This window comes from Neltuma alba, unplaced genomic scaffold (genome assembly GCF_004799145.2).
Source record: "Neltuma alba isolate B1F8T4 unplaced genomic scaffold, ASM479914v2 tig00006172_pilon, whole genome shotgun sequence".
NCBI classification, from domain to species: domain Eukaryota; kingdom Viridiplantae; phylum Streptophyta; class Magnoliopsida; order Fabales; family Fabaceae; genus Neltuma; species Neltuma alba.
Window position 1 is genome coordinate 93711 of NW_021634372.1, and position 72089 is coordinate 165799.

The window sequence follows — 72089 nt, forward strand, 5'->3', positions numbered from 1 at the left end:
TAAAATTTTTCCTCCCATCTCTCTCTCCATTTCTCTTATACCAAACAGACCCTACAAGAGTCACAACAATTCGAAACTGGTTAATTTGCATTTTGTGGCCCGGTGATTTTCATGGGAGGGAAATATGAATGAGTTTCATTCTTATGCTTTCTTGACATCCAAATCGAATCTCATACATTAATGAGTCTCATATGGTGAAGTATTGAGTTTTTCTTTTTTTTTTTAGGTATAGGTATTTTTTTTATTGGAGATATATTTGTTCGAGACACTCCTAGCCTCTAGTAATAATTTGAATTTTGACTCGCTATGTTGTTATTTTGAACTATAGTATTGACTTGTGCTGTTGGAACTTGAAGCCTTTGGACAAAATGGTCTGTTTCTGCCTAATTTTGGGTCACTTCTTTACAGGCCTCATAGTTATCCCATCATACTGTTAAGCAAAACCCAAGCGGACTTATTATACCATGAAACCCATTAATATATAGCCCAACACGATTGTAAATATTATTTCTAACTAGTAGTATAATACTCCTTCAGTTTTAAGTATAAGACCCTTATATTAGTATGTGTAAGGTTCTTATATTTAAAACCGGAAGAGTATTATGCAACAGCAATTTTTGAACCCAAAAAAAAGGAGCGACTTACAGTCATTTTGGCATAACTTAAATGTTTGCTATGCTTTTTGACAAAAGGCCCATTCATAAAGCTGAAATTTTTTGAAGTTGCCCAAAATATATTTTTCATATACAATTTTTTTTGGGGTACTTTCGATGAAATAAATGGAATAATGGAGACATAGACTGTTTTTCCAAAGTTTTTATATTTTTATAATTCAGAATAGAAAGTGAAAGTGGGTTGAAGGCTGCGAAGCTTATTCCCCATTTTATATTATAGGGTACGACCTTTGGTTCATATGATTAAATTGTGAAAAACTATCCTAGTCTTATTTTTCGAACTTCAAATTTATTTTAGAATATCATAAGTACATCGGATAATGTTGTGATATGCTAAATCAATTAATTTAGTTAATGCTCTTTCACACATGAGGATCATGTGTCTCTTTTTCTTTTTTTATTTTTCCTTTTCTTTCCCGAAAGACTTGGTGAAAACTCCGTTTTTATTATGATCAATTGCTCACTAGATTAGAGTGACAAGCTCATTGGACTCTAGATATTATGTAATTAATTAATTAATTTTTTTGATGAGTAAATGTTCATTTTAAACACAAGTGCTAAATGTATAAGTTGAGCTAATTTCAATGATTTTGAATGCGGCCTTAAATATTCCAATTAATCAACTAATTAAGATAATAAGAAATAGTATGAAATATTGAGAAGTGTTGATTTTGCAATATCTCAATGGCATAACTAAATGTCCTCCCTTCATTGCCAAAACAAATTCTTCTCATCCTCAAAACGAGCCCTTGTCATTATTTTCATCGAACTTCCATTATTATGTGACCAGTTGAGTTGTCATTATTTTTCCAAAACTTTGAGCTCCCCCCCCCCCCCACGCCAAAAAAAAAAAACACACACACACGCACGCACGCACGCAAACACTCACGCTTCAACTATCCTTTGGGATGACAATAAAGAATTATGATGTGTCCATTTAAACCAAATGCTAAATGGTGGAAAAAGAGACCACTTTACAAGATTTTAGTCCAAGTATGCAAACTGAAGAATGTTAATACTTCCTTCGTTCTTTATTCTTTGAATCTTCATGTTGTCCCTAAATATATGTATTGTTTTCAAATTTTAGGACGGTATTAAATAGAGGTGACACTACAAAAAACAGCGAATTTGCAACGGAATTTGCGACAGAAACAAATTCCGTCGCAAATTAGCCACGGAATTTGTTTCCGTCGCAAATTCCATCTCAAATTTTAAGAAAATAAATTACATAGGATATATATACAAGTAGAAAAATACTATTTATCATAATCTATTTAAATCATTTAATTTTTTATATAAAATAATTTATTAGATTTTATTATAGTAGTTATTTTTTGAATTTTTTGAATAACAAGATTTTTTGACTAATTGTAAATGATTTTCTTCAAATATATAAACCACATATACATATATAATATAATGTAATATAATATAATATATATATATATAATTAAATTGTATATCTTATCAATGTTAATTAAAAAATAAATTTAAAAATTATTTATGAAAAATTATTTATGATGTAAAATTCAAAATTAGTGTCGTTAGAAATTAAAATTATATTAAAAAGATTTTTAAAAAAATAAAACATTATAAAAATAGTAAAACAAATATTTAAAAATTATTTTTTCATTAAAATAGTTATGATTAAAATTATCATATAGTATATTTTTAGTTTTTAATAATATATATGTATATATCTTGTTTGTGTAAAATATATAATATATATTTAATTTTACATAATAAGTTAACAGGTTCATTGCAGCTCAACTAGTAAAGACGCACGTGCGCACGGAGGAGGTCTTGGGTTCAAGCCATGGAGAAGTCACTTTGAGAAGGGAATTATGTGGTGGTGACACGTGGTAGGCACACGTGGCATGCAGACGTGTGACACGTGGCGCACACGTGACAGTAGATGTGAGGTGGCAGCGACACATGGAGGTGGTCTCAGTAATGATGTGGCAATTGGTAGAGGTGCCACGTGGCATTTTATTTTATTTTTTAAAAAATTGAGTTAGCGACGGAATTTCAATTCCGTCACTAATCAATTAGCGACAGAGGAATTAGCCACGGAATAAATTCCGTCGCTAAATTTAAAATTTCGTCGCTAAATTACGTTGCTAAAACCATGTTTTTTTGTAGTGTGATTAAGATCTAAAATAGTGTAAAACTAAATGGAAGGCAAAACTGAAAAAGCAAAAATAATTCTTACGTAGTATATAAATTTTTTTCCCTTGGTGTGTATGTGTGTGTATTTTTTGTATCAGAACAAGTAAATGGAAATGGAGGAATATAAGGCCTTGTTTGATTTCCTCACTACCTCGATGTCTCCGGTCTCCGATCTCTTCTTCCTCCCTTCTCAGTCCTCACTCGGTGACTCCCTAGTCTTTACTCCTTTTCCCCAAGTCTTATTAATTCAGTAGGTTTTCATGACCATTTGTTTTTCATGTTTGCTGCAGCAAGTATATTATTAAGTGCTTCCAGTGATATTATTTTATTGGCTGGCTACGATATTTATGGGGGTTACTAATAGTTGATCATAGGTGTTATTCAATTAATGGCCTCAATTAACTCTGGCGATTGTGGCAGGTGATACTGTTAGCTAGATGATAGGACACGTGCAAAAAACTACTGTGTGTTCTAATTAAAACTGTTCAGTGGCTCGTGCCTGGTGTAGGCTCTACTAATTTAATTTCTTGCTTAGGCATTGGCAAAGGTAATATAATAACACCCTTTTGGACCCCCCCCAAAAAAGGACATATAATAACACCCAGAAGATACATTTTTGAGGGTTTAATGTGCTGCCTTTCGTTTGTTGTTTTCTGTGTTGTTGTTTATGACAACCCTAAGTCTTGGTTGAGAGAGCAGTTTTAGTAGCTATAAATACCTTTTTGTCAACTTATAACTCTACCCCAATCAATTATATAATCTCTCACAGAACTATATAAGGCAGAATCTAATCCAATTTCAGTCTAATTTGATTATGCAGAACCTCTTGGTGTGTGTGTGTGTACGCCTATATCCTACATGTACTGCAATTTAGGATTTGCTTTGTCAAGTTCAATCCTAGATCCTCAAAACATGCTCAATGGAGGCTATATCACTCAGCAAGAAACAATATAAACAGATTAAGTAAACTGAATTACGAGTAAGCATAATTAACCCATGGAAAAATCGCTAATACACAGATAAGTTCATAAATGCTCTACATCAATGGGAAAGCTATCAACACATGGCTTTAATTAAATTCATCTCAACAACAAACTAGCTCAGAGTCAACAAAATAAATGGAAAAGGAAGAAGAAAAGATAATCAATGGAATGCAAACAGAGGGTGAAGATGGTAAAGGACTGAAGGTGTGTGACTGTATGTAGATGACGGCGAAGAGTGAGACTGGTGGTTACGCGGCCGATTGGATAGCCGAAGCTGAGGATGAAAACGGTGTTGTTACTAGTCCGAGAAAGCAAGGATGAAGAGGAAAAGCTCCCGCAATATGGCTTCCTCTCTCTGGTCCAGACGGTGTCGCAGAAGAAGAACCAGTTCGTGTTCTCCTCCGCTGTTGCTCTTGACTCCAGCAGAAGAAGATGATCGAAACCCCTCAAAAATGGCGTTCTGCCCTCCGGTCCTATCTCCGCTGGCTCCTTTGCTATCGCCGCCGAAGAAGAAGATGAAGACTGAGTTACAGATCGGCGTTCAAGGCCCCCACGAGCTTCAAAGTCGATCCAACGGCGGCCAACTTCCGTTCAGGAAGGAGACGGAGTCGGCCTCAACTTGCGTCCTTCCCGTCGAGTAAGAAAGTCAACAGCGGTCCACGCGTGATACTCATGGGCGGCCGCTGGTACTAGGTTTCCGAGCCAGGTGGTCCTCCCATTCCCGGGCAGAAAGAAGAAGAGGAACAATAATGATGTAAAGAAAAGAAAAGGGATTAAAACAAAATAAAGTAAGGTTTTCTATTTATTTTAAAACTATAAATTGTTGCTATTGTTTTCTTATTCACACAAGTATCCTCCTATTATACGTAATTTTATTCGAGGTATTATTAGACACTAAATATGAGTATAAAATTGTTGTTATTGTTATTGTTATCCTAAACGTAACTAGTATTTTTGTTTAAACAAAAAATTTATTTCTCTTTGTAAACTGATTTAGAAACTCTAAAATTATGACTCCCCAAATAGATTCAAGTATACTTCAATTCTGGGTAAAAATAGGGACTCAACTCTTTGCATTATTCTTTGAGTGTGTTGGTAAGGATTGACGTTCTAGAGAAGTATGTGTGGGAAGTTTTATTGCTAAAGACTTACTGAGGAAAAAAATTAAGACAGATTGGCGCAGTGGATTTCCAACAGGTAGTATTCTCAATGAGAGCTAAACTTTTTCAGCACTCACTGAAAATGCAAGGTTATTCTTTAACCTGTCTTAACTTTGATACTCTGTTTTTCTTTTAATAAAAAGGTTATATATATTTTATTTAATGAACTTTATAGAAGCAATTTAAAAAAAAATGAAAAGTATTAATTAATTTTAACAAGATTTCTTAGCCTAATATATATAAAGTTGTTAACAATAGTTCTAGTAACAAGACGCTCAAACTTGAAGTAATAGAAAGAAATTGAAAGTCAATAGATTTGAAGGAAGACATTGAGTTTGGATTCCATGCCTTCCCTACTTACCTTCGACGTTGGAAAGTAAAATTTGCAAAATGTTTGGATGTGACATCTAATCGCACGAGAAATTCTTTGGTACCCTTGGACTACCAACTCATCTTTGCTCTATCCAGTGAGGACGTTCCAACTCAAGTGTTTCAATCTGACATGTCAGCCAACTATTTTTGGGAGAATTATGGAGAGATTCCGGAAAAAAAATTTAATTATTAAAAAGTTATAATAATAAGTGATTAGCATGAATCTGTTATCATTCTTTACTTTAAAACTTGTCATTATTTACACTTCACTTGCTAATAAATTTTAAAATAATTAAAATTTTTTACTGGACCTGATTGTAATTCTTTTACTATTTTTGTTTTAAGAATTAAAAATGCCTAAGCTCGGACAAATTCCACAGCTACCCCTCCCTTTCTTCTTTCTCAGTTTCTCTCCCTCCTTTGGTCTCATGCCACCACTGAAGCGCACCTTAACCTCTACCACTTTTTTTCTCAAACATCCAATGGATGTAATGGAGAAGTCTGTAAAAAATAAAACTCGTTTCTTCTTTTTTCTCTTGCAAACACCTACTCCAGATCGACGGAAACTTCTCTCTTCAATGCGACTTGGCTGGATCTATGCTGCGGTAGATCCGCCCAATGAATGGGGGGCCTTTTACAAATTAACAGCAAAGGAAGAGAGAGAGGGGGGATGAGGAAATAATCAAAAGGAAGTGTCTTTGATTTTCTACGACTCATATCGAGCCACAACCAGCCTCTGGGTTGCGACTAAAAGCATGGAATAATTTGAAAACTCTGCTAGTTAAGCGTATAATCACTTTTGCTTAGGCTTTCTACCGCATACGGCTAAAGTTCCAGCCGTCGCATCAAAACAAAACGAGGAAGAGGAAGGGAGGGGCAGCCTGAGGAATTTACCAAACCCTAAGAATTTTTAATTCTTAAAACAATAAAAAATAAAAATCGGTGGCTGACACGTATGATCAAAACCATTTGAGTTGTAACATTCTTATTGGGTGGAGTACAGCTGCACTGGTAGTCTGAAACGCCCAAGGATTTCTCCTGATAGCACATAGGAAACAGCGACCACAGAGGATCCCCTCTTCTTATACTTCAACTTATTGAACTAATTTGATTAAGGATTAATGCAAACCTTGGTCCATCAAGTTTGTCTTCATTTTTATTTTAGTTCTTCAAATTTCAAATCATAGGTTTTGGTTTTTTAAGTTTTTTTTAATTTATAACACTGGTCCCTATAATCCAATAAAGACTTAGACCATTTTATCCCTTTAGGGACCAAAAATATGGTTTGAAATTTGAGGGAATAAAACCAAAATGAGGACAAACTTGAAGAACTAAAGATTATATTAACCCTTTGATTAAAGTAAAAAAAGTTAGATAAGTTAGTTAATTTTAAAAAATATAACATGTTTTTTTCTAAAACATCATAATCATCTTTCTTAATATCCTTATTTCTTCTCTTACTTGATTATGGTTAGAGAAGTATTAATAAATGTGGTTTAGGAAAAATTAATAAATATGATAAATAGGTACTACTCCATCCGTTATTATAAGATCCAATTTTTTTAATAGGTCTGTCTCTTTTTATAAGATCCTCTTTGAGTTTGTCTGAGCATTTAATACATTATTACATATTTTACTCCTAATTTAATATATTTAATACATTTTCTTTTTTCATTTATCTCACTATTACTCTCATATTTACCCATTTATATATAGGGATATATTTGAAAAAATTTTTATTAGCTACATATTAATTGCTTTTAATAAATTTTAACTATTTCCTTAAACCGTGCAATTTAGTTAAAAGGATTTTATAATAAAGGACGGAGGGAGTATTACATTTAGGACCAAAATTAACTCAAATAATTAAATCTTACAGTAAGGATTAGGGGAGTACATACTTATTGATTGCCCTTTTAATATATCTTTGTTTGTTAGCAATAAATATTGTCTGAAATTTATTATTAAATTTGCTAAGGGAGAAAGACACAAAGATGTTCCCAAAGCTGCCCTAAACTAAAAGTGATCCAATCATTGTGAAGTCTTTATTTGTCAACAGCTTAATTATTGTCATTTGATAAGTTAAAATTAATACTTACTAAATTGTTGTTATTGATATTCAACAACCTACTAGCACTTGTCAATGTAGAACTGGAATTTTCTTGTTTGTAAAATTAGTTATTATCGTTTTATTATGTGTTTTTGTCATTCGACAAGTTAAATTGTTACTTGGTTACCATTGATATTTAGCAACCTACTAACACTTATTAATGCAAAAAGTAGAAATCTCTGAGAAATTAATTATCACTATCTTATTTGTTGTATTTGATGTTTAGCAACCTATAAACACTTTTTAAAGCAAAAACAGAAAAGTGGTAGAATTGATGGTGTGGCATTAATGAATAGCAAGCATTATCAACTTCATAGAATACACATGTGCATTATCAAATTATTGTCGAGAGAATATCAATAGAGATCATTTTAAAAAATTGATAAATATAAAAAAATAGGCCTTACATTTATGATTATGATTAACTCCCTAATCAGGTCGTACATCAAATGACATAGGAGCATAAGAAACACAACTTAGCATCTTGCGATTTTGTGATATGAATGGTATGCCAATATAAGTTTAAGACTTGATGGGAATTTAAATTGGTGGCCCGGTGATTGTCAGGACATTGCCACTCTCAGTTGTTCTCCATCGGCCATACAAATTCAAAGCTCTTGTTTTAGTTCTCCTCCACAGGTCAGACAAATATGAAGCCATATTGCCAGCTATTGCTACTATTTTCTTATGGTTGAAGTATATGAATAGCAACAGTAAACAGATAATGAAGACAAGTGGTTGGAGAGAGCGGTGAACCAAGATTGATAGTTGAGCAGCATAAGCCAAACTTCCTGAGGTAAAGGCTACCTTAATAGAGCGGTTTAGCGAAGTAGTATCAGCTGGGGTATAGATCTGACATTTTATATGGTATCCAAATGCAAAGCAGTAGAAAAGTGTGCATATGATAAAAGCCCATATACTTGCTGGGTGTTCATTTAAAGGTGATGAAGTAGGGAAGTGCATTTGAACAATCGACCTTATCTCAGGAATTAGAAAGACAAATATAGCATGCCAGGGGTTGAGCTGCACAACCATCAGATTAATTAGAAACATCATAATGACATCATCAAATAAATAATTGTTTTAATATAAGCATTTGAGTACATATGTCAAATATAGGAAAAATAATAACGCCATATATTGAGAAAATTAAAACATGAGCTGTAAATCAAGCATCAATAGCGTACATTAAATCTGGTAAAAATATAATGACACCCTTATTAGATGGTTGTCTTTATATCTATTAACTATGTATCAATTGATGTTGTTCTCTGTATCTTAAATATAATTTTAATGTCTAAAGCACAATTTTAATTTATATTTTACTCCATATATATTTATAATTAAAAGGGCCAATATTATTGTTCATTCTAAATTTTGTTTTTAACCCCTGTAGTTTCAAATTGTAAATTTAGGTCCTTATAATTTTATAAGGATTTGGTCTAAGTTCAAAATCAAAATTTGTTAAAAGTATAAAGACAAAAACCAAAACTCATTAAAAATACAGTAACTAGATGAGTTTTGGTTTTATACTTTTAATTAATTTTGATTTTGATCCTTATATTGAAATATGTTATTTCCTTGCATCAATAATGATTTTAACTCAAATCAAATCCTTGTAATACTACAGGGACAAAAAACTACAATGGGGACCACAATTGAAATTTAATCAAATTGTAAGGGACAATAATACCAGTAGCCCATCATTGCTATAAAAAAAGTATTAAACCTATCAATTAATATACAACCGTGTTCTTTTTTTTTTTTTAATAGGGCATTCTCAACTAATTCTCACTACAATTAAAGCATTAAATTTATAATAAATTAAATTGATAGTTTTTTCCAACTTAATTTACCCCTAATTTAAATTACGTGGATAGAGAAACATGGAGTAGGAGGTTGTGAACAATAAATCTTAATTAATAACAAGGATAAAATTAGAAATTAGTAGTTAATGACTTGTATTTAAAATAAAAAAATTACTTCTAGAAGATGCCCTATAATAAGAACCTGCAGGAGTATATGTCTAATAATTAAAATTATTCTTTAATATATAAATATATTTATTGCCAAAATTAATATTTTTAATATAATATTTGACAAAAGGCCAGACATTGCGAAATCTCAAAAATTGCCGAAAAAATAATTGTGTATATTTTAGAAAAATATATTAAATGGTTATATATATATATATATATATATATATATATATATATATAGAAGAATTATAGATAGTTGCCGTCTTGGGGCGCAACGAGGTTTTAACGCGATCCATCAACAATAGTCCTCCAGCTCCGGGTCCACCGCCCGATCATCCCGCTCCACCTGAAGGCCGGCTCTACCAATCCTCCACCACCACCTAGCCCCCGTCATTTCCCAGTGAGTTTCCAAGCACCATTGGGGGAAACCGGAGGAGGCAGAAATCATAAATTATGAAAAATGAAGCTAAAAGCTTGCTATCTATTATTCTTGCAGGACGGTGGCGCTAATTAATGACGGATGACGACGAGTCTGAAGACTGGCAGACTAGTCGAAAGCCAAGTGAGACACACAATCCAGAATTTCCTTTTCATGAAAGGAAGTTTAATGAGGAATGTGTGTGTCTGAGAGTGAAAATTAACTGAATATATAATATCAAGAGTTGAAATCAAATGGAAAATGCTTACGCGAGTGAAGTAGGCATGACCTGACTTGAGTTTGATGGATGTTCTTCCACGCAGAGAGAGCAGAAAAGAGGCACGAGGAAAGCTGGGTGCCTGGGTTTGTTTATATATACGCTCAAAACAAGCATCTTTACTGCGAACGAAGCCTTAATAATGAGTACAGTATGACACACACACTCACAGACACCCTCACTTTAACAAATCTTTGAGGATTGGAACCTGTAAAAGGCGTTTGATGAGAAAAAGTGTACATGTTGCTGACAAGAAGTCAATAGATGCAACTCACAGCTCATTTTCAGTCCCACACTGCTAAATCAAGAAGGAATTTCCACATCCAAATCTCTAAAGATTCGGTTCTCTTAAAACTCGACCGAATATGTATAGAAGAGGGATCATGCTGGAAAATTGAGGGTTTGGCTTCGTTTATGGTTAGACTAGACAACACGGCACATCCCGTGATAGGCTACAGAGAGTAGAGTGGAGGAACCTTTGGATCTTGGGAATCAACGTTTGAGTAAGCCCCTTCACTGGAATATAGAAACACTACAAGCATCATTTTGGGATGTGGATCCCAAACAAGCATTTTTTTTTTTAAAACCAATGTGTGAGATCTCTGCCTCTCTGTGTACGAACTCCATCATTTGTATTGCCAAAATTAACTTGATTGGCCCAAAATAAATTCTTACATATTCTTTCCCGTTGGTCGCACTCAAATGAAGCTCTGCTTTCAATTCTCTTCCTTTGGTTATTGTGGTTAAAGTGTATGAATGGCAACATCAAACAACAAAAGACAAGTGGTTGGAGAGTGAGGAATGACCACTGATATTTGTGTAGTATAAAATAAACTTGTTGAGATGCATTAAAGGTATCTCCAAAAAAAAATTTTGTTTTTTACCAACAACATTGGGTCTAGGAGAAGGGACTAGTTCCTCATAATGTGGTAAGAATCTATATTCAAATCCTTATTAAGAGAGATGCTCATATTTAGTATATGTTGACAAGGCCTTGAATAAGATAGCATTCAATATAAAGAAATCTATGCATAGTGGGGGGGGGGGGACAAAAGAGAGTATGAGGGAAAAAAAATACATGAGCTTAGAACTTCAAATGAAAGAAGTAAGACTAGTGGAAAGGGACAAACCACTTATTGAAATAACTATGGCTCTAATGCCATTTATATAAATTAATAGTTGGGAACGAAAGAAGAGAGGCGGGATAAAAAAAACCAATTAAGAAAGGGTGATAGGTAGAGGCCTACTTTTTAAAATATTTTTTATTTTAATTTTGAGTTGAGGTGAAAATTTGCTTCAAAAGTTTTCATTTAGGTTCACTGGGTACTTGGAAGATTTTTTAAGTTCAAATTTACTTTGAAAGTTTAAAATTATAGTAATATTACCCCAACTGTTAAAAATGTTTATGGTTAACGTTACTATTTTAATGAATAACATTAGTTTTTTTAACAATAGGGGGAGATATTACTTTGATTTTAAACTTATTTGCATCCAAAAAAATTTCAGGTGTCTAATACTGATGAGTGAAAACTTCTAAGACAAATTTGCACCTTAACATGTTAATTTTCATAGAAAAGAAGTTATTATCTTGTACTTAATTTAAATAGAGTAAAATATATTAACCACTCTCTATTTAATCTAAATTACAGAGACATCCATTTTATTTTGAAAACTTACATGAACCTCCCTTAAAATCAAAATGTATATTGCATAAAGAGTTTAAGGAAGTGGTTGGAGAGTGCAAGGAACCAACACTTGAATGAGTGCAATATAAGTCAAATTTCCTCAAATAAAAGCTACCTTAACACAACGGTTTAAGGAAGTAGAGCCACTTGGGTTGTAAATCTAACATTATTTTATAATGATATCCAAATGCAAAGCAACAGTAAAGTGACGAGCATATAATAGGAAAACAATATGCTTTTATGGTTTTCATTTAAATGTGATGAATTGGAGGAGTGCATTTTGATAATAATCCCAATTGCAAGAATTTCCTTTTCATGAACATTTGATGAGAAATATATGTACTACCTCTGGTCTTTAATATAAGTGTTTGATAACTAATTTGGGAATATTAAAAAAATTAGTGAAATTAGTTATTTGTCACAAATGTGTGTTGATCTTCCTAAACTATCATCTTTAATCATGTTATTAGGTTATTGGAATTATCTCTTGGTAGGAATCCCTGGACATTTTGGGACAAGATAGGAGACAGAGTGGATTAAGATTTTATATTTAGGACTAAATTTGACTCCCAACTAGCTCTTATATTAAGAACAAAAAATATTATATATTAAAGTAAAATGAATAATATCAAAAGGTGGAATGAAATGGAAAAGAGACTTGGAACACTTGCGTGAGTGAAGTAGGCATGATTTGAGTTGAGTCAGAGATGGAATTAGATGGTCAGAGATGGATCAGGAAACGTTGGGTGTTTGGCTTCGCTTATGGTTAAAACAAGGATCTTCATAACAAAAGCCAAGTTTTAATTTGATAATGACCACATGAGACAATCTGAGAGGCAACCTCACTTTTCATGGAGAATTAACGTAACATTAACAGTTCAGAAACTTTGAGTGTTTGAACAAACATTTTACAGGGAGAGTCAAATGAGTAATCAATCAATAACTGGGGAATTCGTCTTGGATATATGGTCAATAAAGCCTATATTTTCAGTGGGGATAACGATGGACAACATATGCATGAATACTAACTAATTTGTATATTATCATTTGATTTGCTGATCGATAATATCAAGTGCGAGTAGTTGAAGTACATGAAACATATATGTATTTAACGGCTTGTGTCCTTGCTCCCTTCTACCTACTGCAACTAGTTTTAGTGCCCATTGTAACGCAGTGAGATAAAATTTTAACAGTTTAGATATGAAATTTTAAACTAGAAATTATTGTTTGCAAACTTGATATTTAAGAGATCATCTTTATTTTAGATTCTGCACACAATAAAATAATTTTTTAAAAGAATAAAAATAAAATTCAAAATTAGCTATCTAAATTAAATCTAGACAATGCACAGTGGTGATAGGTTTTTGATGCTTATCAATCCGCTAAACACCGAAACTCATTCCTTGGCTATGCCATGATGATGATGATGCTTAATTGGATTTCCTTTTCCAAGCTCGCTTTGCTCCTTCCCAAATATACTTTTCACTGTATATAAATCTCCATTCTCACTCTCACTTTCCATCATCGCTCTGATTGGTTCCTCTCACTTTAATTACATAGTGTCATTCTGTGAAGACAATGACCAGAACCACCTCTTTCAGTATCTTCTTGTGCAAGACTGCAAGGTAGTCCACTCCTACTGGCCAACCTCGCAAAAACAATGGTGAAAAGAGATTGTAAATATCCACAGAATCTGGCTCTGGGAAATCTCATATAAAAGAACAGATTTGATTTGATCCTCTGCAAGTTCGTGACGGCTGCTTTTGCAACATGATATTTTATGAACACCCCCAAAAAAAAAAAAAATCAATGACTCCAATAAGTGGCGTGAGTGGGATGCAAAAGATACGTCAAATTTTAAACACCATCATGTTATAGAACTTAGCTTCACGTTGCAATAAGATTCTAGCTTTTTTCTCCGTGTGTGATTATATGCCGAAATTAAAGATGCTAGGCGAGAAGACTTAATGATTATTTATGCATTTACTTACAACTTTTCTTTTATCTTATCATCATCATCATCATCATCATCATCATCATGATTATTATTATTATTATTACAGGTCGGCCATGGTTGTTATCAACGAGAGAAAGCGTTAATAATTTTTATATATCATATCTTTTCTTTAATATAAAGGATGGATATCATAGGAAATTTTGTTTAAAACTATTTTTTGGGTAGTTTTTGTGAAAAAAAAAGTCAATCAGTATAATACAATTTATGTTTGGATAGGTGCTATAAAAAGTCAGTTAGAAAAGTTAAAAGTTGTTTAGATGATTAAATAGAAAAGTGAATTCAGTTGTAAAATGACTGAAAAGTGTATGGACTTTATTAAATAGTAGTGTTTGATATTTTATATTTTTAATGTGATAATAGTTTAAAAAAATACCTAAAATTATTATGATAAAATAAAAATAGTTTATTTGTGAGATTATAAAATAAAAATATTTGTCATCAAGAAAAATTTGAAAACACACTTTAGATAATTAATTAAATATATATAATGGACACACATGGATATAAACTAAAATTCATTTGGTCTGAATAAAAGCTCATTATACTAACAAAGGAGATGAGACAGAGGGAAAAATGTGAGGGTAAATCTGGGTTGGTATATTTTTAATGCTCATTTTTAATGATCGTCATTGAAACTGCAGTTTGAAATGGAAAAAGTCAATTTTTCCTTTGTTGAGTTTAATTGAGATTAAAGGCCAGAGGTTGGTTGGGCTTTTAGCCCATCCAAATAATCATTTGGTCCTAAATAAGCTACAAACCTCAGTTTTACAAATTTCAAGATACTTTTGTCGTGTCTAATGACAATCCAAACATACCCTCCATTCGATCCGTTAGCATTAGGAGACCCACCCTAACAATGGGACGAATCAGAGGAGCTAGAGACACAATTGGCGGCTAACCAGAAAAGTCCAGCAAAGCCAATTAATTACTCCTTCAATCCTAAATATAAAACCCTTATACACACTGTTATAAAGGTCTTATATTTAAGATTGGAGGAGTATTAATTATTCCTCATAGAACGGGTCAGTCCTCAGTTTTAATTTAAAGCTCTTGTTCGTCGAATCTAATTGGAGTCTCGCCCCACTTCTTCGTTGGTTGCTTCAATATAATTGCGATGAAAAGGGAAAACTACTAGAGGCTTCCATCGCGAACGAGTCACAGTCAACGAAAAGATATGAAAAAGATTGATCTCATGGCTCAGAGTTGTGTTTCACCTTTCTTTGTTTTGCATTTGCTAGGAATTTTCTCAGGATTAGGCCCTCTTTTTTTTTTTTTGGTAGTGGCCAGAGCGAAACCTTCTTTTCCTTCCTGGAAACCGATTATTGCTTTAACTGCTAGTGTCCTTTTATAGGAATGATCTGATTCCTGTTGTGGTATATTTCATCCTCTGTTCTGCCCCCATTCTTGGGCAGCAACACGGCAAAGGAGGACACTTAAGATGCCATAATATCCTCTGTGGAAGATGACGACGATGTGGCATAATATGTAAAATATTCTGTGGCATAATATTCTATTTTGTTTAATAACTTTAAACCCTTTCTATTTGATTGCATATATAAGGGACTTTTTCACAACCTGCTCTCCCATGTAAATAATTAAAAATATTATGAGGAAAATGAACACCCATTATTTTCAAATAAATAAATAAATAAATTTTTTAAATCTCTGTAAATTAATTATTTAACTCTTGTGCTTAAGACTAGAAAGAGTATATATCACTCATGTCCATGTATGTATATATGTAACATGTATACATGTACAAGTATGTATTATCTAACGTTTTTTCATACTTTTTGTATAGCTAGAGATGATTTTTCATACGTTGCATAAATAAGAAAAGAAAAGAATGAGATTTCGAAGAAGTCTCAATAGCAAAGTGTCATACTTTGAATAATTGAATTTCCACTTAATTAACTAAAATTATTAACTAACCATAAATTCTTTCATCATCATTTTCACCTTTTTTTAGCCTCAAATATGCCTTGAAAAACGCACTACTATTTTGCCATGAGTTTTCTGAAATTGTCTGGAGCATATTTTTTCAAAAACACTCTTTTAAACCGGAATATTTTCAAAATTACTCTCTTGATAATTTGAATTTGTACAATTTTATTTCTCCCATCTCTAATCATATTTCTCGAATTTGAGATTTACTCAGAAAGTGTGGATATTACACTAATCGTTCCTCCAAACTGCGAGATTAGAGAGCAGGAACGAGGAAAAGTTCGGTGTCTGGCTTTGTTTATGATTAAAACAAAGCATCTTTAATTGCCACTAAAGATAAGCTTTGATAATGACAGTTTATTATTAAAACAAAGCATCTTTAATTGCCATTAAAGATAAGCTTTGATAATGACAGTATGGCAAAAGCAGAGGCACCCTCACCTTAACAAATCTTGGAAGCTCGAAAGGTGTTTACACGATGAAAAAGTGTGAATGTTTGGGACAAGAAGTCAAAATTTGCAAATCACAGCTTAGTTTTAGTTTCTCTGTGCCAAATCATGAAAGAATTTCTACATCCAAATCTCTAAAGATTTGGTTCTATTAAAACTTGACCAGCCATTAAACCCCTCAAATTACCACTTGATTTGATGTGCTTATAATATTAATTATGAAAGTTATACATGTTTAATTTAGATGCTTTCTGTTTGGGAAGTGTCTGTTTCTTTTCGTTCCCTTTTGGTTATCCCATTTCTAGAATGTGAGAAAAATTCCCGGCAATGGGTGAGATGGTCTGTCAATTCCTCTGCCTTTGTGGGGTCCTGAGCAGGGGAAAGGGAGGAAGAAAGAATCCAACTTATCTAAAAAGCCAAGAGGGCAATTGGGAGACTTGGGATCTCTTCAAGAAACGCCAGTGTGTGTTTTCCATAAAATTAAGTTCATTTAATATTTTGGAATATCGTGAATAAATAAATAATAAAACAGTGTTGTGTTATGCTAATTCAATTAGTTTAGTCCATCGATGCTCTTGTAAGAGCATCACTCTAACATGGCATATTCCACTACAGAGAGTAAAGTAGAGGAGTCTTTGGACATCGGGAACTTGTTTGGGAATCAACGTTTTAGTAATGCCCTTCGCCCGAATATAGAAACAATACAAGCATCATTTTGGGACGTTACTGCCAAACAAGCAAGTATATCTTTTGTATTATCAATTTATGAGACAAATAAATTAGTAACTAATAAATGTCACAGAAAACAAGCAAGTATTACGAAACAGTGTTGTTCGCCGTTTAGTTTCATCGCAAGCGCACGGGTCGAAAGTAGTATAAAAAGTATCGTTCACTCAAAAGCTAAGGCCAGACTAGTTAAAGATCGCAATGGTGCTTATAATTAGGTTAAGTGAAATTAATGTGTATATGAAGTTGTTTTGAAAACAAAGATAAAAATCAAAATAAAATAAACTTGACTTTGAGACAAATACAAGTCTAGGGTTATTTCTCACTATTGTTCTTCATAAAACTTGATTAGAAACTTCTTATTTAGTGCTTAATGATAAATTAAGTTAGCCCAAGGTTCACAAATATTGATTAAGCTTTCTCAAAATCAAAACCAAGTTTGTAATCTTAATAAAACTTCATCTCTTGCTTTTTTTTTCTTCAAAAAATTACACTTTGAAAACAAAAACCCTTTTTGGACAATGTTAGGTCAATAGATATATCTCTATTTTAGTGTGTTTACACCCAAGTTCAAAAATCGATTTAACTTTCTTAAGCTTCAACCAATCAAACAAATCACTCCAAATGGTGGTCAATCACAAAGAAGCACTAAGCTCAAGATAAAAACAACACATATAACATTATCATTAATACTAAAGAGAGTTAAAACAAGTCTTAATCCATACAATAGATTAAAATAACTCTAGAATGACTATTCTAGCTACACATATTTACCAAATTAAAAAGCCACAAATACAAAGGTATTTCGCAGCCATTACAGGGACAAAGGGGAAAAGAAAAAGAAAACCAAGAAAAATGAAGAAAGAAACTTCAAGTGTCTTGCAAACTTCAAGCCTAAAACTCCCAAGCCTCAAAAATTCCAAACCCTAGTAGAGAATATCTTCAAATAGGTCCACAAGTTGAAGTCTGGCCAAAAATCACAAGTTTCCCCTTTTATATATCTTAAATTTTAAGTTACAATACAAAACGCATATTTGTATAGGAATAGGCGCTACGGCGGATTTATCCAAACAATGCATTACGATTATATGAAATATTTTTCTGGTCCTAAATGTAAGACTGATTTTATAATATAAATTATATTATATAATATAAATTATGTTATAAAATTATATTATAAAATGAGTCTTATATTTAAGACCCAAAGGTTACATTTGGTACAAAGTATTAAAAATGAGGGATAACGATTGGGATTGGGGTTGAAAACATATGTTGAAGGGATGCTTAGCATGAGTGACTTCTTATCACGTGGGATTAGACAATCCCATATAGACAGGATTGGAGAATACCACCTCCCTTTATGGCATTTTCTAATATCACATTATGGGTTTGTCTAATATCAAGTATTATACAATTACTCATACTAAACACCCTTTTAATATAATTTTATACTTTCAATCACAATCTCAATCTCTTATTTTTAATGCTTCGTACCAAACAGGACTAGAGAGTTTATAATATTCTACCCAATTAATTGTTGCCGCAGCATGTTTATCACGTTTTGCTGGTTTTAAAAAAAAAAAAAAACATTGATAATGCCAAACGGGAACGTGGGCCAAAAGGCCCATTCATAATACCAAAATTATTAACTCACAGGTGGTTGCCCGAAATAGATTTTTCATATACAAAATTTGATCGGAGGCATAAATAATGTTGATCATGTGGCCAAACAGGTAGAGTTAGAGAGTGCATATGCTTAATCAAGTGAGCAATATTTTTATTCTAAGGTTAACATTCCAAATTCACTTAGTCAGCACAACACAAAAATAAAAAGCAATAAAACTGTGGAGGGTGAGTAAAAATTTAAATTCAATTCAAAGGTAAGTCCGACACTCAACTAATTCAAAGTCTGTATTTCTTGACAGATATCTGATAATCAAGAATAACTATTATCAAATTAGCTTTAAATTCAAGGTTATGCAATAAGAAGTCTTCCTACAAATTATACCTCTCAGTCAAGAAATGTAATTTCAATACATTCTACGACATACTACATATAATCTATAAAAAGTTGTGCTATTTATAAACCATAAAGAGTGCAACTTCTTTCCCAAACTCAATACAGTTCCTAAGCCCACATCTAATTCAAATATACATGATTTGTGGGGAGTATAGCTATTCACAGATGTTGAAAGTTTCAATCAAAAATTTTATAAAACCATGAACATCACATCAAATGATTTAAATATTATTGATTTTTTACTAACCATACGAGGCCACTACCTGTCCTTTTAGTAATTTTTCAAATATGTACCTGATGGAGATAGAGCATGTGTTTTGATAAAGGTTGCGCCATACCATTTCCAAAAATTCCAAGCCATTTAGCACCAAATCCTGTAGCTAAGATGTATTTGGTGGCCTAAACACAATATTTGGCTAACCATTACAAGGTAGGCCATGGAAGTAAAAATAATGGAGTATATGTGCATAAAGGCAAAACAAGGCAAGAACCAATAAACACAACAACAAAAAAATGAGAAAAACTCAACACTGGAAGCATGGTTCCCGCCTTCCTCTTTCTTTCCTCTTAGGAGCTTATCCATTCGTTAGGTTATCTCTTACTCTCTCGTTCAAGTGTTTAATCGTTGTTCAGTATGGTGTGTGAGATCTCTGCTCATTGCAGTCACCTTCAAGGTTCGTCGCACTAGGATAGTGACAAACTCAAGTATTTTTATATATTTTAATATCTTTTATATGGATTTTGTCAACTTAATTAGTCTTTTTAGCCTTAATTGATTGTTAATTGATTTAATATGTTTTATTTTGAATTATTATTTTATAGGGACAAAATTGTCATATTTTAGTTTAATTGTGATTAATTGGATTTTAAAGACAATTAATGCACCTTATTTTTGAGTTTTTGATTGCAGGTTTTGGGAAGATTTGAAAATAAAAATAAAAATTAAAAAAAAAGAGGAAAAGAGAAAAAATATAATAAAAATAAATTAAAAATATAATAATAAAAGGGGAGTAAAACGTAACGTTTTGCTCCTATCCCTAATATTCGACTATTCATCAACATCATCATCATCATCTTGGTGGAGGGACGAAAACGCGAGAGGACACACGAGTGAGCTGGCGGCGGAGGGGGGGAAACAGAGAGGAAGAGCGTGAGCGAACCTGAGAGAAAAACAGCGAATAGAGGCAACAGCGGCGTGAACGAGAGGAGCTCGATCTGTCTGTATTAGTCTCCTTCTTCGTTGAACCTTCCTGGTGGCAAGGGGAGCTTGACAGAGACAAACACAGCAACATGAGCAGCTGGACGACGCGAGCTTGACAATGAGAACAAGAAAACCGTTGGTCATTGAAGGTGAACACGAACAGAACCAAAGGGAGTGAGACAATGGAGCAGAGGTGAGCGAGCAGCTTGATGGTGTCATCCTTCATCAACCCTTCACCGTGTTCTCCCAGCGTGAAGAGTGTTCTTCCATGGCATTGATCATGGCATTTTTTATGGCAAACCGTGGCTAGCTTCATAATTCTCTAATTCAACAACAATGGCAGGAGCTTGGATCATCAAAAAAGAGTTTTAGTTACTTTAATTTTCTGCCTAATAGTTGTTTAACAATTCCTAGGTCTTATGATAGTTATTCTGATTATTAGAAAATTTGTAATGTTTAATTTGATTATATTTGAAGATTATTGTGGCTGGATTATTGTTTAACATTTGGCATTGAGCTGTTTATAATTTTAATTTTAATTATAATGTTGTGCTTATGACATCTGTATTGACTTTGGAGCTAATATATTATGATTTTCTGAGGTGACTTAGAATCTTGGATCATATTGTCTTTTGCTAGCTTTAATTTTGTTGTTTTGGATTTAAGAGTTCTAATTAAGCATTGGTTTTTAGCATCATTAATCCTATTTTACTATTTTGGTTGCAGTGAGTAAGTTGGGATTTTAGGAAAATATTTTGTGGCAATTCTAGGTGGTTTGGTTGTGTGATTAAAAGTTTAATTATAATTCTTATTTTATTTTTTTAACTTCTATATCTTTTGGAGTGAGAATTGCTTGCGTTGTTGAATTGGAAGATTACTTATTATCATTGTTATTCATGTGTTTCATTTTCATTTCTTTCATTTTCATTCATTTTAATCACTTTTATATAAAAATATAAAAAAAGTATTTTAATTTCAATTTATTTCATGGTATTTAATTAGCAATTATCAAATCAAAAATTCTTTTTATAGTTTAGGTTACTTGCATTTATTTACTAGGATTTAATTTCATTTTCGGCTCCTCAAAGTGAATAGGACCTGGATTGTACACTATATTGCTTTAATTCGGTTAATTTTTGGAGCAACCCAAAGCGACAAATTAAGGGCATTATTTCATATAGTACCACAACCCTTGTGTCCTGGTATTAAACCCATATAAAAGATATCAAAATATATAAAAATAATTGAGTTTGTCAACTCCCCCACACTTAGCCTTTTGCACTCCTGGGCAAAACATCAGTAAGGAAAAATCCAACAGAGTAACTTAATGCAAGTAAATGTAAAATTGACTAAGCATGAATGTGCAATTAACTCAAGCAACCTTTATTCCTAATCAGTCAACAATCATAGAATACTTTACTGTAGAGAAATTAACATAAGAAACATAGCAAGATAAAACAAGAGAAACATAGTAAAACCCACACAGGGTACCAGTGTTTCACTCATCTCTCAAATGGGAAAAATTTCACTCAATCCACCTAGATTAGCACCTACCATAAGCTTGTAGAGATTCTAATGCCTCCACCACTACCATACCTTAGACTCATGATTAAGGGGACTTGAAGGGTTGTAATATTGGAAAGCAAGGCCAAATGAATAAAATGAACTAACAAGTAAAATGCAAGAGTAATAAAGTATCAACTCAAAGTGAGCTAAAGTCCAATCATGAAAGAACACGAATGTGCAGATTTTAACCTTTTGAAACAGAAATCCTTGCTCTTTAAACCACCATGGAATACCTTATTTCAAATTTTGTTGCAACTTATTTTCTTTTTCTTTGACTTTCTGTTTTTAGCTTTTTCTATACATTTTCTTCTCTGTATTGCCTTTTTCTATTTCTTTTTCTTTTGTTTTCTTTTTCTCTTTCTTTTTTTTTTGCATCCAAACCCAAGAAGGCAAAGATATAGACTTTAATGATATACTTTTCAAAATAAAAAAACCAAATGTGACACATGTAAAACACTTGCTAAAAAGCAATGAGTGAAATGAAAGTGAAGGCTCAAAGGGGTGAACAAAGGTTAAATAAAATAACTTGTTTTTAGGTAAAGAGTTTAGAAATGAATGCTCTGATCATCTTCACAAATCTAGGTATTAATACAGCTTTTGGAAAAAAAAAAAAAGAATCTAGACAAGTTTTGGAGGTAAACCAAAACTAGGTGAAAATCACACAAGATAAGAAAGAATACATGGTTCAAAAATCCTTTCATCAAGGCTTTTTCCAAGATGTTTCCTCCTTAAGGGTCAAGCTATGAAATAAGGTTAATAACACTGCACCAAAAGTATTCTACTATGCTAACCAACTAAGAACAGAAATCACTCAAATCAAATGCAATCAAACTCAGCCGTGCAATGTTCATAAGCATTGTGCAAGATGATTTTAAAAGAGATCCCCAAGGATTACAAAAGTCAAGTCAGCGACAGAAAAAACAGTAAATCACCCATACAACAGTGCAAAACACTGAGGCGAATAACAACAGGAGGAATAGGGACCAACAACAAAATTCCTAAGCAAGAATTACTCTCAAATAATGCGATGCAATTCAGAAATCAACCAATAAAGCAAAGAAGAGAGCAATTATAGCAGCAATATTTAGGAAACAGGAGCAAATTCAAAGGCCTTTTTGTTTTGTTTTTTGTTTTTCTTTTTTTGAAAACAAATCCTAACAAAACATAACACTTACTCCCCCACACTTAATCCTTGCATTGTCCTCAATGCAAGCTTAGACTAAAGATATGAATAATTGGAAGCTCAAAATGTGCGAGGACAAGGTAGGGAAAGTACTGCATGCAACTAATAACAAACAATAAAACAAAACACAAGCACCCTTTTACTGCTGGCTATGTCCCTCCCCTACACTTATCTCGCAAAACAAGCAAGTAATTCAAAGGATAAGAGTTAAGGAAGGAAAGGGACAACCTTTAGAACGAAATCTCTGCAAACTCTTATAGGAAAAGTTCTCATCCCGGATGAGAAACATATATCTCTTTAGTGTGCTCACTTTTCCATTGACATTTCTTGGTGGTGAGGGTTCCTAAAAGAGAAACATTGAACTAACAACAGTATCTAGTCCAAAAAGAAAAACTTGGAGAGATCTAGAATAGCATAAGTATACGTGAGTGGCAAAATCTTCCAAGTAAATGTCACACCCAAGAAAGTCAATAGGATTCTTTTCTATCGGAATCAAATAATCAGGAATATTTTCAAAAATTTCTCGTGTATGCAAAGCAGAAGATGAAGAATGCACTAACAGTTGTTGGAGTACATCACATCACTTTAGCTAACACAAGAGGTGGGTGGAAAAAAAAAAGAGTGGAAGAAGAAGAAGATTCATGCAGGATATGATTATGCAATGCAATATTATTATTTACATAGCTACTTAAATCAGGAGGCAAGTCACAAGAAAGAATTAGACGAAAAGATTCATTCTTATTTACAATTTTTTCTTTTAAAATTTTTGAATCTTTCCCTACTAACTCATTAGAAGCATGCAACTCAATCGGATTTTTAGAAAGATAATTTCCAAGGCTATGGTCAAATTCACATTTCTCCACAAGATCAACATCCAAGCGATTCACATTAATATCATGCTTTATATTGTTAGCATTTTTAGTACTAGAAAGCAATACATACACTTTACCAAAATTCTGCTTTTGCAACCCAACAAGTATATCATACTTGTTATCAATGCAATCCATGCATATAGTGTGGGCATTGCAAGAATAAGATAGAGGTTCATTCAAATCAGAATCAATTGCACCATCCAATCTAGCACTAGAAAGAGAAGCATGTTCTTCACACAAAGAAGCAATGACAGTGAAAGTAACATCATCAACTAAACAACTACTATTATAAGTGTTCAATTGAGAATTTTCAAATGTGAGCAATTGAGAATACAATTGGAGTGATGGGTTAGGTGATTAATGGGAGGGATGGTTCATCCAAGAAGGGTCATGGATAGAGAGGTGAATAGGCATTTGAGACTCTAGCTGAGCTTGGAAGGAGTCCAATTGTTGTAACAACTCTTCAATCTCTTGAGAACATGTTGAATTAGAAGGTGCTTCATTCCACGTACTATTTCCTGCAAAAAAGTGAGAATGTGAGGGTAGATCATGATTGCTATTAAACCAAGCCATGAGTCATACAATCAATTCCCAACAAAAACCAATATAAAGAAACTCAAAAAAATCCTTAAAAAAACTAGAAAAATCAGAAAACTAACACAAAAACACACAAACAGAAAAATCTAAAAAAATTCCAGAAAATAAAGAAAAATTGAAAAACTGCCCAAAATGAAGGAATTCGGCCAAAATTCACCACACCCAATAGCAAAGCTATTGGTCTTGCCCAGAATGTCAAAATCTTTAGGAAACTAAAGCTCAATTTTTTGGGCAAAAATTTGAAAATTTGACAACAATTTTGAAAATAGATTTTTTTTGGTTTTTTGTTTTGAAAGCAAAATCAACCTTGTCATAGTGATAAATTCACAAAAATGATAAGCTCAAGCATGCAAGGATGAAGAAATCCACTGGCGGTAGCAAAATCACTTTCAAAATTTCAAAGATAACCAAGAATCACCAAGAAAATGTAAGAGGTAAAATGAAAATGAAAAATGCAATTAATGAAAGTACCTATATGCTTCTTTGTTTTAGTTTTTAATGCAATTATATGATGCCAAATGCTAAAACTATGCAATACTAGCTAAAATGCAAATGAAGGAAAAATAAAGATATTTAGTTGTGTTTTTGAAAAATTTTCTATGCAAATGGAAGAAATACTATGAAAAACCAAAAACAAATGCAAACTATTTAAAAATACAAAAAACTAAAAAGCTCAAGGACAAAGTCAGCCAAAATTTGACGCGTAGTTAGTAGGAAACCAGTTTCTTGGCTCCCCGGCAACGGCACCATTTGATAAGAGCCTTTGCCGTTCATCTTGGGGTTCCCAATAAAAAATAAATCCAAACAATGTAATATAGTGCAAAACTCGGGTCGTTTCACTTTGAGGAGCCTTTATTTGAAATCCTAAGCAAACTAAGTATCAAAAATAAAGAATTGACTTGGAAAGAGATTGATTTTCTTTTTAACTAACTAATTGGCAAAATTTAAAAGGATGCAAAATGAGTACATAATTTTTGAATTTTTACTTTATAAAATGGCTATGAATGAAATAAATAAAAAGAATTAACAAGTAACAGCAAATGGAAAAATAATCCTCTAGCACAATGATTAAGGGTATTATTACTTCAATTAATTTGGGAGTTAGCTAAATTCAAAAAACTCTAAGGGCCACCCCTTAGGCTCAGTTTAATTAGAATAATCAACACCAAACCATCTTGAATATTAATTACTCACAATTAAACTATTTCAGCTCAATTAGCCAAAGAGAATCAATGAAAAACAATCAACACTTTTAGTCCAATAACCAAGCCACCTTGAATTACTACTGCATGTTCACAATAATTTTAAAACATAGTCTGACCTAGTACAATATAAAGAAATTAAAGCTAATCACAGCATAATGTTAAATGCTAATCAAAGATTCCAACAACTACAACCAATCTTAATACAAATATAAATCATCACAGCCCATTCAAACATTATAAAATGCATTTTAAAACCTAGAAATCACAATTACAATGAAAAAAGTAAAGATTAGAAGAGCTAAAACTCCACTTTCAAGCTCTAAGTTCAAGCCATAACCATTGCTCTAGAGAATTAGAAGGATTTAGATGCTTCTAACCATCACTACAGCTCCACCAAAATTCCAATTCGGTTCAGCCATGAAGAACAATGAAGATGGAATCTGGAGGAGTGATTTCGCCGTGGAAACTCACTGTTTTCTAGTCTCTTGTGCTATTACACCGTCGCTGATCTATCTCTATTGGCCGCCACTCCTCTAGTTCTGTTGCGCAACGCAGAGAGGAAGAAGATGATGAATAGTGCCGCACACGTAGCCGCCAAGCGCCCCTCGCGTCCTGCTTGTTTGTTCTTCCTCTTTTCTTTTTCTTCCGCCGCCAGCTCATGAGCGCGTCCTCTGGTCCTTCACGCCCAATATGAAGATGGTGATGATTAGTTGTATATTAGGTTGGGGGCAAAATGTTGTGTTTTTTTTTTATTATATTTTTTTCTTTTTTTATTTTTATTTTTATTTTTATTTTTAAATCTTCCAAAAACATGCAAACAAAATTCAAGGATAAGGTAGCATTAATTGTCCTAAAAAATCAATTAGTCACAATTAAACTGAAATATGACAATTTGGTCCCTATAAAATAATAATTCAAAATAAAATATATTAAATCAATTAACAATCAATGAAGGCCAAAAAGGCTAATTAAGTTGACAAAACCCGTATAAAAAATATCAAAATATATAAAAAGAATTGAGTTTGTCAGTCTTGATATTAAATCATACGGGAAGATTGCATGGGTAGGAGTACATGCAAAGCCTCCACAAAACCATTAGATGCATTTGAAAGAAGATATGTAGGAAGACAGCTGACAAGTTCCATTACATAATTGAATTAGTGTGGTTAGCGAAAGGACTGCTTTTTTTAGCGAGAGGACAGAGAACAACAACTGTCCTTATGCTCTTCTTCAATGGCAATTCTTCCACTCCCTTCTCTTGGCTGCGATCTTACATGGAATCATTTATCAAAGTGGAAGAAGATGAAGAAGATTGTGAGGAGGAAGAAGAAATCAATGAAGGAGAGGGTACATGGGAGGAAGAAATTGATGAAGAGATAAAGGGACGCTATTTGAATTTTGAAGCCTAGGCTGAGAGATGAGAGGTTAGGTTAGGGATTCTAAATTCAGAATATCATGTATCCCAATGTGTGACTCATCAAAAGTGAGATAGGAAGCATTGAAATAGGTGGAAAATAGATGCCCACTTGAATAGGATTTGAATTTTAAACTCTGATGAACTAACATAATAGTTGCATTACCAAGCCAGATACATTAAACAAGAAGCCAACTTAAACGCGGCTCGACATCATAATCAAGTAGCTCATGAACAGTGTTTTGTGAAGAGAGCCATCAATAAGCCACATAAGGAAATCGCCTTGGTGGAACATTATGTTTACACATATTGATATTGAGGCTTAGCAGCATGCATATTGTGACAAGAACAGAAGATTAATCAGAATTTATGAAGATTAAATATATAATAATCTTAAAGGATAATTAATATGAAAATCCTTATAATTTAAACCATTGTTTAATTAAGTCTTTATAATTTTTTCCATTTCTATCAGGTTTTTATACTTTCACCCATTTTAAGTAGATTTTTTTTTCTTTTTACCAAGTCATGTAGTTTCACATTATGTTTAATCAGGTCCTGACTTTTTTTTATTCTATAAATTGTAATAATATTCTGCCATAAATATAAAATACAATATTATTAAGTATGATATTATTTAATATTATTACTAAATAAAAATAATAATATTCTATAAATAGTAAGTTATTATAACAATTTTAGTTAAGTATTCTTTAAATTTTTTTTTGAATCAAACACATATTTATATTATTTGTTTTATGATCACAATTCTATTTATTTTTATAATTGAAAAATTAGAATGATAATAATAAAATTTTTAAAACACAAAATATTTGTAATTAGTTGAATATCAATTACTAAAACTAATCATTAATTATTAGTTAAATATATAATTTTTAAAATCATCTAGGCATTAATTTGATTTATTATTAATATTTTTCATTTCGGCAAATTTATTTAATTAATTTAAAATTAAACTAAATAGAATTAAGAAAACAATAACATGATTAAACATTAGATGAAATTATAAGGATGCAATAGAAAGGAATAAAAAATGCTATAGGAAACTAATTAAAAGTAGATAAAAGTAAAAGGATCTAATGGAAAATAAAAAAAGCCTATATAGATCTAATTAGAACTATAAGAAGTTGTAAATTGATTATTCCTAATTTTAAATATACAAATCAAATATCAGAATTATGAAATGGAAAAAAAAATCAGAATTTTGCGTACCAATTACTTCAATCCTCCATGTCCGTCGAGCTGCGCAACTTGCCAACCTTGGAATTCAGCCTCCAAAAGATTTTCTGAAGGCTAAGGGCAAAGCTGATTGGTTGGTTATTTAAATATAAGATTTCAATCTATTTTATCTATTAAATTTATAATTTTTTCGTAAAATGTCCTAAATATAACAGTCAAACCTGGAGAAGGCTTTAACTTTAAATGGTCTCGATCCGATAAGGATTAGTCTCAAGTCCAATTAACTTGTGGCACCCTGAATCTCAAAAAAACAGAAAAGAAAAAAAGAACAAATGGCTCAAATATTAGGCAAAAATGACTAGATCAGAATCTGCGATTTTTTCCCCACAATCTGCATTTTTTCCCCCCATGATTCTGCAACTTCTCTTCTTAATGTTGCAAATTATGTCATATTTCCCAAATATTTGAATCATTTGGTCCTTTTGAACAATTTTTTCTTATTACTTTTGACCATTGAGAATTTGATATTAGAGTTTATTATTTTTGTTAGAATTAATCATACAAAATTGACTCCATTTAGAATTGAGATTAGTAAAGCTTGATTTATGTTGGGAAGATATTACTTTTAAAAGTGATATCGATAATGTGAAATATTTTGGAATATTGTCGTAAAATACACGTTTAGATATTTAATTATTGAAATGAACATATGTCTATGATATAATATTATATGACTTGAATTTGCAAAATTCTAAATCAATGTCAATGACTTTACAATGTTGCCTTTTGACAAAAAAAAAGAAAAACCTTAAAGTCACCCTCATTCAATTTCATGTTGACCAACAGCCTGCTTGGTATAGTGTTTTGGGAGGAAAAAGTAACTTATAATTATGGTAAATCACTTTGCAAATTTTGGAAGCTGTTTGTCACAGCTTTTGACATATTTGACTTATGAGTCAAAAGCTGCTTTTTTAAACATAATTATAAAAACATCTAAAACTTATATATGATTTATGCAAAAGCAGCTTTTTGAAATTAAAAGACATTTTTGCCCTTATGTCCATATTGTTCTTATACTTTTCTCTATTTCTTCTGCTTCCAAATCAGTTTTTAGTTATTTATTTTTAATATTCTCTTGAGTGAAAATAATTTTTAACAGCTTTTATAATATTTTTAATTTTTCATATTATTTTTTTATATTTACATAAATTATGCAAAGTATATCATCCAATTAATTATTTAATATTATTTGGTTTAAAAATGTTCACATTAACATGATTTCTAAGTTAAATATATTTTAGTCATTAAATATAAATTTTTCCTATTATAATAATATAAAATCATTATATTTTGTAAATTCATATTTTTAATCATTTTTCATTATCTAATAAACTCATACTCATTTTGGTAATCATACAAACTAACTTACTTTTATTCAATTATAATCTAAATAACTTTTATCCAATCTAATTTTCACAAACTAACTTTTATAAAATAAAATTCAAATACAATTCATATTACTCAATTTAACTTTTATCCAATCCAAAAATTCATATTACTCAATTTAACTTTTACCCCATCTAACTTTTTTAAAAGTCAAATTGACAATAATCTGTTTTTTTAATTGCTAATTCAAACGGACCCCAAATCAAATACAAAAATGCAGTTACTGAAATAGTTAGTTGCACAGAACGTTGACAGAGGATGAAGATACTTGAACACGCATTACCTGTTTGCGCGCGTGAAGCAGCGCCGCAGGGTCCAGGTGCGACTCGGGGTTCAAATATTTTGGAATATTGTCATAAAATACACGTTTAGATATGTAATTATTGAAATGAACATATGTCTGTAATACTACCTCCTATCCTTAATATAGGATCTTATGTGACTTTTTAGTCCTAAATATAAAAATCCGATACACTTTATCTCTAATGCTTATACATTTTTTTTCCCTAAAGTAGTCATTATAATAATAGTAGTTTTAGTTAATACACTTGATTATCAAGGATGTTTTAGAGAAGATAATACATATTTATTACAAATAACTAACTTAACTTATTTTTTTTAATCTACTCAAGCTAGTCAACTAACTCCTATATTTAGGACTAGAGGTAGTATAATATTATATTATTTGAATTTGCAAAATTCTAAATCAATCAAACTAAATTAGAATTTTTAAATGTCGATGAGATTACAATGTTGCCTTTTGGAAAAAAAAAAAAACTTGAAGTCACCCTCACCCAATTTCATGTTAACCAAATCAAATCCAAAATGCAGTTACTGAAATAGTCAGCCGCACAGAACGTTGACAAAGGATGAAGATGCTTGAAAACGTATTACCTGTTAGCGTGGAGCAGAGCTGCGGGGCCCAGATAATACTCGGGGTTCCACCAGTGGCCAGGGCAGGATGTGCTATACAGCACGCACACAATATGCACTCGTACATCCCGTCAAGCTTAGCCCTATCTTTCTTGGTCTGAGGCACCTGCTTAGCAGGAACCGGGGGTGGGTTCTTCCTCTTCAACCAGGGTTCAATACTCTTGTACTGATTGTAGAAAGTGGTCATGTCCACGACGAGATCCTTGATGACTAACATATGAGGCAAGGGAGTGATCGTGGCTGCAGAGCTCGTAGGGATCTTGGTCAAGCAAGCTGAGCCATTGCAGCCATCAATGGTCATGGCGCCGCAGCCACAGATTCCCTCGCGGCATGACCTGCGGAAAGTGAGGGGGGATCGCTCTCAGCAACTTGGACGCCGGCGACGATGAAACCCTAGACAGTACTGACCTTCTGAACAAACTCGTCGCCATTGTTGTGTGCAAGAGAGAATATGAAAAGAAGGGACGCTGGGGGACACGGGAGGTGATCAAAATCAGAATGGCTAAGGATGAAGAGGAACGATCTTCGATAAGAATTAAGGAAATAAAGAGGGGTATTTTGGGCAATGAGAGACCAAATTAGAGGCTATTTGTTAGTTTACGTCGGAAAATGCTTGAACGCCCACTGGTCGACGTACGTGCTCCCATATTGCCCGCTGCATTCCTCAATTCATTTAATTTAAGTGCACGCGAAGGCGATTTTGAGTTTTTTCAGAATAAAGTGAAACATTATAAATTTACCAACATTTTAAAATTTCAATCTATTCATATTAACTGATTTGAAATTTTGCAAATTCAGGTAATTTCTGGGGTTTTGAAAATATATTTATCATTTTTTAGAATTTGGCCGAGTAAAAATACACATATATAAAGTTAAACATGTAAGTTTATATATGAATGATTTCTTTATTTATGAATTAGTATCCTTTTATTTTAATTGTAACCAATGTAACCCCGAATTGATTCCGATTAAAATTTTTAATTCTCAAACTATTATCTTCCCCGGTTGATTCACCCATTCTCGATGTCTTGTTTTTTCAGTAAGAAAGGGGGATATATAGTAATATATAGATGCTTCCTCGTATGGTGCCGAAAATTCCCGGCGGGGGCTTAGCTGAGACATGGGGATGGGGACCAAGTCAAAGTCAAAGTCAAAGTCCAAACCTCTAGCAAGTGCCAGGTGGGCAGAGAATTAAGGAAGGAAGAAAAATGAGAAATCCATCTGATCTGAGAGGCCTAGAGGGTCCACTTGAGGAGACCAGAAAAGACAGTCCATCAGGACCTACCAAACAATGGCAAACTCAAAGAATCTATGAATATACACGACATCAACAATGGAAATCCGAGATTCAGCGAGATCCAATGGATCCATCACGCGCAAGAAACACGCTAATGGGTTATGGTTCACTATGATTCCAATTCCATAATGTTTCGAGGATCAAATTAATCGAGCCTGTTCTTAGATATTTTACGTTAATCAGATTCCATGGAATTATACTCTTCTCTCCATGCACAAATTGAAATTGTTGCTGATGACTTGGTTCTGTTCATTGTTCCACAATTATGGATTTAACGGTTTCTACAAAAGAAACTATAAAAAACTGTTGATTATGGTTTCCTTGAGTTAACCCAAGAGATTGTAGGATAACGTGGGGCAAAAAGATACTTAGCTTCAATACAGTATATCTTACTGAATATCTTTTTACGTACAGCTAATTACATAATATAAGTATCTCTGGTACCTAATTAATACTACCTCCGGTTTTTAATTTAAGAACTAATTTGACTTTTAATTTAGTTCTAAATGTATAACTTCAATCCATTTTATCTATCATATTTATTTATTTTTTTTTAAGATAGTTCTTATAACAATAGTAATTCTAGCTAATACATTTGATTAACAAAGACATTTTAGGAAGGACAATACTTATTTATTACAAATAATTAACTTAACTAATTTTTTTTATTTACTCAGATTAGTCAACTAGCACTTATATTAAGCACCGAAAGTAGTATAAGATATAGCTTCAATTTTCTGTACAAACTAAGGATGGGAGATAGTACTATAACGGTTTCTACAAATGTCATAAACAAAGTAATCAAAACAACATGCATATCATCACACTGTGTTCCAACCTCTCCTTATTTTACAAATTAATACTTGAAATCTAAACTGGTGGCTGGGTGATTGCTGGGACATTGCCACCTTCAGTTCTCGTCCATTGATCATACAAATTCGAAGCTCTGGTTCTAGTTCTGGTCCACAGTTCATACAAATATGAAGCCATACTTTCACCTATTTCTGCTATTTTATTGCGGTTAAACTATATGAATAGCAGCATTAACCAGACAATGAAGACAAATGGTTGGAGATAGCGAGGAACCAACACTGATATTTGAGCAGTATAAGCCAGACTTCCAAAGATGAAAGCTATCTTAACGGAGCGACTTAAAATAACAGCATCAGGCGGTGGAGTGTAAATCTGGCATTTGAGATGATACCCACATGCAAAGTAATAGAAAAGTAAGCAAATCATGAAAATCATTTAGAGGAGATGAATTGCCAAAGTGCATTTGAACAATCTCCCTTGTCTCTGGAATTAATAGGGCAAACACAGCATGCCAAGGCATTAGAGGGCTGCAAAACCATCAAACTAATTAGAAGTGGTCATAATGCAATCACCAAATAATTAAAATATTATACTGATGGTGAGTATTTGAGTACATATATATATAGAGACACAAACAAATAATACAGACATGATATAAAATTAAACACCAGTTTGTAAACCATGTCAGAGTGACCGGAGTGAAACTGGAGAGGCGCTAGTTCCACCACGATGAGCTCATCGGGGCCACAGGGTTTCACCGCGGAAGCTCATCAGGGTTACCGGGGTGAAACTGGAGACTCACTAGTTCCGTCGGGACGAGCTCGTCGGAGTCACCTTGCTGGATAATATGTATGAAGAGTTAAAAGGAACTACTTGGGATACCTACGTGGGTGAAGTAGGCTGGCTTGAGTTAAGTTTGCTAGAATTTGATGGCGAGGACCGGAATGGTTGTTCCTCCAGGTACAGAGCCTAGAGGAGAGGGGGGAGGAAGCTTTGGCCATTCAGCTTCGATATATATCAAACGTGAAGCATTTTCATGCAGCAAACGGGTGCACCAAAAAAACCCAGAAAAAGCAACGGTTCATCAGGTGATGAGCCCCGAAGCCTGTACCCAAATCGGCCCGTCAGCAATTTCATGCTCTTTGTCTGCTCACCCTTGTCATTTTGGATTCCAATAAAATTGACTCTTTTGTGTGGGAAAAAAAATTAATATCATTGTTAGTTAATAAAATTTGACTCCATTTTAGTTTTACTGTATGAAATTTGAAGCCAATAATTTTGACTCTTGAAATTTAATTTCATTTTAATTTTGATCCCTGAAATTTGATTTCATTGACTTAAGAATATTGGCCTCTGAAAATTAAGATAAAGTTAAATTTCAGGGACTAAAACTACTTGTTTCAAATTTTAGAAAACAAAACAAAAAAGAAATCCAACTTCATGAATCAAAACCATTAGTTTCAAATTTCAAGAGTTAAAACTAAAATGAGGTTAAATTTCAGGGACTAAAGTTGATATTAACCCTTGTAAAAATCATAATCATAAGTGTATCAATTTTTTTAAAAAAAAATCCTCAAATAAAAGCTACCTTAACAAAGAACTTCAAGTAGAATCAATTGGGGTGGGTTGAAAACCTTCTGGCACCATTTGGTATCCAAATGCAAAGCAATAGAAGAGTAAGCTGAAAGCATATATTAAAAATCTTCATTTAAGTGTAAGATGTTCATCTGAAAAGTAATGAATTAGGGAAGCGAATTTGAACAACCATCTTTATTGATGAATTGAGGTGATGTTTATTACAAACAATTATGTATTTCTTATAAATATATTCGGAAGGAATGTAATATATATTAAGATATTACTGTTTCTTTTTATCCCATGTAATAAGCAATCTCTTATACTAAATACTCTTTTAATATATTTTCTCAATCCTAATTCCAATCTCTACTCTTAATTTTCAATACTTCCTACTAAATGGGAGCATTTCCTTTCAAGGTTTGTCCATTTATGAAACATTGGGCTTGCAGGATGTTCATCTAAAGGTGATGAATTGGGGAAAATGCAAAGCTATAGAAAGCAAGCATATCATGAAAATCCATATGCTTGCAGGGTGTTCATCTAAAGGTGATGAATTGGGGAAATGCAATTGAACAATCTCCCTTGTCTCGGGAATTAAGAAGGCAAATACAGCATGCCAAGGCATTGGGCTGCAAAACAATCAAACTAATTAGAAGTGTTCATAATGCAATCGCCAAATAATTAAACAATTATTCTGATAATTAAGGATTGAACCACGCCTTGAAGGATTATGTTATTTATATATAAATATATATATATATCTTTCAAAATATAACATTCTTCCTAGATGCTTATTTTGACATAAAAACTGTTAACGATCAATTGATGTTGATTTCTTTATGTAAAGATAATTATAATTTGAGTAAAATACTCTTATCATCTTTCTGTTTTGTCTTAATTACAAACTTTTCCTATATTTTGAAAACATACACTTAATTCTAAACTATTAATTTTGTCAAGGATATTCTAAAAAGATTCTTAAAATATTTTTGTAATAAAATTTATATTAAAACAAAAATTTATTATCCCATTTACCCTTCATACGAAATCCCTAATTTTACTTTGATACTTCCCAAACTTAGAGAGAGAGAGAGAGAGAATGTGTTTAAAAATTATAAATTATAAATTCAAATAACTTAAACAATCTCTCAAACTTATATTACTTATGATGAACAAAAATATGTGTTGGAGATATATTTTTACCCATTTAAGAAACCAAAATAAACAAGTTTTAGTAAACATGATGAAAAATAAAAATTATAAGTTTATAATAAAATCAAAATTAATAAATTTTATAGTATATTAGAAAGTTCAATATATATATTAAAACTATTTTATGGTTGTATAATTTTTTTGGGGCAAATGTAAGTGTTTAAATACTTATTATGTTAAAGAGGGGCATTTTGGTCAAAATAAAGTTTAATAATAGTCAAATTTAATGGTCAACTAATGGTTTGGGTGGATGGAAATGGAATTAATATAAAAAGAAGGTTAGTATAACATACATTTTAATTTAAAAAGAGATTTATATGTGTTTTCAAAATAGAATAAAGATAATTGTGTAGTTAAAGCAAAATTAAGGAGTCTGGGGTTATTTTTCTCTTACAATTTTAATGCCTTGTACAATTTTAATATATACATATATATATATGGAGAATTATAAAGAAGTCCTGATCTAAAAATATGATTACTAAAAAATCTTAATAATATTTGAGAAGTTGTCATTTATTACTTCAGAACTTTAGGCTTCTTTGTTATACATTATTCAATATATATTGCATATGATATAACATAAATGCATAAACAAACACTTCATCATGAGAATTAATATACCACACGACATGTCTAGTGAATTAAAATTACCCCCCCTCATTTTCTTTTATGGGTACTAATATTACCCCCTTACGGGTCTAGTATAATATTATGTTTGTACCATTTTAAATACTTATTTGGTTTTATTTATAAGTCACTTCCAATAAGTTTTATACAAACAAAGAAAAGCCCTAAACTTCATTAACTCTTATTTAAAATTTAATAATTTTCTAATTTTATTCCCATTTAATTTACATTATATCTTATGTAAACAAAGTCAATACAATAATAAATAAAAGATAAAATTGTACGTATATACAAAAAAATTTCTCTTAATGTCTCATAAATAAGACCAAAAAATATCTTCTCGATCAGTCCTGTATAACCAGAGGAGTACTTGTGGTCGGTACGTAGTTCGACGTTTAAACTTGGTGGCAATCCTCTTGGGGTCGCAATCAGGTTTAAAAGCAAATTTCGGTGAGCCCTGGTCCACCACACCAAAACCATCCTGCTGGCTCTCCTCAAGTCCGCCATTACCACCACTAGGTTCCATCGTGACGAGCTCGTCGGGGTCACTGGGTGAAACAGGAGACACACTTAGTTCCACCGCAACAAGCTTGTTGGGGTCACCGCGTTCCACCGCGACGAGCTCATCAGTTATCGGGATGAAACTAGAGACGCACTAGTTCCACCGCGACGAGCTCGTCGGGTCACCGGGCTCCACTGCTACGAGCTTGTCGGGGTCACTGGGTTCCGCCACGAGCTCATGGGGTGAAACTGGAGACGCACTATTTCCACCGCGACGAGCTCGTTGGAGTCACCTGGCTGAAAAAAAGTTATATATATATATATATATATATATATAAAGAATTAAAAGGAACTACTTGGGATACTTACGTGGGTGAAGTAGCAATGACTAGAGCTGAGTTTGCTAGAATCTGATGGTGGCGGCCGGAATGGTTGTTCCGCACGGTGCAGAGCGTAGAGGAGAGGGACGAGGAAGCTTTGGATTTTTAGCTCCGATGTATTGGCCTTTTTATTTTTTCTTCCTTTTAAATTTATCAATGCATAAAGCATTTTGGTATATGAAAACCTCTTTATTTTTTTCCCTTTACACTTACAAGCATTTTGTTATCAAATATAAGGCATTTTGGTATATGAAAACCTTTTTGTTTCCCCGCTTTACACTTATCAAACATAAAGCATTTTGTTATATGAAAAAAAAAAAAAAAAAAGGCATGAAGCATTGTACATCAGTGCAATCTGAAATATCCCGCTATATTCATGGAACGACCCCTTTCAAAACCGGTTCGGAATCTCTCCTCTTCCCTTCCTATTCTCTTCCTTTTTCTTATATTTTTAACCAATAGATTAATATTTTAACTGTTCAGATTTAAATTTTCTTAAAACTATTATTAAACTATTAAATTATAAAAATAAATAAATTATAAATTATAAACTATATTAAAATTTAATTTTAATGATTTGCAAGTGTACTAAATGTTTTTTAAAAAATTTTATAAATAATTTATAAAAAATTAAAATCTAAAACATTGAAATATGTTAATCTAATGGTTGAACAAAAGAATAGGAGGAAAGAGGATGGGAAAGAAAGATGAGAGGTTCTGAGCCGTCCCGAAACTTGGTTCTGAACCTCTCTTCTTCTCTTCCCATCCTCTTCCTTTCTTTTCTTTTTTTAACTATTAGATTAATATTTTAACGGTTCAAATTTAAATCTTTTAAAAATATTATTAAAATATTAAATTATAAAAATAAACAAATTATAAACTATATTAAAATTTAATTTTAATGATTTACAAGTGTACTAAATGTTTTTTAAAAAATTTTTATAAATAGTTTATAAAAAATTAAAATCTAAACCATTGAAATATATTAATCTAACGGTTGAAAAAAAGAAAAAGAGGAAAGAGGATGGGAAGGAAAGATGAGAGGTTTCGAACCATCCAAAACATCAGCATCAGTCAATTTCACGCTTGTTTGGATTATACCAAGCATTTTGAGATAAAAATCTTTTTACATTCTTAACTTACCTTGTGCTTCATAAATCATAATTAAAAAGTTATTTTTTAAGGATTAGATGGTGATTCCAAACAAGCCTTTCATACTACTAATATAATGCATTGTCTGTCAATCACATATTTTGACAAAATAATCATTATTCTTCGGTTGCTCGCCAAATAATCATTATTCTGTCAATCACATATTTTGACAAAATAATGCATTGTCTGTCAATCACATATTTCGATGATGCACGTGTCTAGGAAAAAAATTAGCTTTTGTAATACTATTTCTAGTTTTAATTATAAGATCTCGTTTATATTTTATAAATGATGTCTTATAATTAGGACTGGAGGTAGTATAATTTAAACCTGCTACGGAAAAAAATGCTCTTAAAACTTTCGTGAAGCTTGTTTCTTTTTTATTCACACACTGTAATTTCTTTGCTCACTCCACGGACCGCAATCTGCAGATTTTTTTTTTGTTTCGTTTCTTTATTTACATCATCATATCATCCTATCATATATGCTATCTGCAATGCCACTGTTTGAACATAAACTTGGATCTTCAGGTCGATTTTAATAGGGGACGTAAGGTCGTGAATGTGTTTTATTTTTTAGGAAATTAAGGGCCTGTTTGTTTACCTATTCTGAAAACAGTTTTTTGTTTTTAAAAACAAAAAAAATAAAAAATCCTGTTTGGCAATTTATTTCCACCTAACTGTTTCTAAAAACAAAAAAATAGAAATTTGTTTTAGAAAACTAAAAACAGGAAACAACTTTTAGATGTTTTTAAAATTTTTGTTTTGGGTTTTCTATTTCCCAATCAAAAACTTTTCTCTGCCCGACTCTTCGTCTTTGCTCCCTCGTTGCTCCCTCAACGCCATTGGAGGCTAGGAGTGCAAGAGTGCTCACCGACTCCTCACCCTTGTGCTCACCTTCTCCTCACCCTCAGTCTCGGTGCTCAGTGCTCGTCGTATTCTCTGCTCGGTGGTTGCCGTCTTCTCCGCTCGGTGGTTGCTGTCTCCAATCTCTTTCATCTTCCCTCCTTAGTCTTAAATCAGTGAATCATCAGCCTCTACTTTCTCATTGTCTGATTATTTTAGTGGGTCTTTGTCTAAAACTTGATCTACATCATTTAATGGATTTTTTGTGTAGCATTTGAGGTCTAAATATGAATGCCTCTAGGAAGATTGTATTTACTAAAAAGGATTACGATGACCCCACCACCGAATTGAAGTTTCAGGGTAGCAAAACAAAAACAAATAAAATAAGATCAAAAAATAGAGTCAGGAATATGCAGGTCAACCGCCGGGGTCTATCCATAGAATAGATGAGCTAGCCAATCATAGATTGATTTTTCACAGTCCAAAGGCGTATCGTCGATATTGTTATTATTACTAATAGTGGGGAAGGAATGAGTAGTATTTGGTGGGAGAGTTATTTGTAGTGAAGCTAGGAATGTGGGGAAAGGATACACAGGGGAGGGCTTAGTTGTGGGGGATGATCAGTTAAGTACGTGTACAAGCGAGTGTGGGTTGAAAGGGCCAAGTCAATAGCGAAGGGAAAGACCAAGTTATGTATATTAAAAGTATTTGAATGTTTGAATGTTTGCTTATACACATTTTGACCTCCACACGATATGAAGGAATTAAGGATTGAAGCTTCATTCACGAAAGAGGATGGAATCCCACAACTAGAAAGAAGGATCTTTGACTTTGGTTCGGTTTCGTTTCCCTCCAGCTCTTGCGTATTTGCATTGCTTTGATCACCAAAACTAGAAAGAGATTGGATTCCCCTCTTTATCCATAACTTCAAGTTAGTGGGCAATGCCATAGAGTGATTCGCTAAGTCGATTCATCTTTCTGGCATTAGTCTTCAAGTACGATCTTTTTTCCTGGGGTTTACTTTTGCTTTCTTGGTTTGGGTTGTCAAATAGAGAGCGAACGGTATTTCAGCGTTGTGTGGTTGGATACACTGATCACTTGGGCAGCAATAAAAAATAACTGTTGAGATGAAATTCAAAGGTTGCATATTGAACTATTTTTATAGTTGACAGCAAATTGAATATATTGAATGGATACTACTGAGATTTTTCTTCAATTGTTATGTATAGTTTATTCCCTCCCTCAAGCTATACATTCAAAACGGGTCCTACATGGCAGACAGACCACATTCTTGGTGTGAGTATAGGCACTGTCTACTCCATAGCGAAAGGGTCCTAAATGCTGACAAAGTTATGGCATAGGGGTTCTGTAATTCTCAAGCTTTATGGCAAGCATGTGATCATAAGCTAAAAAAAAATGAATATATGATTATAAACGAATACATGTAAAATTGGCAGACACAGAGCAATTATGAAACGAGGTTTACAGGCAATTTATTTCTTATCTTTCCTTTTAGTCAGCTTTGTTTGACTGAAAATACATGTGTAAGAGGAATGATAACCTTTGAGGTTGCTTGCAAAATGATTAGTTTTGTTCCATATGATACCCACATCAACAAATGATTTTTTTCGGAATGACAGATTAATTTGCAAAATATGTGTTGGTCAGACTATTATATTAGTTTGTATTTAATATTTGTGCTTGGTTTTAACTATTTGTTGTAGGAAATATAAGATATTGCCCTTATGTTGTTATGTATTTTCACAAAAATGATTCTTTTGCTAAGATTCTTTATCTATTATAGATGGCAACCAATGGAAATATAGAGCTAGAAAACTCACTTTGGCCAAAGAATGTTATTAAGTACTACATAGATAGTATGGTTGAAGAGGTAACCAAAGGAAATATGTGCAATGGTGTATTTTCATCTAAAGTTTGGAAAAACATCTTAGAAAAGCTGAATGCAAATACCAACGCTCTTTTAATTTGAGCCAAATCAAGCAAAAGTTCAATAGGTTGCGTGCAAAACATAGAGAATTTTCTCAATTGTTACAACACACTGGATTTGGTTGGGATGCTGAAACAAACACAGTTACTACTAATGAGGAGGTTTGGAAGAACTATATTGCAGTATGTAACTATGTTTGGTAATTGTGTATTGTTTATGAAGCCAAATGTCTTCATTTCCACTGAAATTGAAATTTTTATTTTGTACGTACATCCTGAGGCTGCACAATTCAAGAAGCATGGGTTAGAGCATTATAGATTGTTGGGCATACTCTTTAACAAAAGCACCGCGACAGGTGTATTTCATTATGCATCTACACAAGATCCACCAAATTCTGATGATGAGATTCAACTTGAGAAGGAGTATTTCACTCTAGAGTTCATGTAAACCTTGATAAAGATGAAGATGACGTTGCTGCGGACATAATTGAGCGTGTTACGCATAGTGGAAAACAAAGTATTGAATTCTTTGATAGAAAGAAAAAGAAGAAACCTAGATCTATGCAAATGGCAGAAGCAATTCAAGCATGGGCTGAGGCATCTAAAGCTAGAGCTGAAGCTCAACTTGCTAAGGCTGAGAGGTGGAGGTCAAGGAGTGAAGCTAGTGTTGGAACCCCATCATCTATTAGTTGTCCTGTTACTAATTGTGTTACTGTGCTTAATGAGATGGACCTCCCTAATGATATTTATGTCAAGGCAATGAAACAATTTACCGTCTCTATTAATAGGGAGTTGTTTATGGCTGTGCCCATGGAGAGGAAGAAGGCATGGTTGGAAAGCTTATAAAGATATACTATTTGTAGTTTTATATTTAGTAATGAGCTATGTTTAGTAGTAATCTTACGTTAACGTGAACTATTTTAGGGATATTTTTATTGTTAGTTTATATGAACTATCTGTATTTGACAATTTAACATCAATTTTCAATCATATACCTGATTCAGTTTTTGTATTTTACAATTGATTGATTTTATATGCACAATGATTATAGATTAATTTTATGTACAGTGAATGTATATGCTTTTTCTTAATTATAATAGATTTTGTTTAGTTAATAGAAAATTTTGTGTTATTTATTTGTCATTCTATTCTATTCTTATTAAATTAGTTTTTTTACTAGCTTTATTAAATTAATTTATATTATAATAAGTTATTAAGTGGTTAATTTTACACATTTAAGTTGATTTTAAAAATAATTTTTAAAATTAATCATCCAAACAAGTTTTTATATTTTATTGTTTTTAAAAATCAACCAAACATGCTTTTGTGTTTTTTGTTCTTAAAATTTGTTTTCAAAAACAGTTTTTAAAAATTGTTTTGAAAACAAAAAACAAATCCAAACAGGCCCTAACTTTTTGGTTCTTGTAGTTTTGATTTTGGCCATAATTCATTCCCTAAACCTTAATTCCATGCAACACACTGTTTAAATTTTAATTCGGTTACAACTTAGTCCCCAACCTTTAACCCAATACAATTGAGTCCCTATAGTTTTAATAACCACATTGGAAAGTTTAATTCCTAAGTTTCATGAAAGATATAAATTTTTTTTAAATATGGGGCCTAAGTTTTAAATCATTAAAAACTATAAAAATTAAGTTGCATCGAGTCAAAATTGAAAATTGAGTTGCATCAAGTCAAAATTTATATATTAAGTTACAATCGAGTCATAAGTAAAAACACTGAAAAAAAAATTTCCTTTTATTTTTCAGGATGGACCTAGATCAAGAGGTATCTGACGAAGAATAGGCTACATGCTTCATCAATTTGGCATCAGCTGGACTTATATACTAAATTGAGTTATTCTTAATGTCTTCTTTAATTTTCCTTGGGAGAATTTAACAAAGAAATTTAATTACCAAAAAGTTATAATGATAAAAAATCAGTCTAAACCTATTATTATTTTCTGGTTTGTAACTTGTCATTGCTTATTTTTTTACCTGTTAATAGACTTTAAGGTAATTAAATACCTTTCATGGAATCTAATTGTAACTCTTCCAATTTCTCTTTCATTATTTTTTTAATCTTAAAATATTAATTAGGAGTATTTTAAGAAAAATGTCATTTGATTTGGACATTTTTAAATTTAGTGGTTCAGACAATTTAAAAAAATGAATTATATTTTCTACAAAAAGCCTTTTAAAAATGAATTATATTCAGACAATTTAATGATTCGGACTTTAACTGGGGATTCGTGGGACTTTTTTTTTTCTTTTTTCTTTTTTCTTTTGTTAGTCCCATTTATTCAAAAAAGCCTATCTGATAATGTACATTTATATAATATATGAATTAAAAAATTATTCAAACTTTTTAACCTTAGTTAATATTACACAGTTTTTTATTCTTAAAATTATAATATCCTACAATTTTATATTCTGCTAAAATCTAACATACTTTCTTTTATTTTAAAAATCAATATAAAAATTTCTCTAGAGAAAAATAGTAATCCACATATATAAATTTCTCTTTTCAAAATTTATGTAAACATTTTTACAGAAATAAAAGATAAATTTGTATAATTTAATAATATGTAGAGAAAGTTGGTACACATAAATGTCGAAAATGGAATAAATATATATAGGCCTTTTTTTCCCTAGAAAAAAATGAGGGAATCTAATTGGCTTATTTCAACAAAAGTTGGCATTACAGTAGCACTACCTTCAATACTTAATATTTATTTTGATCTTGGATATAAAACTACAATCCATTTTATCTCTCATATTTATTTATTTTTTTCTAAAGTAATCTTTGTAATAGTTAAACATGTTAAAAGTTTCATCAAATGGTAGTTATTGCTAATACACATGACTGGAAAAGATATTTTAGAAAAGATAACATTTATTTATTACAAATAACTAATTTAACTAATTTTTTTAACCTAGTTAAATTAGCTAACCAGTTTTTATATTAAATTAAGGACCGGAATATTAATTACCAGCATTGTGATGCTGATGATCCCGAGGGACATGGAATTGCATGAAAGACGCAAAGCATCACATCACAGCCATGGACAGCCTTATCGATGCTTCCTTCCTCTTCTTCTTCCTCCTCCTCCTCCTCCAAACCTGCCCCGAACAATCTCAGCCGTTCACTCTCCTTCCACACTTATAGGGATATGATCGACCACTGCTTGCGATACCGTTGACTTTATAGTTCTCTTCAATTGGGAGATGCTTTCAATCTGTTGCTTCCACATCTTCTCTGTAACATCTTTGTTATAAACGCACGTTTACTGTAAGTTTCAGGGTTTTGCTCGTTTTAAGGTTTGTCCATATATGTGAAACATTGGTCCCTCCTATAGTTTGAAAAGTACTTGGAGCTGAAGTTGACGGTGATTAATTTGATAATGAGGCATTGACGCTGTTAAAATTGCCAATCCAAGTTGATGACTGGGCAAGAGGACCGGGTGATTTTGCTGACTTGGCTTCTGACCTGGATTTGTGATAAAAGTATAGAAACATAAAATGCAACGAGGGAAGCCCATAATGAACCACTTTAATTAAGCCCAGGAGCAAACTGAACCGCGCAACATAATCACATCGAATCCAATTATTTCGGGTATACATATACAACATAACATTATTGATTTTTTTGGATTACCCTTTGTCACCTTTATAAATGATCCTTTGGATTTTGGAGGTATCCTTAAAATCACCATTAATGTAATGTTGATCCTTTCGTGATTGTGCCGGCGTCAAAATTACCACAAACACCTAGGAAATTTGTCTGAGTTCCCCTTGCTTTAATATAAGTTGCAATGACTTGTTGGGTCCGTATCCAACTTCCTCTTTATCGTTTTGAGATAGAGAAATTGAACTCATTAATAACCTACAGGGTGTCGAAGTGATTTTGATTTTTTTGGGCTTAGCTCTATTTTTAATTTTCAAAACAGAGATGAACAAAGCATGACCACGTGTGTTTGTTTTTTGGCATTCCCAAAACCTCCCTACTCTTAAATACTTTGCATTCTAAAATAATTTTTTAATTATTTTTTAAAGTATTATCTCAGTAAAACTCAACATCTTAAAATAATTTTTTATGTAGTTTCAGTTTTAAAATACTCCTTTGGTCTTTAATATAATACCTATTTAATTAATTTGATTAGATCAAAAAAGTTAGGTAAGTTAGTTAATTATAAGAAATATAACATGTTTTTTCTAAAAACACCATACTCATCTTTTTTAATATTTTTTCCTTCCTCTTATATTTGATTATGATTGAGGAAGTATCCATAGGAATAATTTAGAAAAAAAACTGATAAATATGATAAATAAATTTTATATTTAGAACCAAAATCAATTCAATAATTAGATTTTATATTAAAGATCAAGCAAGAATATTTTTTAGTACCAATGAGCATCATAAACTATATTTTTGCTACAATCTTGCTCATGAAATTCTAGGATATTGAAGTGTTACTATGAAAATATTTTAAAAACAAAATTGCATTCAAAATTATTGTAGTGCACTTCTTGTTACTTAAAAATAATATTTTAAGAACAAAATTACCCTTTAACTCTTCATGATATTTTGTGATTAATTAAATTTTTTTTACACTTAAAGTTCATTTCAAACGCAAGTTTTAGTCTTGTAGACGCGTAAGTTGAGTTAGTTTTAACGATTTTAAATGCTCTAAATATTACAATTACTTAATTAAGATAAGAGAAAACTAATTTGGAGGTGCTTGTGTTTTTATTAGTTTTGAATGTGGTCTTTAAGTTCTTTTCTTTTGTTTTTTTTTTTTCCAATTTTCATTGGGCCCTTAAGCTTCCGTTGTTAAATCTTCTGGCCCTTGCCGTTAAATAGTTGTTAATACTGTTAAAAATTTCAATTATGAATTAGTGATACATGTCTGAACCATCTCCCTCTGGCAAAAAAAGGAAAAAAAACAGAAAGAAACATTTCCCTCACCATCCACCCCGACCTTGTTTGGAGTTTCTTAATGCATGAGCCGTTCTTTGCCCAGGTGACACAATGCAAGTCACCAAAAAGTTTGCTGACAAAACCTCCACCCTTTTCCGTTCATGGTACTGCACCTCAACCCTTCCACTCATGGTGACACTTAATTAGAGACAGAAGAAGTACCCAATCCCAAGGTCTCTGCTTGTGAGGAGTGAAATCAAAACGTGACTTCCCATTATTATCCATACATGATATACGAATTAGGAGAGCCTCCCCTGTTTTAGTAATAGAAAAACAGAGTAAACTGAACTGCTCACTAGTAGCATGAAGCTGCTGCTAATGATCTGACAACTATTGCAATCTCCCACACCTTCAAGAATCAATTAATAATATCTCCTTGAGTCTTCACTATATATATATATATATATATATCTTTATGTCTATATCTATATACATATAATATTATAATATTATATCTTTATGTCTATATCCAGCTTTACTCTTTTTTCTTGTGTGCGTAGTCTAATTAAGTTTCACTATGGGTGGAAGGGTCGAGTTGGAGTTGTATGAATCGAAGAGGGTGGGGGTGTTGTTAGCAAACTCTTGTGGGTGATTAGCTGTGTGTTGCCTAGGCAAGATATGGCTCAAGCGTTGAGAAGCTCCAAAAAGGGTAAAGCTGGATGGTGAGGGATATGTTTCAGACGCATCGCTGATTTGTTACTGAAATTTTTAGTTGTTTAATGGCAAGGAGCAAGGGATATAATAGCGAGAAGTTCAAGAACCCAGTAGGAGGGGGTGGGGCACAAAGACCCGATTCAAAACTGTTAAAAATTATAACGCGCCAAATTAGTTTTCTCTTGAGATAATAGCAAATATTATGAGACGTAATTAATATAAAAATTAATTGACTAATTTAAGCATATTAAAAAAATTTGTTGGGTTAGTTATTTGTAATAAATAGGTATTATCTTTCTTAGAATATCTTTATTAATCATATACATTTGTTATAGCTATCATTGGATAGAATCATTTACCACATGCAACTACTATAAAAGTACAAGGACTACTTTAAAAAAATAAATAAATATGGGAAACAAAATATATTATGATTTTATATTAAAAACGAAATTAAAAATTAAATAAACTTATTTATTAAGGACCGGAAGTAGTGTTGATGAGAAGCAGTGATTGCAATAATATTAAATACAAAGCAATAGAAATGTAAACATGTAATAAAAATCCACATTCTCGCGGGAAAATTTGATCGTTGAAAGGCAAATTGGGTAGAAAATATCTATCCTATATACTGAAAGTTCAATATGGTTTTAGAAGCAAATTCAAATCAATATTTTTGAGATTGTAGTCAATTAAAATATTAAATTATATGTTTCCATAAAAAAAAATGGAAATTTTAATAACCAAAACATTTTTCAAATGATTTTTAATTTATGATTTCATGAATACCAATTTTGTTATAAAATATGAGATTAAACTTAAATATAGTTTAAAAAACATCAAAACAATTTCATGTCCTAAGAAAATTCATTTAGCAAGATCAAAACTATACCAAACCTATTCTAAAACATTCACACCAACACAACGTAGGCACATCTTGGCATAACAACATCTCATATTGCAAACACACCCTAATAAATAGGAAAAAAGACACTAAAATATCCTCAAAAATACTAAAAGACAAATGAGGGTAGGTGAGTTTTAAAATCCCAAATCAGATCACAGGTATTATTTTAGAATTTTAAAATATTATGAAATGATAACATTGTCATTGCTCTCGGTGACTACTTTTATGTAGCTATTGACTATTCTAGTTTAATTATTGACTATTTTTGTTTTCAAAGTTTCAATGACTACTTTTATATAGCTATCGACTGCATGATAGTAATAAAATAACTAAATAAAAAGTAGTTGCTAGATTTCCAACAACACTTAATACATTTTTTGAAGTTTTGAAATAAAAGTAGTCAATAGCGAAGCTAGAGTGCTCAATAGCTAAAAAAGAGTAGCTACCAAAATTTTTAAAATGAAAGTAGTCAATCGCAATACTAAAGTAGTCTGTAACTAAATAAAAGTAGTCATCAGAGTTTTAAAAACAAATGTAGTCAATAACTAAAAATGAGTAGTCAATACATAAGAAACAATAGTCACCGGAACTCCAGTGGCTAGCCACCGGGAGGGTTACTGGTGTCAGAACTCCGGTAGCTGGAAGTACTAAGGTGGCAGTATTAAAAAAAGAAAGTAAAGGAATAGTAAAAGGTATTTGTGTAATTTTATAAGATTTAAAAATTCTAAAATGGTACTTGGGGTCTAAATTGGGATTTTTAAATACACCTACCATCATTTGTTATTTAGTATTCTTGAGAGTATTTGAATGTCTTTTTCCTAATAAATATTATCCAAAATTAAAGGGGGAAAAAAATCACATTGGAGGTATCTATACTTTCTTTTAATTTTTAATTCGGTACATATACATTTTTTCTCTTAATTAAATTACTTAATTTTACTTTTCTAGCAACATTAGTTCCTGTAACTTTGTTCTGTCAGCATTTTTATTCTCTATACAAGGATTAGCGATATTAATAGAGGAAAATTAAAAAATTAATTAAGAGGAAAATATATAGAGGTGCCAAATTGGGGAAAAAAAGTATAAATACTTTCAATATGATTTTCTCCAAAATTAATTACTAAATTTAACCCTAGATTCAAGGAATTTTAATGCATTGTTTTTGGAGGCGGGTTTTTTATGAAAGCTTTTTGACAAAAGACCATGAATAGTGCCGAAAGCAACAGTTACCTTAATTGGGACATAATAAATTTTTATGTTTTTAAAAAAAATACAAAAAGTTTCTGACAAAATTATGCTTTCTGGATTATTTATCTCAAAACAGCTTACATTGGAATAAAATGGTAGGCCCGGCCGAAAAGTAGTCAGGTTTTGATAAAAGAACCCAAGAAAAGCGTCCACCAAAAATGACCCGTAGACAGTTCTATCAATAATTGATCCGTATCAATTGGAACTGGACACTCAGGCCAAAAAAGTATTTGGACTGGACACATGTTGATGCATATCCATATTGGACCTAAAATGATGTTTGCCAACGAAGACCCATTAAAAAAAAGGTTAAAAAGAACAAAGGGCTAAAATTTCAGGGGAAAATGACTAAATTCCGAATCTGCAATTTTCTTTTCATGATTCTGCAACTTTTCTTCTAAATTCTGCTAGTTATGTCATGTTACTCAAATGTTTGAATCATTTGGTCCTTTTGACCATTGGTAAGGTCTTAGGGTCAATGGATTAGAGTTTATGCTTAAAAATTTAGTCCTTTCTTGTAACTTAATTTTTGTTAGAATTGATCCCATATAGAATTGGGCTTGCTATAACTTATGTTGGGAAGATATTATTTTAAGAATTGATAGGGACAATGCAATATATGTTTGGAATATTGTTATAAAGAAAACCTTTGGGTATATTTAATTAATGAAATGATCATATGTTTATAATATAATATTATATTACTAAAATTAAACAACATAGGATGGTAATTTGACATATTTAATATATTTAGAAGTATATATAAAGTTATAAATCAAGGTTAAATTATAAAAACATGTTTTAAAATAATATTATGCTGAAGAGAGCATTAAAAATGAATAATTTTTGACATTGAAAAGTAAGTAAAAATTAAAATTATTTTGATAATATATAATAAATAATACTATTAGGCTAGATTATGGGCCCATTTGAAATAGCTTATAAATAGCTTTTCAATTGTGATTTACAGAATATGAGATAAATATGTGAGAGAAGTTTTGTCTCGACTTACATGAAACATGCTTATAAGTGATTTCAATCGTGATGGCAAACATGGTTTATATAAAATGTATGTGAACCTTTTGTTGCTTGTAAGTAGCTGTTCAAACATTTGAAACTTTACGGTAAACTTCTTTGGATTTTTACATTTATGCAGGTAACTTCTTCTCTTTTTTTTTCTTTCTAGTATTTATTTGCAAATAACTTAACATGTAAGGAAATTATTAGCAGAAAATTCAAGGTTTGAGTTGGAGTTATTTGTACATACTTGAAAATTTAGTAATTTATTATTAAATTTTAAAGGTAAAGAGAGTTATCTATAATTGATTAAAAAAAAGGAAGAGAGAGAGAGAGAGAGAGAGTTATATGTACATAGTTTAGAGTTGAGAAGAATTTTGTATTTTTCTTGCCTTAAATATAAGAGCTAGTTAAGAAATTAGTTTTTGTTTTAAATGTAAGGTCTTAATTGATTTTGTCTTTTGTCTATCATATTTATCATTTTTCTCAATCTACTTTATCTAACTTATAAACTAATATACTACTATAATTTCATATTATATAGGGGTGTTTTAGGGAGATCAAATTACATTTATTAAAATAAAATATTTCATTTAGTTTTGTTAATCTATTAAAATTGGTAAAATAATTTTTACATTAATGAAGGTGCATATCTCCCCTACCCCTAAAATAAACAAAAAATTAATCCTATTATGTCTATTTGCTACACTTTAAAAAACAGAGCAGCACAAAACAAAACAACACAAAACAGAGGCAAAGAAGTGAGAACATACAGCACAGAAGAAAACGTGCTTTCAACTCCACATGATTGGTTCAAATCCCGAACATTAGGGTTCCGTATGAGGGAAATGGAGGGAAAGGAGGGGGAGAAAAATTTTTAATGAGCTCGTTTTAAAAAATTGAAGAAGTGAGGTTAAATTTTTTAATTAATTTTAATTACTATTTTATCTTACATTTTTTAATCAAAATTCGATAACCCCACTTCTTCAATTTTATAAAATAAAGTCATTAAAATTTTTCCTCCAATATCTTTCCTTCTATTTCTCTCATACTAAACAGACTCTAAAAGAGTCCCAATGATCCGAAACTGAATAACTTGCATTTTATGGCTTAGGATTTTCATGGGAGGGAAATGTGAATGAGTTTCATTCTTATGCTTTCTTGAACCCTTTAAAGAAGAACATCCAAATCGAATCTCATACATTAATGAGTCTCATATGGTGAAGTATTGAGTTTTTCTTTTGTTTTTTTAGGCATAAGTGTTTTTTTTTATTGCAGATATTTTTGCTCGAGACACTCTTAGCCTCTCAGTAACAGTTTGAATTTTGATTCGCGATGTTGTTATTTTGAACTATAGTACTGATTTGAGCTGTTGGAACTTGAAGCCTTTGGACAAAAATGGTCTGTTTCTACCTCATTTTGGGTCACTTCTTTGTAGGCCTCCCAGTTATCCCATCACTGCTCAGCTCGAGGGTATTGTTGTACAATGAAACCCATTAATATAAAGCCCAAAACGATTGTAAATTTTGTTTCTAGGGAATAGTATAGTACTCTTTTAGCTTTTAATATAAGATCTATTTAACTAATTTGATTAAATTAATAAAGTTAGGTAAGTTAGTTAATTATAAAAAATATAATATGTTTTTCCTAAAATACCATAATTATCTTCCTTAATATCCTCCATATCTTTTTTACTTGATTATGGCCGAGGGAACATCTATAAGGGTAATTTAGAAAAAATTGATCAATATGAGAAATGAGTCTTATATTTAAGATCAAAATCAACTCAATAATTAGGTCCTATATTAAGGATCAGAGGAGTATTATTAAAGAGCAATTTTGGTACCCCAAAAAAGGAGCAATTTACAATCATTTTGGCATAATTTAAATGTTTGGAGAAATTGCAAAAAAAGACCTTGAAATTGCAAAAATATAGATAAGGACCATTGACAACTTCACTTTGGGTTTTGATAATAATAATATGTCATGAAGTTGTCAAAAGTCCCTATCTACATTTTTGCAATTCTAAGGTCTTTTTTGCAATTTTTCCTAAATGTTTGCTATGCTTTTTGACAAAAGGCCCGTTCATAAAGCTGAAATTTTTTGAAGTTGCCCAAAATACATTTTTCATACACAATTTTTTTGTTGTTGTTTCGACAAAATAATTGGAATCATGGAGACATAGACTGTTGTTCCAAAGTTTTTATATTTTTATAATTCAGAATATTATGTACTCATGATATTCTAAAATTTGAAGTTCGAAGAAATCAGACTAGGATAGTTATTCACAATCCTAACATTTTTAATGATATGAACCAAAGGTGTTTCACTAGAAATATTCTTATTATCGTTTCGACTCATATTTCCCAAAAAGTAGATCCTGCTCTAATAGCTCCTAATAAAGTAAATATATGCATAGAGATACAAAAGCTGGCCACCGTATTTATGGGGGTTACTAATAGTTCATCATAGGTGTTATTCAATTAATGGCCTCAATTAGGTGATACTGTTAGCTCGATGATAGAACACGAAGAAAAAACTACTTTGTGTTTTAATTAAAAGTAGGCTCTAGTTGTGTAACTTGAATTGATGTTTGTTTGGTATATAACTAGTTGCTTCGTGTTCAGTGGCTTGTGCTTGGTGTAGGCTCTACCAATTTAATTTCTTTCTTAGGCATTGGCAAAGGTATTATAGTAACATCCTTTTGGCACCCCCCAACAAAAAAAAAAAAGACATGACACCCAGAAGATACATTGTTGAGGTTTTAATATGCTGCCTTTTTTTTTTTTGAATGAAGAACTGGATCCAATACAACAAAAGTACAACCAAACTAACCGAGCTATCACTCGTCATCAAGCTTCTTTTCCTGTTGCATAAGGGGTGGAGGTTAATATGCTGCCTTTCGTTTGTTGTTTTCTTGTTGATGTTATGACAACCCTAATTCTTGGTTTAGATAGCAATTTTAGGGGCTATAAATACCTTTTAATTAGTCAACTTATAACTTTACCTCAATCAATTATGCAATCTCTCACACAACTATATAAGGCAGAATCTAATCTAATTTCACTCTGATTTGATTATACAGAACCTTTAGGGGTGTGTGTGTGTCTTATCCTATATGTACTGCAGTTTAGGATTTGCTTTGTCAAGTTCAATCCTAAATCCTCAAAACATGCTCGGTGGAGGCTATATCACTCAGCAAGAAACTTAACAAACATATTAAGCAAACTGAATTAAGAGTAAGCATATGGAAAAAACTCTAATACACAAATAAGTTCATAAATGCTCTAGATCAATGGAAAAGCTAGCAACACATGGCTATAATTAAATTCATCTCAACAACAAACTAGCCCAGAATCAACAAAATAAATGGAAAAGGAAGAAGAAAAGATAATCAATAGAATGATCAAACAGAGGGTGAGAAAAGATAATCAATGGAATGCAAACAGAGGGTGAAGATGGTGAAGGACTAAAGGTGGGCGACTGTACGTAGATGACGGCGAAGAGTGAGACTGGTGGTTGCGCCGTCGATTGGATAGCCGAAGCTGAAGATGAAGACGGTGTTGTTACTAGTCCGAGAAAGCAAGGATGAAGAGAAAAAGCTCCCGCAATATGGCGTCCTCTCTCTGGTCCAGACGGCGTCGAAGAAGAAGGACCAGTTCGTGTTCTCCTCCGCTGTTGCTCTTGACTCGAGCAGAAGAAGAACCCCCAAAAGTAGCGTTCTGCCCTCTGGTTCTATCTCCGCTGGCTCCTTAGCCATCGTCGCCGGAGAAGAAGATGAAGACCGAGGAAGAGATCGGCGTTCCAGGCCCCCACGAGCTTCAAAGTCGATCCAACGGCGTCCAACTTCCCTTCAAGAAGGAGACAGAGTCGGCCTTAACTTGCGTCCTTCCCGTCGAGGAAGAAAGTCAACAGTGGTGGCCTCCACGCGTGATACTCGTGGGCGGCTGCTGGTACCAGGTTTCCGAGCCAGGTGGTCCTCCCATTCCCCAGCAGAAAGGAGAAAAGGAACAATAATGATATAAAGAAAAGGAAAGAGATTAAAACAAAATAAAGTAAGGTTTTTTATTTATTTAAAAACTATAAATGGTTGTTATTGTTGTTTTTCATTCACATAAGCATCCCTAATAAAGGTAATTATATTCGAGACATTATGAGACGTTAACACTATGTTCTGTACAGGATTTTTGGAGGATTTTTTTAATTAAAATTGCTCCCTTCCCTCCCTTCCAATCAATCTAAACAGGGATCATAAAAATCTCTTTCCTCCCTTCCCCTTCCCTTCCCTCCCATTTGTAGCTACTCTCCCCTTCCTTTTCCTCCTTTTCTCTTGATTAAAATCTCTCCCCTCCCCTTCTCTTTGTCGAGCCAAATATAACGTAAATGTGAACATAGAAATTGTTGTTATTATTATCCTAAACTTACTAGTATTTTTGTTTAAACAAAAAATTGAATTCTCTTTGTAAACTGATTTTAAAAACTCTAAAATTATGGCTCCCCAAATATATTCAAGTATACTTCAATTCTGGCTAAAATAGGGACTCATCACTTCGCATTATTCTTTCTGAGTGTGTTGGTAAGGATTTATGTTCCAGAGAAGTATGTGCGGGACGTTTTATTGCTAAAGACTTGCTGAAGGGGAAAAAAAATTAAGACAGATTGCGTAGTAGATTTCCAACAGATAGTATTCTCCATGAGAACATTTTCAGCACTCACTGAAAATGCAGGGTTATTCTTTAACCTGTCTTAACTTTGATACTCTGTTTTTCTTTTAATTAAAAAGTTATATATTTTTTATTTAATGAACTTTATAGAAGTAATTTAAAAAATCAAAAGTATTAATTAATTTTAACAAGATTTTTTAACCTAATATATATAAAGTTGTTAACAATAGTTCTTGATAACAAGAATTGATTTGATGCTCACACTTGAAGTACTAGAAAGAAATTGAAAGTCAATAGATTTGAAGGAAGAAATTGAAGTTGGATTCGATGCCTTCCTTACTTTCCCTCGACGTTGGAAAGTAATATTTGCAAAATGTCTGATGGGACATCTGATTGCACGAACACGAGATTTTTTGGTACCCTTGGCATACCAACTCATCTGTGCTCTATGATAACGTCCCAGCTCAAGTGTTTCAATCTGACATGTCAGCCAACTATTTTTGGGAGAATTATTGAGAGGTTCCCAAAAAAAAAATTTTGATTACTAAAAAGTCCCAGCTCAAGTGTTTCAATCTGACATGTCACCCAACTTATTTTGAAGCGTGTCATTATTTATGCCTCACTTGTCAATAAATTATAAAATAATTAAATCTTTTTATTGGGACCTGAATGCAATTATCCCACTATTTTTTAGTATCGTGTCGTTTTAAGAATTAAAAATGCCTAATCTCGGCAAATTCCACAGCTACGCCTCCCTCCTTTGGTCTCATACCACCATTGTAGCGCACCGCAATCTCTACCACTCACTCTTCTTCGCAAACAGATGTAATGGAGAAGTCTGGAAAAAATAAAATTCGTTTCTTCTTTTTTCTCTTGTAAACATCTACTCCAGATCGACGGAAACTTCTCTCTTCAATGCCAATCGACTGGACCTATACTGCGGTAGATCCACTAATGAATGGGGGGTCTTTTTACAAATTAACAGCAAAGAAGAGAGAGGGGATAAGGAAATAATCAAGAGGAAGTGTCTTTGATTTGCTACGATCATATCCAGCCAAAATCAGCCTCTGGCTAAAGTTCCAGCCGTCGCATCAATGAAACTTTCAGCACGATAACATAGGTTTTGATGGCGCTTAGAAGAATAAAAATGGGGAGAGATTGACGACGAGCTTCATCGCGGTGGTTCTCAAAGAAGGTAGTCGATGTATGGAGAACGCCAGTGAGAGAGTCCAGAGACCGAACAATGTGAGATGGGAAAGCATACGGAAGAGGAATGGAGGGGCAGCCTGAGGAATTTGCCAAATTAAACCCTAAGAATTTTTAACTTTAAAACAATAAAAAGTAAAAATCGGTGGCTGACACGTATGACTAAAACCATTTGAGTTGTAACATCCTTATTGGGTGGAGTACAACTGCGCTGGTAGTCTGGAAATGCCTAAGGATTTCTCCTGATAGCACATAGGAAACAGCTACCACAGAGGATTCACGGCCAACGTTGAAGTGAGATTTTATAATACTCTTCTTATACTTAGACTTATTTAACTAACTTGATTAAAAATTAATACAAATTTTAGTTCTTTAAATTTTTTTTCATTTTAGTTTTGGTCCCTCAAATTTTAAACAATAGGTTTTGGTTCTTTAAGTTTCTTTTCATTTATAACATTAGTCTCTATAACCCAATAAAAATTTAGATCATTTTGCTCCTTGAGAGACCAAAAATATGTTTTGAAATTTGAGGGATCAAAATTAAAATGAGAACAAATTTGAAGGATTAAAGACTATATTAAACCTTTGATTAAAGTAAAAAAAAAGTTAAGTAAGTTGGTTAATTTTAAGAAGTATGACATGTTTTTCCTAAAATATCATACTTATCTTCCTTAATATTTTCTTTCTCTTTTATGTGATTATAGTTGGAGGAGTATTAATAGGGGTAATTTAAGAAATATTAATAAATATGAGAAATATATCTTACATTTAAGACCAAAATTAACTTAATAATTAAATTTTACAGTAAGGATAAGAGGAGTATATACTTATTGATTGTTCCTTTTAGTATATCTTTGTTAGTTAGCAATAAATATTATATTGTCTAAAATTTATTATTAAATTTACCAAGGGAGAAAGACACAAAGATGTTCCCAAAGCTGCCCTAAGCGAAGACTGATCCAATCATTGTGAAGTCTTTAATTGTCAACGCCTTAATTATTGTCATTTGATAAGTTAAAATTAATACTTACTAAATTGTTGTTATTGATATTCAACAACCTTCTGACACTTGTCAATGTAGAAGTGGAATTTTTTTTGTAAAATTAGTTATTATTGTTTTATTATGTGTTTTTGTCATTCGACAAGTTAAATTGTCACTTAGTTACCATTGATATTTAGAAACCTACTAACACGTATTAATGGAAAAATTAGAAATTTCTGAGAAATTAATTATCACTATCTTATTTGTTGTCATTTGATGTTTAGCAACCTACAAACACTTATTAAAGTAAAAAGTAGAAAAATGGTAGAATAGATGGGGTGGCATTAATGAATAGCAAGCATTATTAACTTTATAGAATACACATATACATTATCAAATTATTGTCGATAGAATATTAATAAGAGTAATTTAAAAAAATTGATAAATATAAAAAAATATCTTACATTTAGGATTATGATTAACTCCTCGCCGGTGAACGGCGGCCGTAACTATAACGGTCCTAAGGTAGCAAAATTCCTTGTCGGGTAAGTTCTGACCCGCACGAAAGGCGTAACAATCTGGGCACTGTCTCGGAGAGAGGCTCGGTGAAATAGACATGTCTGTGAAGATGCGGACTACCTGCACCTGGACAGAAAGACCCTATGAAGCTTCACTGTTCCCTGGGATTGGCTTTGGGCCTTTCCTGCGCAGCTTAGGTGGAGATATAGGAGTATAAGAAACACCAATTACTGTCTTGTGATTTTGTGATATGAATGGCATGCCAACATGAGTTTAACAATGGATGGGAATTTAAATTGGTGGGCCGGTGATTGTCAGGACATTGCCGCTCTCAGTTCTTCTCCATCGGTCATACAAATCCAAAGCTCTGGTTTTAGTTCTCCTCCACAAGTCATACAAATATGAAGCCATATTGCCAGCTATATCTACTATTTTCTTATGGTTGAAGTATATGAATAGCAACATTAAACAGAAAATAAACACAAGTGGTTGCAGAGAGCGGTGAACCAAGATTGATAGTTGAGCAGCATAAGCCAAACTTCCTGAGGTAAAAGCTACCTTAATAGAGCGGTTTAGTGAAGTAGTATCAGTTGGGGTATAGATCTGACATTTTATATGGTATCCAAATGCAAAGCAGTAGAAAAGTGTGCACGTGATAAAAGCCCATATACTTGCGGGGTGTTCATGTAAAGGTGATGAATTGGGGAAGTGCATTTGAACAATCGACCTTATCTCAGGAATTAGAAACACAAATATAGCATGCCAAGGGGTTGAGCTGCACAACCATCAGATTAATTAGAAACATCATAATGACATCATCAAATAAATAATTGTTTTAATATAAGCATTTGAGTACACATGTCAAATACAGGCAAAATAATAAAGCCATATACTGAGAAAATTAAAACATGAGCTGTAAATCAAGCATCAATAGCGTATATTAAATCTGGTAAAAATATAATGACACCCTTATTAGATGGTTTTCTTTATATCTATTAACTATATATCAATTGATGTTGTTTTCTGTATCTTAAATATAATTTTAATGTCTTAAGCACAATTTTAATTTATATTTTGCTCAATATATATTTATAATTAAAAGGGCCAATATTATTGTTCATTCTAAATTTTGGTTTTAGCCCACATAGTTTCAAATAATAAATTTGGTTCCTTATAATTTTATAAAGATTTGGTCTAAGTTATGAGGAAACAAAATCAAAATTCGTTAAAAGTATAAAGATAAAAACCAAAACTCATTAAAAATACAGTAATTAGATGGGTTTTGGTTTTATACATCTAATCAATTTTAGTTTTGATTCTTATATTTAAAGATATTAACTGCTCACATTGATAATGATTTTAACTCAAATCAAATCCTTATAAAACTATGGAGACTAAAAACTACAATAGGGGTCAAAATTAAAATTCAATCAAATTGTAAGGAACAATAATAGTATTAACTATTAAGTATTAACCTATTACTGCTATAAAAAGTATTAACCTATCAATCAACATACAACCGTATTCCCTCTTGTTTTTTTAATAGGGCATTCTCAACTAATTCTAATTACAATTAAAGCATTAAATGTGTAATAAATTGAAATGATATTTTTTTCCTAGTTAATTTACCCCTAATTTAAATTATATAGATAGAGAAACATGGAGTTGGAGAAGCTTACTAACACTAAACCTTAATTAATAACAAGGATAAAATTAGAAATCAGTAGTTAATGACTTATATTTGAGATAAAGAAAAATTACTTCTAGAAGATGCCTTATAATAAGGACCTGCAGGAGTATATGTCTAATTAATTAAAATTATTCTCTAATATATATAATATATTTATTGCGAAAATTAATATTTTTAATATAATATTTGACAAAAGGTCAGACACTGCAAAAACTCAAAAATTGCCGAAAAAATAATTTTGTGTATATTTTAGGGAAAAAAATATTAAATGGTTATGTAGAAGAATTATAGATAGCTATCGTCTTGGGCCCCAACAAGGTTTTAACGCGATCCATCACCAAGGCATTGTTTGATATGAGAGAAATAGATGGGAGGGAAGGGGAAAAAAATTTTAATAAGCTCTGTTTAAAAAGTTGAAGAAGTAGATTTTTAAAATTATAATAAAAAAAAGAAGTAATATAAAAAAGTAATAAAAATTAATTAAAATCTTTAACCCCATTTTTTAAAAAATTTTTAAATCAAGCTTATTAAAAATTTTCCTTGCCTTTCCCTCCTCTCATTTTCCCTCGTACTAAAAGGACCCCAAAAGTCCACCAGCTCCGGGTATACCGCCAAATCATCATGCTACTCCTGAAGCCCGCCACTACCGCGCCACCCAGACCTCCGCCACCACCTAGACCTCGTCATTTCCCAGTGAGTTTCCATGCCCCATTGGAGGAAACCAGAGGAGGCAGAAATCATAAATTATGAAATATGAAGCTAAAAGCTTGCTATCTATTATTCTTGTAGGACGGTGGCGCTAATGACGGATGACGACGAGGCTGAAGACTATCAAACTTGTCGAAGGCTAAGTAAGACACACAATCCAGAATTTCGTTTTCATGAAAGGAAATTTAATGAGGAATGCGTGTGTCTGTGTGTGAAAATTGAATATATAATATCAAGAGTTAAAATCAAATGGAAAATGCTTACGTGAGTGAAGTAGGCATGACTTGAGTTGAGTTTGATCGATGTTCTTCCACGCAGAGAGGGAGTAGAAAAGAGGGACGAGGAAAGTTGTGTGTGTGGGTTTGTTTATATATATATGCTTAAAACAAAGCATCTTTACTGCAAACCAAGCTCTGATAATGAGTACAGTATGACGCAAATACACAGACACCCTCACTTTAACAAATCTTTCCGAGGATTGGAACCTCGAAAAGGTGTTTGATGAGAAGAAAAAGTGTACATGTTGGGGACAAGAAGTCAATAGATGCAAATCACAGCTCATTTTCAATCCCACACTGCTAAATCAAGAAAGAATTTCCACATCCAAATCTCTAAAGATTCGGTTCTCTCATAACTGGACCGAGTATGCATAGAAGAGGGATCATATTGGAAAATTGAGTGTTAAACTACAACACGGCATATCCCATGATAGGCTACAGAGAGTAGAGTGGAGAAACCTTTGGCCCTTCACTCGAATACAGAAACAATACAGGCATCCTTTTGGGATGTGGCTCCCAAACAGGCATCATTTTGGGATGCGGCTCCCAAACAAACATATATATTTTTTTTACCAATGTGTGAGATCCGTGTCTCTCTGTGTGAGAGATCTACGTGTTGATTAATCCGTTCACACCAACTCTATCATTCTGACAAAAGGATTATTAGTATTGCCAAAATTAACTTGGTTGGCCCAAAATAAATTCTTATATAAGTTTTTTCCCTTGGTCATACACATATGAAGCTCTGCTTTCAATTCTCCTCCTTTGGTTATTGTGGTTAAAGGATATGAATAGCAACATCAAACAACAAAAGCCAAGTGGTTGTAGAGTGCAGAACGACCGCTGATATTTGTGTGGTATAAAATAAACTTGTTGAGATGCATGTGTTCGCCAATTAGCTTAACCACAAGCGGACAGGTTGCAAGTAACATAAAAAGTATCATTCTCTCAAATACTAAGAAAAGACAAGTTAAAAATCATAATTCTACTCGTGGTTAGGTTAAGTGAAATAATTGTTGTAAAAGATGTTGTTTGATGTACTTTGAAAACAAAGATTAAATTCGAAATAAAATAAACTTGACTTTGAGACAAATAAAGATCTAGGGTTATTCCTCCCTATTGTGCTTCATAAAATTTGATTAATAATTTCTCATTTAGTGTTTAATGATACGTTAAGTTGGCCCAAGGTTCACAAATATTGATTAAGTTTTCTCAAGTCAAAACCAAGTTTTGTAATCTTAGTAAAACTTCACAATCTCTTGTTTTTGTTTAAAAAGATTACACTTAGAAAACCAAAACCTTTTTTGGACAATGCTAGTTAGGTCAATAGATATATCTCTGTTCTATTAACAAGTCATCTATTTAATAGGATAAACTTCTAGTCTAGCACATTTTTACCCAAGTTCAAAGATCAATTTAACTTTCTCAAGCTTCAACCAATTAACAAATCATTCCAAATGGTGGCCAATAACAAGGAAGCATTAAGCTCAAGATAAAAACAACATAACATTATCATTAATACTAAAGAGAGCTAAAACAAGTCTTAATCCATACAATAGATCAAAATAACCCTAGAATGACTACTCTAACTACACATATTCAGCAAAGAGCTACAAATACAAAGACATTTTGCAAACATTACAGAAACAAAGGAGAAGAGGAGAAGAAAACCAAGGAAAATGAAGAAAGAAGCTTCCAATCTCTAGCAACTTCAAGCCCAATGTTTCCAAGTTTTAAAACCACCAAGCCCTAGCAGAGAACACCTCCAAATAAGCCCTTAAGTCCAAATTTGGCTGAAAATCACGAGTTTCCCCTCTTATATGCCATAATTTTTAAGTTACAATGCAAAATGCACAGCTGTGAGAGGGCAAATGCCACGAAAGTTTACACAGAGAAGGAACTCCTGAGAAGGGATTGAGTGTCGTGGCAGATCTATTCAGGCTCTGTAGCGCCTATCACAGAATGCCAAACTCCTTAGAAAGGACTAGGCACTGCGGTGGATGTATACAGGCACTGCGATGCATTATGCAGAATGTCTCTCCTCCTTTCATTTTGAGACGTCGTGGCAGATTTCTTCACACGCCACAGTGGATGGTGCTTTTTCAGCCTTTTTGGCTTGGTTCTTCCATCTTTGCTTGACCTAGGTCCTTGATCTTCCTTTGATCAACGAAAAGTGGTTGAATCTTTGTCCTTGTCATTCATCTTTTAGCTCTTGCTATTTCCTATAAACAAGAATCGTGGAAGCATTGCATAAATAATCTCCAGTTGTTAGCATAAATCAAAGTTTACTCTTTCAAGTTATATTTTCTAACTTTAAGGGAATAACCCTACACAATTAGCTTTTAAAACTCAAAAAAGAGTGTTAAAACAAGTTGAATTGGTAGGAATTTCAAGAGGTTATCAACATGAAAGGTATCTTAACAAAGAATGAGAAAGAAATTTATGTTTTTTTACCAATGGCATTAGGTCTAGCAAAATAGATTAGTCCTTCAATCATAACGTGGTGAGAATCAAGATTCAAGTTTCTATTGAAGGACGTGCCCACATTTAATACCTATCGGCGGTGTCTTGAATAAGATTGCATTCAATACGAAGATATCTATGCATAGCTAAAAAAAAAAACAAAAGAGAGGATGAGAAAGCAAACATGAGCTTGGAACTTCAAATGAAAGAAGTAAGACTAGCAGAAAGGGACAAAATAATTATGGGCTCTAATACCATGTATATAAATTAATAATTGGTAAGGAAAGAAGAGAGGCGGGTAGATGTCGGGAAAAAAAAGCAATTAAGAAAGGATGACAGATAGAAGCCTACTTTTTAAAATATTTTTTATTTTAATTTTGGATTAAGGTGAAAATTTGCTCCAAAATTTTTCATTTAGGAGTACTGGGTACTCAAAAAATTTTTAGGTATAAATTTACTTCGAAAGTTTAAAATTATAGTAATATGACCCCCTATCATTAAAAATATTAACGGTGAATGTTACTGTTTTAACAAAAAAACATTAGTTTTTTTAACAATAGGCGAAATATTGCTTTGATTTTAAACTTATTTGCATCCAAAAAAAATTCTAGGTGCCTAGTGCTCCTGAATGAAAACTTTCAGGATAAATTTGCACCTTAATATGTGAATTTTCATAGGAAAAAAGTTATTACTTTGTACTTAATTTAAATAGAGTAAAATATATCAACCTCCTCTCTATTTAATTTAAATTACAGAGACATCCATTTTATTTTAAAAACTTATATAAACCTTCTTTAAAATCAAAATACATGTTGTACAAATAGTTTAAGGAAGTGGTTGGAGAGTGCAAGGAACCAACACTTGCATGAGTGCAATATAAGTCAAATTTCCTGAAATAAAAGCTACCTTAACACAACGGTTTAAGGAAGTAGCGCCACTTGGAGTGTAAATCTAACATTTTATAATGATATCCAAACGCAAAGCAATAATAATAATAATCCCTATCGCAAGAATTTCCTTTTGACGAGAAATTTATGTACTACCTCCGTTTATTAATATAAGAGTTAGATAACTAGTTTAAGGATAGTAAAAAAAATAAATTATTGAAATTATCTCTTGGTGAGAATTTCTGGAGTTTTTACGGAAAGATAAGAGACAAAATAAATTAGGTTTTATATTTAAGACTAAATCCAACCCCTGACTAATTCTTATATTAAGAACAAGAGGTAATATATATTAAAGTAAAATGAATAATACCAAAAGTTGAAATGAAATGGAAAAGAGACTTGGAACACTTAAGTGAGTGAAGTAGGCATGATTTGAATTGAGTTAGAGACGGAATTTGATGATCAGAGGCGAAACAGGAAACGTTGGGTGTTCGTTTCGCTTATGCTTAAAACAAGTATCTTCATAACAAAAGCCAAGCTTCAATTTGATAATGACCATACGAGACAATCTGCTGACAGGCAACCTCACTTAACATGAAGAATAACGTAACATTAACAGTTCAGAAACTTTGAGTTTTTGAACAAATATTTTACAGGGAGAGTCAAATGAGTAATCTAATTAATAACTGGGGAATTCGTATTAGATATATCGTCAATAAAGTCTATATTTTCAGTGGGGACCAATGTCCCCTTCCCATGTGATGTAAAATGAAAACGGAGATGGGCAGTGACAGACAGATGAAAATGGGGATGGGCAGTGACCTGAGGCATACTAAGCTTATACTACCCCGGTCCTTAATATAAAACTTAATTGACTACTTTGAGGAGATTAAAAAAATTAGTTAAGTTAGTTATTTGTAGTAAAGAGATGTTATCTTTCCTAGAATACCTTTATTAGCCATGTATGTTTGAATTACCCATTGATGCTAACTCCTTAACATATGTAACTATGATAGGAATTATTTGAGGGAAAAATAGATAAAATTAGAGATAAAGTGAATTGAAATATTATATTTAGAACTAAATTGAAAGTCAAACTAGCTTTATGTTAAGGACTAGATGTAGTATTATAACAATGGACAATATATATATGTATTGACAAATTCAATTATTTTTATATATTTTGATATCTTTTACATGGGTTTTGTCAACTTAATTGGTCCCTTTTTGCCTTAATTGATTGTTAATTGATTTAATATATTTTATTTTGAATTATTATTTTATAGGGGCAAAATTGTCATATTTTGGTTTAATTGTGACTAATTGATTTTTGAGGATAATTAATGTTACCTTATCTTTGAATTTTTGCTTGCAGGTTTTTGAAAGATTTTGAAAATAAAAAAAAAGAAAATAATAAAATAATAAAAGGGGGAGCAAAACGCTGCCACCCCTAATATCCTATAATTCAATCATCTTCATACGGAGACCCGGAAGCTAAACACAAGAACGGGGGAGCTGGCTGGCGGCAGAGGAGAAAACACAGTGAGGCGAAGCAGACGCCAGAACCGGAGCTCGACGGCGTGGAGAGGCAGACTCATCCATCCCTCATCATCACCTCTCCTATCTCCATTCAAAACCATCATCATTGTCGACTTCTTGTTGGTGGCAGCGAGCTCGACGGTGATAAAGCAGGGAGCTGACGGCGTGAAACAAGTAAGGAGTGTGGGTGTTGAGTGAGCTAAGGGCCGACGGCGCTGGGGAAGACACAAGACACAACAGAGATGCTGAGCGGTGGCGCACACAAACAGCGAGCAGAACAGCACGGACGGCGTCATCCTTCATCAATTCCTCACCGTGTTCTCCCAGCGTGAACAGTATTCCTCCATGGAATTTTGCAGCAGAACTTTGATTACAGCAACTCTTATGGCAATCCGTGGCTAAGGTTCCATAATTCTCTAATTCAACAATAATGGCAGGAGCTCGGATCATCAAGGGAAGTTTAGTTACTTTAATTTCCTGTCTAATAATTGTTTAACAATTCATAGGTCTTAGGATAGTTATTCTGATTATTAGAAAATTTTGTATTGTTAAATCTGATTATCTGTGGAGATTAATGTTGCTGAATTATTGTTTAGCATTTGACATTGGGGTATTTATAGCTTTGATTTCAATTATGATGTTGTGGTTATAACATTTGTATTGATTTTGGAGTCAATATATTGTGATTTTCTGAGGTGGCTTGGAATCTTAGATCATATTGTCTCTTGCTAACTTTAATTCTATTATTTTGGATTCAAGAATTTTAATTAAGCATTGGTTTTTAGCATCCTTAATTCTATTTTACTATTCTGGTTACAGTTAGTAAATTATGATTTTGGGAAAATATTTTGTGGCAATTCGAGGTGGCTCGGTTGTTGGATTAAAAGCTTAATTATAATTAATTCATGGTTTTAACTCCCTTATCTTTTGGAGTGAGGATTGCCTGCATTGTTGAATTGGAGAATTGATTATTATCATTGTTATTTGTGTGTTTCATTTTCAGTTCTTTCATCTTCAATTTATTTCAATCATTTTTATATAAAAATAACAAAAAAAAGTATTTTAATTTCAATTTAATTCAAGGCATTTAGTTAGCAATTTTTCAAAATCAAAAATTCTTTTTATAGTTTAGGTTACTTGCATTTATTTACTAGGATTTAATTTCGTTTTCGACTCCTCAAAGTGAATACGACCCGGATTGTGCATTATATTGCATTAATTTGGTTAATTTTTGGAGTAACCTCAAAGTAACAAATTAAGGGCCGTTATCTTCATGTATGTATGTATGCATGAATACCAACTGATTTGTGTGTTATTCACCTACTGCAACTAGTTTTGGTGCCCGTTACAATGTAGTAAGATAAAATTTTAACAGTTTATATATAAAATTTTTGACACCTAAAAAAAATTTTAAACTAAAAATTATTGTCTGAAAACTTGATATTTAAGAGATCATCTTTATTTTAAATTCTGCACCCATTAAAATAATCTTTTTAAAATAATAAAAATAAAAAATAAAATTCGAAATGAGCTATTCAAATTAGATCTAGACAATGCGCAGTGGTGATAAGTTCTTGATACTTAATTATCTCCCGCTAAACACCGAAACTCACTCCTTACCTATGCCGTGATGATGATGATGCTTAATTGGATTTCCTTTTCCAAGCTCGCTTTGCTCCCTCCCAAATATAATTTGCACTGTGTTACTAAATCTCCATTCTCACTCTCACTTTCCATCATCGCTCTGATTCGTTCCTCTTACTTTAATTACATAGTGTCATTCTGTGGAGACAACGAACAGAAATAACTCTTGTAATATCTTCTTGGGCAAGACTGCAAGGCAGTCCACTTCTACTGGCTAACCTCGCAAAAAGAATGGTGAAAAGAGATTGAAAATACCCACAGAATCTGGAAAAGATTTGATTTGATCCTCTGCAAGTTCATGAGGGGTGCCTTTGCAACATGATATTTTGTGAACAGACACCCCTCCCCCCGGGGGTGCGGCCAACAAAAAATCCAATGACTCTAATAAGTGGCGTGAGTGGGATGCAAAAGATACGTCAAATTTTAAACATCATCATGTTATAAAACTTAGCTTGACTTTGTAATAAGATTCTAGTTTGTTTCTCCGTGTGTGATTATATACCGAAATTAAAGATGCTCGTCGAGAAGACTCAATGATTATTTATGCATTTACTTACAAATTTTCTTTTATCTTTTTTTTCTTTTTTGCTTTTTCTTACAGGTCAGCCATGGTTGTTATCAACGAGAGAAAGCGTTAATAGTTTTTATATATCATATCTTTTCTTTAATATAAAGGATGGATATCATAGGAAATTTTGATAGTGTTAAAAGTAATTTTTTTGGGTAGTTTTTGTGAAGAAGTTGTGGTTACTTCGAAAATAGTGAGAGAAAAAAAGAAGAAATTTTGACCTAATTGAGCCAACGTCTAACGTTGACCGTTAAGTGAGAAGATCTGATTCCAAAATGCAATGTTGGCAAGTGACGTGTCACTAATTACGCTTAATCATGGCCAGCTCATCATCCCCAAAAGGCCTCGTCCATCCCCTCGCCATCATCTACTACTACCGGGGAGTTTAAGCCCTGGCAAGCCAAAAGCCGCCTCGCCCTCCTCAAGCTCCACAATTCAGCTCCTCCGTCTCCATCACCGGAATAATTCAATCGGGGCAGATTTCTTTATTCGATCTGTTGGCATTAGGAAACCCACCCTAACAATGGGACGGGGCGGAGGAACAAGAGACACAATCGGCAGCTAACCAGAAAAGTACAGCAAAGCCAATTAATTATTAATTATTCCTCAGAGAACGGATCAGTCCTCAGTTCTAATTTAAAGCTCTTGTTCGTCGAATCTAATCGGAGCCTGGCCCCACTTCTTCGTTGGTTGCTTCAATATAATTGCGATGAAAAGGGAAAACTACCAGAGGCTTCCATCGCGAACGAGTCACAGTCACCGAAAAGATATGAAAAAGATTGATCTCATGGCTCAGAGTTGTGTTTCAGCTTTCTTTGTTTTGCATTTGCTAGGAATTTTCTCAAGATTAGGCGCTTTTTTTTTTTTTTTTGTGGTAGTGGCGAGATTGAAAATTTCTTTTCCTTCCTGGAAACCGATTATTACCTTAACTGCTAGTGTCCTGATCTGACTCCTGTTGTGGTATATTTCATCCTCTGTTCTTCCCGCATTATTGGGCAGCAACACGCAAAGGAGGACGCTTAAGATGCCATAATATTTATGTGGAAGATGACGATGATGTGGCATAATATGTAAAGCAGTCTGTGGCATAGTATTCTATTGTTTTCAATAGCTATGAACCCTTCCTATTTGATTCCATATATAAGGGGTTTTTTCACAAGCTAGTCTCCCATGTAAATAATTAAAAGTAATATTGGGAATCAACACACATTATTTGCAAATAAATAAATACATTTTTTTAATTTTTGTAAATTAATTTTTAACTCTTATATTTAGGATTAGAAAGAATATATATAAAACCTATGTCTATGTATATATGTAAAATGTATACATGTACAAGTGTGTATTAACCAACGTTTTCTTTCATAAATTTGTATAACTAAAGAAGATTTTTCATACATCGCATAGATAAGAAAATAAAGGAATGAGATTTGGAAGAAGTCTCAATAGCAAACTGTCACACTTTAGACAATTGAATTTCCACTTAATTAACTAAAATTATTAACTAACCATAAATTCTTTCAATAATTTTTCATCGTCATTTCCACTTCTTTTAGCTCAAATATGCCTTGAAAAACTCACTTCTATTTTGCCATGAGCTTTCTGGAATTGTTTGGAGTTTCACACATATTTTTCGCAGATGCCCTTTCAGGCCTTAACTTTTCCAAAATTACTCTCTTGATCATTTGAATTTGTACAATTTTATTTCTCCCATCTCTAATCATATTTCTCAAATTTGAGATTTACTCAGAATGTTTGCATATTACACTGATCGTTCTTCCAAACTGAGAGAATAGAGAGGAGGAACGAGGGAAAGTTCGGTGTCTGGCTTTGTTTATGATTAAAACAAAGCATCTTTAATTACCAATAAAGATGAGCTTTGATAATGACAGCATGACAAAAGCACAGGCACCCGAACCTTAACAAATCTTGGAATCTCGAAAGGTGCTGACACGATGAAAAAGTGTGGATGTTTGGGACAAGAAGTCAAATACGCAAATCACAGCTTATTTTTAGTTTCTCTGTGCCAAATCATGAAAGAATTTCTACATCCAAATCTCTGAAGATTTGGTTCTATTAAAACTCGACCAGCCATTATTAAACCCCTCAAATTACAACATTATTGATATGCTTGCAAGATAACTTATGAAAGGTATACAAGTTTAATTTAGATGCTTTCTGGTTGGGAAGTGTCTGTTTCTTTCCGTTCCCTTTTAGTTATCCCATTTCTAGAACTGTGAGGAAAATTCCCGGCAATGGGTGAGATGTTCTGTCAATTCCCTCTGCCTTTGTAGGTCCGGACCCCTTGCAAGTAAGCTGGGAAAAGGGAGGAAGAACGAATCCAACTTATCTAAAAAGCCAAGAGGGCAATTGGGAGACTTGGGATCTCTTCAAGAAACGCCAGTGCATGTTTTCCATAAAATTAAGTTCATTTAATATTTTGGAATATCATGAATAAATAAATAATAAAACAGTGTTGTGTTCTGCTAATTCAATTAGTTGATGCTCTTGCAAGAGCATCACGCTAACATGGCATATTCCACTACAGACAGTAAAGTAGAGGAGTCTTTGGACCGCGGGAACTTGTTTGGGAATCAAAGTTTTAGTAAGGCCCTTCGCCCGAATATAGAAACAATACAAGCATCATTTTGGGACCTGACTGCCACACAAGCAAGCATATATATCTTTTGTATTATCAATTTATGAGAGAAATACATTAGTGACTAATAAATGTCAAACAAAAACAAGCAAGTATTACAAAACAGTGTCACGTACGTTGTCCCACAATATTATCATATGAGAAAAACACATAACATTGTCTTCAAACTGTGTGACATACTACTCTGATTCCTGATATAAAACTAGTTAACTAATTTGAGGAGGTTAAAAAAATTTGTTAAGTTAGTTATTTATAATAAATAAGTATTATCTTCTTTAGAATACACTTCCTAATCATGTGTATTAACTAGAACTATTATTTGATAGAAGCTTTAATATGTGAAACCTCTACAAGGACCAGCTACTTTGAAAAAAATAAATAAATATGAGAGAAAAAATGGATTGGGTTTCATATTTAGAACCAAATTAAATGTCAAATTAGCTATTATATTAAGGATCAGAAGTAACAACAAATATGTCAAGTCCAAGAGTGGGTGGAAATCCAAACTTGTGGCGGATTGATTATTAGGATATTGCCGCTTTCAGTGATTATTATGAAGCTCTACTTTCAATTCTCCTCCTTTAGACATACGAACATGAAATTATATTTTGACCTATTTGTGGTATATGAATGTACAAAGCATCAAACAACAAAAGACAAGTACTTGGAGAGTGAGGAACCAACACTATTATGTGTGTAGTGTAAAATAAGCTTTAATTTTTCAGATAAAAGTTATCTTAACAAAAAATGAGAGAGAAAGACATAAGCCTAAAAATTCGAATGGAAGAAGCAAGACTAGTAAAATGGAAGGGATAAACCACTTACAAAAAATAATTTGCTTTTGATACTACCTATATGAAATAATAATTGGGAATGAGAGAAGATCAAGGAGAGTAAAGAGAGGGGGCAAAAGAGTGATTAAGAATAAAGAATGACAAAGAAAAAGAGGCAACAGAAAACAGAGAATGTATATTTGCAGATTTTGATACATCTTCATAATTTGTGAATTGTAATGGGCATGGCATAATAACTCATTTATTTTTGGTATGTGTGTAGAATAACTGTGTTTTGGTCATGATGTATTTCAACTTTTGTGGAGGATGAATGGCTGTTGTCTATAAATAATAGTTGGATGGCTATGTGTGGGTTTGTTATTTATTTGAGTTGATTTTTTTTTAATTTGTAAAAAATTAAAAAAGTCACGTTAGTTAGTGGGTGACCCGTTCAACCAGCAAAGTTCGGTTGGGATTTTGGGATTTTTCAGCCTTATCTGAATGAGTTGGCCCAATCCAATCCATATTCAATAATAATTCATGTTAGATGAGTTGGCTCATATTTTTATCTCGACTGGGGTACGAATTTGATATTTTGTGTAGTATTTAAATGCAAAGTAATTAAAAAAAGTAAGCATATAAAAAAATCCACATATAATTTGAATAACTAAAAAGTAACTAATCAAGAAAGTGAGTCTGAATAACTATTGATGTTCCTATTGTTGGAATTTAAAATATAAGTATAGCATGCCAAAAGGCTGAATTGCACACCCATCAAACTTATAAGAACTATCATTATCACATTATCAAATAAAGAATTATTGTAACGAATTACATTTGAGTGCATATGTCAAATTGTGCTTGTAAATGAAAGAGACATTGAAAAAACTAAACATTAAAGTTGAACCACTGATCCTTGATGGCGTGCATTTAAATTTAAATATGTTAAAACATAATAACATTTTTATGACGAGATGTTATTATCATATTGAATCTATCAACATCAACTATAATTTTAAACATAATAACACTTTGTCTTCTCTTTGTGAAGATAAATATGATTTTTCCGTTCGAGTAAGAGTAATTTTTTTTTTTTTTATAGAGAACCAAGACTGATCTCTCTTCGGGGCATCTAGGGCAAACTGCAAATAGATATAATTTTACTGCCTAATGTACAATTTTAATATACATACATATTTAAAAGTGCTGTAATTAAATTCTAAACTAAGATTATAAATATAGTGTGACGTGATAGTCAAAATTGAGTCCTTACAAATGATTGGATATAAATGCATAAACTCCAAGTGAAAAGAAATATGAATGCATAAACAAACACTTTATAATTATAATTAAATTATTGACCAATCAATAAATCAATAAATAACTTAATTAAATAATTAATATGCAAATCCTTATAATTTTGTTTCATCTTAAATTAAGTTCTTATAATTTTTTCATTGGGTCGTTATAACTTTCTCCATATATAGGTATTGATCTATTGTTTTTTTCCCCCTTAATGTTTACTTAGCTCAAACACAGTAATTATTTTTACCGGACCCACAGTTATTAGGACAAAGACATGATGGGGTATTAATAACATAATATCAATTTGCAAAGTTAAAGAATAATTATAGAGCAACTAATTAACGTGGACTGGCATTGACCTAAGGTTGAACCTTTTTTCATATAATCTCTCACAGCCTTAAGATTAAAGTTGAAAATCTCCTCCCTCTTCAAATCCAAAATGGTCC

At 32.3% G+C, this 72089-nt stretch overlaps 1 pseudogene; it reads right to left on the bottom strand.

Moving 5' to 3' along the window:
* Positions 1 to 30557: 30557 nt before the first annotated feature.
* Positions 30558 to 39158, bottom strand: LOC114749775 (succinate dehydrogenase [ubiquinone] iron-sulfur subunit 2, mitochondrial-like; annotated as a pseudogene).
* Between the last annotated feature and the right edge of the window lie 32931 nt (positions 39159 to 72089).